We start from the raw sequence: 53882 nt of genomic DNA, 5'->3' as shown, positions 1-53882 counted from the left end.
AGTGGTAAAATAATATTTTTTGCATGAGATGTTGCAAGTTCGATATCTGAATAAAGATCTCTTGTAGATACTAACAAAGTTGGATAGTTTAACCCGAGTATGTATCATCTGAGATATCTCAATTTTTGCGTAACCGATGTATCTGGTGCCTCTTTGGGGTAGCGCAAGAGGCCAATATTATTTGTACTTGAAATTCGTGCAAAACGTATTTGAATAGTTGAAATTTTTCATAAAAAACACTCAGTTTGCGAATTCACTCAATCCTCACCTTTACTCAAAAAATTAATAAAACAAAGGCTCCTCCCAACAACTTTAATATTCGTACTAATAAGTGTGCACAAATTTTAACACGGATCAAACGACATCCATCGAATCGCCCCTTCCCCGGTTTCGAGCCTTCAACGCACCACAATGTGTTCTGAATTCTGATATATGTGTCAATTATATGGATCCAAAAATTGTGTACACTGTACAGTTGAAAGCTCAGCATCAGAGTAATTGCATGGCAAGTGCCGCAGAAAGTGTCTTGATTCGTAATTGATTGTGTCGGCTGCGTTGTGGCGTACCTTTCTTTTTTGTGAAATTGGGCACCTAACTGCATGATATGTTATGGAATCTTGTGATGATATAGCCATATAGACATAGTCACATAGTGCTATTGGAGGCGCCATTGCTGTATTGACCTTTTTTGGTGTCTTTTTCTCAGCAATAAATTAAAACTGGTCCATGCCAAGTGCCAACCACCGTTTCTCAAGTGCTGATGTGGACTAGTGGGGGTGTGAGTACAAATGCAAATTAGTGCATTTTGCACAATTCAAAAAACAATATCTAAATTTTTTTTTTTTTAATGAGTTGCATGAGTAGTGGTCCTTGTAGTACACATCATACATATCCAGTTCTGGCACCTACCGTTTGAAAGCATTCTTTCTAGTCTGGTAATTTCATTATTTATTACTTGTGCTCCGTGTTACTTCATTCCGTGATTAATATAAAAATGAACAATAATAATATGAAATTATTCTATTTACATTACCTTCTCAGATCGAATAACTCCGACTGGTGATCGGACAATCCCGATTCCTCACCAAATAGCAAAAAAAAATGCTACTTAGTTTAGACCTGGTGGCATTTATTCATTTTCTGTTAGAGATGGAAGAAAATAAAACAATATTCCTTTGAAGCTTGAGAGAGAACTCACAAGGAACGCCTAATTTAATCTTTAAGCATTTACAATTATTTAATTGGTGGTGGAGAGTTTGGATACTCCACTGCCATTGTACCATCTTGTGTTTTTAGTTTGAATTATTATCATAATCAACCAAAATAAACTAATTATATGTGACTAAAAGCATAAAGGGCCAAAAGGAAGACAGGTAAGCTGATAGAGAGAATCATGTGCCAAAGGCTACATTAATTTGGTTCGTGCGGTGAGAGCATGGCCTCAAGCCCTCAAAAGATTAGTAAAGTTGCCTTTTTAGCCAAACTTTATTTTCGAAAGTAGAGGGGAGATTTTATAAAACACTGCTCATTTTATGCCTTGGGCCCTTATATTTGATATAAAAGGCACCAATTATACGAATGCTGGATTTGTTTTTTCTTTTATCAATGTTTTACTTTGACATCCTCGTAATTCAATATTATTGCAGAAATAAGCATTTTTCTTTGCTATGGAAAATATAGAAAATGGTTAATTCTCCGCATTCAGTGGTGAAAATAATACATATTTATATTGATTTTATATAGTTTAAGGTCAAGACCTGTCGTACGTATTTTCTGCTAAAGCTAATTAATTTTACAATAAGAAAAAAAATCTTAATCATATAAATATTCAAATTAAAGGTTCTTTTTGTCAATACAATTTTGATTTATATATACTGATATACTATGATGTCATTATATATAAAATCATGAGTTTAATATATGGTATAGATATTTGTAATTCTATTATTATTCAAGTAAAATTTGAAAATAAATGAAAACTACAGTTTTCTAGATATAGCAATTATTTGTTCATATCAATCGCAAGTTTTGAATGCACTTAAATTAAAAAAGAAAAAAAAAATCAAGCAACACTGCAGAACAAGGAAAATCCCCCCCCCCCCCCCCCCCCCCCCATCCCCCCCCCCCCCCCCCCCCCCCCCCCGCTGAACCAAAAAAATATGTCCAAAAATATATATTTTTTCTTTTGCGAGAAAGGATTGTACTAATATTTACATTGTAACATAAATATATTATAAGAGAATAAAAAAAATCTCATACAAAATTATATATTTTCATAAAAAATTTAGACTAAATGATAAATAACATTTACACATTAATAATATTTTTTAAATGAAATATTATATAACATATTAAATGACACATCTTTTTTTTATACTTATTGATATATTTTTATTAAAAAAAACTCAAACAAAATGACATATTAAATGACGGAAAAATTTCTAGTGTACCCATGCAAACTTTCAAAATAGCCAATTTCCCCATAAAAACACCATAATGTCCAATATCCCCGTACAAACTTATAATTCTTTCTTTTATCCTCTTTCATTTATTCAAACTATTATTTAATTATTTTGAAATTGAAATTGACAAATATACCCTTGACCCCCTCCTTCTCCTTCACTGGTTCACTGTAGCAGCACGTTTAGTAAAAAAAAAACGATTTTAAACAGATTTGATCCCAAACATTTATTTATTACTTTGTTTTTCTCTGATCTCCCAACTTGATACCTTTGTTTTCTTACATAGTATTGGCAATTGGGAAGAATTATTGAATTAGTCCAATCAACTTTCTTTTCTTCTCTACCCCGGACTCGTATGCACAGAAATACTCAACACCTTAAAAGGCTCAAGCTTCGAATAGGATTACAAACTGAAGCTATTCAATTTCAAGTTCCGTTGGCCAAAGTTGCATGTAATCGGATCATACCTGTGAATTACGTTTGATTTTGGAACTTTGGACAATAGTTTTTATCGGATATTAATTAAAGTACAAAATCATATGATATTTTGGGAGTCCGTCATCTGGAAAAACTTCAACGAAATTTCAAATGAATAATTTATATAGGAGATTTAAAAATTTAGTGACCTTAACAGAAACCAGCTAACTTTGGAGTCCGCTACCAACTGTTTTTCATGTTTGGAAAGACATGATCTTATTATTTAAATTTCATATCCGTTCGTTTTAAACATAAATAGACCAAATCAACATTTTTAGAGTTTAAATTTCATGTCTGCAGGGGAAGGTTAATAAAATACTTGGATGCTCTTAAAGTGTTTGATGAAATGTTTAAATCAAATTTAAACTCAAACGCATTATTTAATACTTTTATCCTTCACTCAAATCGAATTAGAAAAGTATTGGCATAACCGGTGATTTGAGAGATTAGAAGAAATTAACTGAGTAAATCATTTCATAAATGATTGGGATCAAATCCATCTAATTTGTTTTTTATTATACGAATTGTTACAGTGAACTGTGATGGGGAAGGAGGAGAGTGCAGGGTATATTTGTCCATTTCAGTTTTATAACAATTAAATAATAGTTTGAATAAATAAAAGGGGATAGAAGAAAGAATTATAAGTTTGTATGGGGATATTGGATATTATGGTATTTTTATGGAGAAATTGGTTATTTTGAAAATTTGTACGGGGACACTAGAAATTTTTCCTTAAATGACAAATAACATTCCATACATAATATAAAGAAAAAAGAAAGACATGACGACATGACCAATCAATTATCAATAAATAAATAAAAAATTAAGAGTAAGGCTTAGTATGGATAGCATAAGGCCTTCCGTTTTCAAATTTTGATCTAGGTAGCTCAATAAATTGGTTATATAATGAACTTATAGAATACCATTTTTTTTACTATCTTTTATGATTTATAAAAAAAAATGACAAAAATAGCTTAAAAATAAAAGAAAATGATCAATATTTTAGTTTATTTTTTTACCTTTTTCATAAATCAGAAAAAATAGTAAAAATTGATATTCTACAAGTTTATTATATAACAAATTTACTGAGCTACTAATTAGATCAAAGTTTGAAGTTTATACGATAGATTTTTGAAACCGTAGCACGAAATGCCTTATGTTTTCCATAGCATCTAAGCTTTACTAAAATTTTAAATGACATTTAAAAAAAATAGTAATAAATCATGACCAATTATAAATTTGCATGTACATAGTGTATTTAGCAAATACCTGTCTAAATAAATTTTAGACTTCTATGCATAAAAAGACATAAAAAATATGCATAGAATCAAAATATTTAATTGAAATGTTGATATTTTATATAAAAAAAAAGACAATGGACCTTACAAATAACTTAGAGGATACGCGCTCATACTAGTGTTGTAAATAACGGTATGCGGTTATCGAACAGACAGGGTACCATCAAGCAGTTAATCGGGAATAATCATGAATCATTGAAAAAAAATGACTGATTAATCGGAAAAATCCATAACAGTTTAGTTATCACCAACGACTAATCAACATAAACTGACGTTTTTTACGACACTGCTTCCAAGCCTCCCCATATTACACATAAAACACATCTATTTAAACATATATAGAGCGTGTGTGCCCTGTGGAGGGTGTGTGTGTGTGATCGCAGCAGCTAGTGTGAAGTAGGGGTGGCAAGAAAGTTCGTAACTCGTGGTTCGATCACAACTCGTATTTGACTCGCTTGTTTATGGACTAAGCTGTTAACGAGCCAGTTCGTCACTAGTTTGGTCCAAAATTAAAGAGTTTAAGCCGTGACCTAGCTTACTCGGCAGCTTGGCTAGACATCAATTTGTGAATTTGTGTACATTTTATACTGTCCATTTCGGTCAAAAAAATTTGTAAAATTTAATTTCTTCTTAAAACAGGATCTAGTTAAACCTAGCGAGCCAGCTCGTCAGCTTGCGAGTTCACTCGATTCAGCTCTTGACGATTTCAAACTCGAACCTCTAAAGTCAGCTCGTTCGTGAGTCTGACAAACAAGATCATAATGAGTTCAAATTAGACTCAGTTCGTGACGGCTCGTTGCCAGCCACCCCTAGTGTGAAGTGAACCCCAGTAGCTGTGACATCGATGTCACAGTAAAGTCCAAGCGGTACCAGAGCTCGTGCAATATTCACAAATACATACGTACGTGATGCATGCACACAAAAAAACAGGATTAAGAAAATATAAAATATTATTTATTTGCGGACATGAAAGTTAAAAAGAAAAGCCACTAATCTCCACAGAAAAAAAAAACCGGTTCTCTCAAAAGAGAAATACAGAAAATATAGTCGATGTGAGCCATTTAACATAATTTTCAAATAATCGATATGAAAATATAGGGTAAATTGCACTGGAGGTCACTAAACTTTGTCATTAGTCACGAATTTGTCACTCAAGTTTGATTTATTTCTTTCTAATCACTCAACTTTGTTATTTGTCTCAATCAAATCACTTTATATTTTTTCATTCAAAATCTTAACGGAATATTCTCATTCCGTCCAAAATATTAACGGAATATACTCATTCCGTTCAAAATACTAACGGGATGAGCATATTTCGTTACAAATACTAACGGAGTGAGTATATTCCGTTAAAAATTTGGATGAAAAATATAGAATGACTTGATTGAAATAAATGACAAAGTTGAGTAACTAAAAATGGACATATCAAACTTGAGTAATTAATTCGTGACAAATGACAAAGTTTAGTGATCTCGAGTGAAATTTACCCGAAAATATATCAGAATAGTCAAGTTTCGAATAATCTATATGAAAATATATCATAATAAATTTTATATTTTTTTTTAGAATCTCTTTACAATTATTTTAGATAGGTATATAAAATCACTACATGTAAATGATCTAGTATTTTTTGATCAAATGATTTTTTACATATCTAAATGAATAATAAAATAAATTAAAAGATAAAATTTGATTTACAGAAATATTTTCATATGAAGATCAAGCTGAATGGTTTAGATTGATTGTTTGGAGTTTAAAAATTGAGATATTGATTCATAATTGAGACCAATATGCGTTATGTATAATACGGTAGCCTCACTCGTTATAGTTTGAACATCAAGACAGTTTGGATTATTGGATAGCGATATTAGTTAGATTTTAAACACCAACAAGTTGTAAGACATGCAGCACATATTCATCTAATTTTTAATTGAAATTGCGATGGTTGATGTTACTCGGGTTACATATATATATATGGAAAATTGTGAGATTGCCACTACAAAACCTTGAAATTGTGATATTACCACTACAAACTTCAAAATTGTGAGAATGCCACTATAAAACGTTCATAATTGTGAAAATGTCATTAACAGTGTATTCTTATAATATTTTTATCAAAAATTAATTTGAAGATGCGATATCAACTGGAGTGTTACTGTTTTTGTATAAAGGGTATAATCGGAAATACAGAATTATGTATATCAAAACAGTATTTTTCAGTTATTTTTTGATAAAAATATTATAAAAATACACAGTTAATGGCATTTTCACAATTATGAATGTTTTATAGTGGGATTATCACAATTTTGAAGTTTGTAGTGGCAATCTCACAATTTCAAGATTTTGTAGTGGCATTCTCACAATTTCCCCATATATATATTGCGCTTGCGATACTCCGCCTGTTTGCCAAGTACAAAACAACCTTTATAACACTACGAGCACAAACAGAGAAGAGATAAGCAACATATAAAAATTGATTACATCATTTTATTCCATTTGGGTACTGGCGAGCAGGCGAAGTTGTACTGTACCTCCAATATTTTTTTTAGAAATCTAAAAAAATATTTGTAGGAAACAAGATGAATTATTTGTTTTCTTGACAAGTAGATAGAATCAAACTAATGATTTAGTCACACCGATTTTCACAATTTATCACGCCAACAACTGCATTTTAAATTAGTTTGCTTCCGGCGCTGATTTTCACAATTTACACACTAACAGCTGCAGTTAGCTGCACAGTATAGAAAACTAACGAGATTGAACTATTAATTTAGTCTCACAAGTCTCTCCGGCTCTCCTCAATAGGGACTCGGGTAGAAGAGAGAATTTTAAGGAGAGGAGCGGGCTCATGAATTTCACAATCTCTGCTAGAACCGAGTCAACAGTTTAATTCTAGTAAATTTTAGATTTTCATTGACAAAGACACACTGCAACTTACGAAAACTATTGGGCCGATTTTTTTATTTATATCTAAAAAAATATATAAATTTAAAAAACTAACCAAACCGCTTGTTTTTTTCGAAAACTATCCAAACCGGAAATTGGATCCTAAATCCGAAATAATTTTTTCCGGATTTAGAATTTCTTTTTTTTCTTTTTTTTCCTAAATCCGGAATAATTTTTTCCGGATTTAGGATTTTTTTTTTCATTTTTCAGTTTTTATTTATAATTTATTTATTTTTTGTATTGAAGTATTACAAATATTTAATATATTTTTTAAAAAATAGATGGAATACTATATAATTTGATTTATTCGAAAGACTGCTACAAATAATCCGGATCAACATTTTTTATGCCGGATTTTTTACGGCCGTAAAAAAAATAATATAATATATGTATATGTATATATAATATAATATATGTATATATATGTATATATAATATAATATATATGTTAAATATTTTATTCGACCCGAACCGTTCAAAAAACAATGATTTTCTACCCATCTTAAAAAATAGTAAAAAATTTTCAAAAATTATAAAATTTCATCCCTAACCATATTTTAATATGGATATCATGTTGAACGGTTCGGATCAACAATTTAGACTTTGAATATGAAGAAAATGAAGATATAAAATATGAGGTATGATGAGGTATAAAAAAAATGAGGCATTGGAACCCTCGTTTAGTGCCTCAAAAAATTAGTTTAAGTTTTCGTTCAACGGTAGGCATTCAACGATCGGTATTTTCAAAGTTTTCAAAGTCCAAACAGTCGATCCAAACCGTTCAACATGATGGATATTTTAAAATGTGCTTGCAGATCAAATTTTACATTTTTCTAAATTTTTTTACTATTTATTAAGATGGGTACAAAAATTCAATGGTCTGAATATAGCGATTTTGTTAAATACTTAATAAATAGTAAAAAAATTCAAAAAAATATAAAATTTGAAAAATTTAATAAATAGTAAAATTTTAAAATTTAACATATATATTATATTATATATACATATATATACATATATTATATTATATATACATATACATATATTATATTATATATACCTATACATATACAGATACATATATTATATTATATTAATTTTTCTTACGGCCATAAAAAATCCGGCATGAAAAATGTTGATTCAGATTATTTGTAGCAGTCTTTCGAATAAATCAAATTATATAGTATCCCATCTATTTTTTAAAAAATATATTAAATATTTGTAATACTTCAATACAAAAAATAAATAAATTATAAATAAAAACTGAAAAATGAAAAAAAAAATTCCTAAAAAAAAATTCGGAAAAAAAAATTTCCTAAAAAAAAAAATTCCTAAATCCGGAAAAAATTATTCCGGATTTAGGATCCAATTTCCGGAAAAAAAATTTCTGAAAATTGGTATTGAAACCGGAAAATTTTTTCCGGTTTGGATAGTTTTTGAAAAAAACAAGCGGTTTGATTACTTTTTTAAATTTATATATTTTTTTGGATATAAATAAAAAAATCGGCTATTGGGACCGATCAATTTATTCCGTCCCCACTCCTAAGTTCCAACAAATACATAGATAGCCAAATCATTAGTTCAATTTTTTTTATGGAATAAAAAAAATATATAAATATTATTTTCCGAAACTTGATTTTTTTATTTATTCATAGATGAGATCGAAAATAATAATAATTAGTATTCTTTCCGATAACTTAGAATATCTCTTTTTGGCAAACATAACTTAGAATTTTTTTATTTCTAAAAATAAAAAATAAACATTTTGCCCATCTCAGCAAAAACGGCCATTCGGTGTACGATTTAGAACTTGATATATATCCGATATTTTGATTGATAACCCAAAAGAAAATAAAATTTATAACATATCTTCATTTGATCACAATTCCTAGCTCGACAGTCGAAACTGTCTGCATGGTTTCAACTTTCAAGCACTAAATAATAAACCGCTGCAACGGGAATCAAACTCAAGACCTTTCGATTAGACGTCAAACACACTTCCACTGCTATATACATTTATATACATATTTAACATTTAATTTGATTCACACCGTTTGAAATTTAAAAGGTCAGGCTATGAATATATTCCATGCATGATTATATCGCGGCCATTTTTATTAATATTCCAAAAAAAAAAAAGTTAATTTTAAAAATACCCTCGTGTTTGATTTTTTTTTTAAAATGCCATGACCGCCAGGCCCACAGGCGGCCCAAAAAACCCAGCAGACCGCTCCCTGCAGAGGCGGGTCAAACCCCTACCAGACCGCCCCCTGCAGGGACGGGCCATACCTCTAGCAAACCGCCCCTGGTCCGGGCGGTCCTCTTTTTTTTTTTTTTTTAGAGAGATTTTAATATTTGATTTAAATAATTTGTGAAGAAAAAGTTTTCTTGTTTAGAGTGTACGCCAAAAAAATAAGACATTTGATATATTTATGAAGTGATGTCGTAATTCTTTATAACTTTGATTTGATTTGTCAGTTGGATATCACAAACCTAAATATAACACTAATTAAGGACTTGACTATGATTCAAAAGATACATATACATATATATACATATATTATATTATATATACATATACATATATTATACATATATACATAGCCCATGCGGCTGCAAATGCGGCACATGCGGCCGCATTTTAAAACACTGAATATATGTATATGTATATCAAATTTGACCTCTTATGGTAAATCAGCAAGTCTGGACTGATACAGGGACCAAATTGTAAAAGTGATTATACCAGCATGTAGAGCATTCAAAAATACACAGATTTGACATAAATTTCAATTTATTTGGATTTTTCTACAGTTAGTTATGAATTTTCAAAGTTTAGCTTTCGAAAAAACTTTAAACAGCCATAAATTTGGCTAAGAAAGTCGGATTTGCCCGTATGACGGCTTTTCGAAAAGGGGGGAACGAGACGGATCTAAATATCACCTAGGGGATCATCTCCAAATATTTGAAGCATCAGAATTTCAAAAAAACGTCGTTTAGGGCCTCAAAAATCCAGTTTAAGTTTTCGTTCGACGGTAGATGTATAACGATCGGTATTTTGTTTAGTCAAAAGCCTAAGATTATTCAGGAATTATTCATATTATTATTTTAAAATGCATTTACTATTTATTGTGTTTGTTTGCCTATCTCCGAGCAAATGGTATATGTTGATAATAATCAAATAATTCAATTATTCTCTAAAAAAAAAGAAGTTGACATCATTGAGGCAATCTAACCATATTTTCTTGTGTATATTTGAATAAAATAAATTATTAAGAATCAATGTCAAGTCATTGATTAGTGTTATCTTTAAACTTGTGATATTCAACTAATAAATTAAATCAAAGTTATAAAGAATTACGACATCACTGTTAGTTTGTAATAATCTAGAAGTCAATAATACGATAATTTATCATAAAACTTTGTTCATGAATTGGGTGATTAATATCATTTTGTTGCCTTGAGTATTATTGAATTTATGGATCATTTCGAGTTCATGACTGAAATTGTGAAACTCCATAATATAGATGATATATACTCTTAAAAGGTCACTGGCCAAGGTAATTAGCAGGAACACTAATTACCGCTATAAGGTTAGTATGTGGATTAAAAGATGGTTAAGTTTTACAAACCACCTGACACGAGATGTCATTTTAATCACATAGATACATGTTCTAGGAACATGGTATTTGACAGACCCCGAATGAAACATTAAATAGAATTGTGTTCGTGTCATTAATGTTTTTCATTCAGTGTCACGTTCTAAAGTATGAGGTATTTATCGTTCCCACTAAGAAATATGTATGTGTGATTGCTATCTACCGCTGTCCGTAAAAAGCAGTCATAACGGTAGTTTTTCCATATGTATAGCTTAGCTGGGGAAGTGATAGTTTACCAAGAATACTATTTGTCCCTCGTATCTCTATACGAGCTATAGCATCACTGGGCCCCTTGATAGAGTAAGATTATCTGCTAGCGGTATAATTACAAGAGTAATTATATTTGATAATCTGCTCAAGATCAAGAAAAGATTAAGTTAGCAAGGATGACACACATCTACCTTGAAACTAATCTGATAGCTATGAGACAGAAGAACAGACACAAGTAAATTGTTTAATGGATCGTGATATTGTACAGTACAGCATCATCTGTGTAATTGGATGGTCATGATGTGTTGCCAGACGCCACCCATGATTATAGAAGTTAAAACAGTTTTAACTCTATTTACCAACACAACACAGATCCTATTGGGTCACACCGTATAGGAGTTAATCGGAGAATCTTATTTTGATTGATTATAAATTGGTTATGATCAATGATAAGATGGTTATAATTAATTATACATGTTATAATTAAATTATAAATGTTATGTAAAAATAACAAGCAAAAACATTGGTTAATTTATAAACGTGTATGACACGTTGTATAAAAGTTAACCGGTTAATTTATAAATGTGCAGGACACATTGTATAAATTACCGAAACAACAACCGCAAGAAAAATATATATAATTATTCAGAATAATTATACGAATATTATTTGTGTTCGGGCCGAGGGCATTCGGATCTTTTCAGATTCGTCCTTATCCGCATGACATGTCATCGATCCTATCCAGATGACACGTCATCGACACCGAAACAAATAACCGAAAGAAAAATATATATATAATTATTCAGAATAATTATACGAATATTATTTGTGTTCGGGCCGAGGGCATTCAGGTCTTTTCAGATTCGACCTTATCCGCATGACACGTCATTGATCCTATCCAGATGACATGTCATCAATCCTATCCACAAGGGCAAAATGGTCATTTCACACCTATGTCACCTTGCATGTGTAGAAGCATGGAGAAGAATGTGGAAGGGTGTGGAAGGGGTATTTTGGTCATTTCACATATAAAAGGATGAGGTGTCAATGGCATATCTTGTAAATAGGCCGAACTTGGAGGGCATTTTGGTCTTTTGCAACCGAATCTAAACACTATAAATAGGGGTGGAGGGGTAGAGAGAAAAAGACATATATATGCACATTCACATGTATCTTTTCGTGCAGAAACGAATCAGTATTTTCTCTTTTTCTCGGTTTCTCTCCCAAATAGTGTTTCGGTTGAGAAAAGAAAGTTATACGTACTTGACGTATAATCTTGCGGGTTGTTATGGAGTATATTTACGGGATCGATGAATAGTGTTTTACCGAATTTAGAGGTATGTCAGTTTTGCATATTGATGAAACTGAGCAACCGAAAATTCGTGTTTACGGGTTTTCATCTTTTTCCTCGTGAATAGTGTTTTTGCAGAATTCCGCGGTTTACGGTATTTCTGGCAGAAGAAACAAACCGCTCTCTGGTTAGTCCTGGTGGATAACCGATAGAGGTATCACACGTGTGATACTCCGAGTCGATTCCTTCCCTGGTGAGGCTCTACTCGCTCGGTCTGCATTCCAACTGTGATTTGGAAACAAGGTATAAATATGTTATATTAATCTATTTAATTGGTAAGTAGATTAAAGTTTTAGAAATCAATCATGGAGTAGATCTGTAAAATAATTAAATTGGGTTTTGATGCCAAAGGAATACTGAAGGTGGACCGCCTTGGAAAGTTTCCTGACATACCCCGTTTAATCCTGAGCTTAAGTTGGCCGTAGAAATTTTTGTTCTACGGTCATTCCGCACCTTAAGCCTAAAAGGGGTTTTGGATTAGCACCCCGTAAACCCCAACAATCACTTCATAAATATATCAAATGTCTTATTTTAAAACTCTTTTCTTCACAAAATTATTTAAATCAAATATTAACATCTCTCTAAAAAAAGAAAAAAAGAGGACCGCCCGGACCAGGGGCGGTCTGGTCCCTAGTGGACTTTCCCTGGCCTGGGCAGTTTGCTAGAGGTGTGGCCCGCCTCTGCAGGGGGCGGTCTGGTAGGGGTTTGACCGGTTTGCTGGGTTTTTTGGGCCGCCTGTGGACCTGGCGGTCAGGGCATTTTTAAAAAAAAAACTAAACACGAATGCATTTTTAAAATTAACTTTTTTTGGGGTATTAATAAAATTGGCCGATTATATCGACGTAAGAATTCATAAATGGCGTGGGACCGTGGGAGGGGAGCAAAATCGCATTTTAATTGTTTTGGTGGCAAACATAAAAAAAAAAGTATATTCATAATAAATGAAGGGTGCTGATAGGGATCTATCACATAAATGCCACTGACGGTGCCATCATAAAATGAAATAGATACAAATAATAGTTTATATCAGACACAGTACACTGGACCCAAAAATTATATAATATTTAATTAATGCTATATTTCTACGGGGAAGGTTGTATTATTTCAATTTGGCAAAGTAAAAGATCATATTTAACATGCACTAGTCTAAGGTGTTTTATATTAACAGGGAAATTATTTTTAAATAAAGAAGTAATTATATTTAGAAGATTCGGTCCATAAGAAAAGAAATTGGTTTTGTTTTTGTTTTTCTTAATACCTAATATTTATCTTTATTATACATATTTGGAAAGGATATATTGAGAATGATTATTTTTTAATCACAACTACAACATTCGTCATAAACTTATAATACATTCAAATTGAGAGATCTATAATTTGACATTTAGAAGTACCATGTACAATTAAAACACATCTTCTAAAAGCTCTTTAAATGCGATGCGAAACTTTTCTTTTAAAAAAAAAAGAAAAAGAAAAAGAAAAAAAAGGATGTTCAAATAAATAAAACGAGCATCAGTTATCAAGTTCGTTATAGAGTATAGACCTTCTGGAAGGTCCAAAGCTCTCTCCAATCTACTTTAGGTAGGGGTGTCAACGGGTACAATACGAATTGAGCGGAGATATTTTTGTACCTGTATTCATTATAGTAACGAAAAAAAAAATTTATCCTTATCCGTATTTTCGAATACGGTACGGGTCAGATAAACAGATAAAAAAATGTAATTAACATTTCGATTTGTATTTTCGATCAAATATTTTTTAAAATAAGAAAAAAATAATAATGAATACAACTAATCTGTATTATGAAATTTAATAAAATACTTGTATCATCTTCATACAAATATATATCTATATATATAATTTTATTTTTTTTAAATTAGCTTATAAGAAAACGGGTAAGATAGCGAAAAAAAATAATTACCCTTACCCGTATCCAATTAGCTAACGAAAAAAAAATCTTATCCTTACCCGTATTTTCGAATACGATACGGGTCGGGTAAAAGGGTGTCATTGACACCCCTACCTTTAGGCAGAGGATAGAAAAAAAATCGAAAAAAAATCTGCTGTTATTCCTCGGAAATAACACGATTTTATTTCGATTTCAACTGTTTAAATTTTTTCATTGTACGTATTTAAGTGGAGTAAATCTTTTAAACATAAATTTTAACGAAGACTAACTAATTAATAGAGCTACAGAGACTTAGGCATTTGATGATAGTTAGTTATACATTGATGGTAGTCTTCATAGGTTTTATTACTCTCTTTTTTTGCATGATAAAGATTGATTGTCATTCTATGTAACTATGATGTTTGACTGATAGTCTGTTATGACTGAGATTAGTTAACAGTATGTTACTCTGTTATGATTAGTTAGGTTGTTGGAGATACGGTTAGCATTGACGTATTAGAGAGATTAGCTAGTCTATATAAATAACACATATGTAAGTCAAATTCAATCAATGGAAATACAATTTCAGATTCTATATGAATTGTTCTAGTAACAGTATTCATCTTATTACTAACAGTTGGGATTAAAATAACAAGTATCTGTTATTCTTAAGGAATAACAACATTTTTTTTTTCCATTTGAATTACTAACAGCCGAGTTAAGTTGATGTCTATTTGAATTATAAGAATTTTATATTAAAATTCGTGTTAGGCTAAAGTCTTATTTTATAAAATAGAATATCGCACAGAAGGATCAAGAGAAATTCGGTGCCAAATAGATATAGGGGATCCATTTTGAGATTCGTGCTAAGTTAAAACTAACGACCAAGGTCTCATTGTACTCAGTCACGTATTTGCACAGGATATGAGTCCCTCATTTACGTGCACCTTTTGTGTTGATATTTTTTCTTCCTTCGACAATTGGGTTTTGAATATTTCATTCTAAGAAGTAAGAACCCATTAATCGTCTAGTGATGAATATCGTATATTAAGTGCTATATTTATTCGGCTAACGTCAAATATAATAATTTAAGATTTTTAACATGGTGTTATTGTTTATATGTATGGATAAACAAAATTTGGTGGTGTTCATAGAACTTCGCTACTTTTTTTGTGTCTATCACAAGATAATGACACTCGATGCAAAAGATGAAATAATTTGGCGATTCGTACTCTTTGCACGACTCACAACACCAAGTCATCGATAATTGTGTATCAATGCACAGTAATAACGAGCTGACTTTACTTGTTTTAATAAGAGTCAAGTTTAAAATCTGTCTAACTCGATTCGGTTTGTTTGCCCATCCTTTCGGCGATTAAAAAAAAAAAAAATGAACTTTCGTCGAATATTTTTATTTTAACCCAACTAAAAAATCGTGTCAATTTCATTTAACATCAGCTTCATTCTCATGTCTAATCAAATGAATTTACGAAATCCCAAATTCATTTCTCATTAACAAATAAGAGGTTATTTATCCAGCACTCACTCGTGTAGTAATCATCAAGGTTATTGAAAGGTCAAAATGATTAATATTCAATTCAATAAATAAAATAGTACCGACCATTTTAATGCTGTAATCAGTTCCCTCAAATAACGGAAATCAGGTAGAAATTTCAAAGAACAATAATCAAAACGTCACAAAAAATAAAAAATTATGACCAACCAATTTATAATTTTTTTTTATGACAAACATTCTCTTACATTTACCGCATGCTAAGCTTGACCGCATCAGTTGACTTTTTGGGTCCCAGTCATGTAGTACACTCTCTCTGTCAAAGTTGCCCTTGGCAGAAATCAAAGAACATATTAATTGCGCTTTGCTTTAATGAATCATTAATTTTGCTACTAAATACACCAACAGCGACAAACCACAAAAGCCACTGCCATTCATTCCGTACGCTTCTATCCTATATTCCTACCTATGTGTTATTTTACCCTTCTCCAGTCTAGTGCGTTTTTTTTTTTTTTTTTTAGATTGAGACACTACCATTTCTTTTCTTTTCTTTTAATATGATTATATTTACTGAAATTTTAATATGAATTTAACTATATGTAGAATATGATTGTAGACTCATTCTGTAATATGCATATTACACAGTGGTTTCCGCTATGAATTTGTATTTTTATTTTTAAATTCCGAATAATTGAGAACTATTTTTTTTGTCTAGTGACAAGACAATGCTCTTTATATAATAGAATGTTGCATGTTCGAACCTCGGATGCGAAACTCCATTATGGATATTAAATAGTTCAGTGGTTTGACTTCCACTTTTTTTTCAAAAGAAAAAAAATCTGACGGCTAATATAAATTGCTCAACATGATCTTCATAAGAAAATTTACTTGAAAACCAAATCTTACATTTTTTTTATAATTTCTGTTTTTATTACTTGTTTAGGCTGATAGAAAATTACTTGATTTGACCTTTCTGAATCATCTTAAAACTATAATTTCTACCTTTCTAAACAAATAGTAAAATATTTCTAAAAAAATATAAAATTTGTACTCAAAGTATATATTTATGGAGATCATATTTAGAAGCTCAGATTAATTGTTTGAACTTTAGAAATAGAGATATGAATCTATTGCAAGAATATGTGGAATGCATATTACTGTAGCCTCACTATTTATTGTAAGGCAACTATCCAGAAAAACATTGTGATTTTTGATTAAACAAGTTATTTGCAAAAAAGATTGTAACAGTCTGGTAATTTTTCAGTTATAACTATTGCATGTTATTTGTCCGAATTAAATGATCACTAATTTTGTTCTCTTGCATAGTTGCATGTCTCTATCTGGTTTCTCCATTTGAAAACAAATAGAGAAGAAGTAGAGGGGAGGGCAACGGACAAAATATTTCGAATCCAAGGAGAGTCGCACGAGTTCAGAACACGAGGTGCCAGAGGGTGATGTTTCGCTAGACCTGGCATTTATGAACCGGAACTCAATTCAATATATGCATTGAACATTTTTCAAAATGATCCCTGAAATGTCATTTATTTGGTATCCATCCTATTAAAGTCCCAAAGATTAAAATTTCATTTTCGTATTCAATTTCAATTTGAACTGGATATAAGTATATAACACATATGTCACTGGTGTTATACATAGATGAGATATATGAAAATAAATTAATTCTCAGTGATAGTGATGTCGATTTAGCATTATCGTAACCAGTGTAATACAATGCAGTCTATGTGGTCGCATATGCGTATTCGGTTGTAATCCGTATAAAAATTTGTATGCGGTCAATATATGCAGTTCCGCATATGCGGTCTCATATTCAGCAGTATATTACCACATATTACTATATACTTTTTTATATGTATGTAAATTCTCATTTTAAAATCCGTATATATAAGTCCACATAAATTTCTACATATACGGCTGCATGCATATGCAGTGTCGGGTGACCTTTCACATACTGCATATATATTTCTACATATACGGCTGCATGCATATGCAGTGTCTGGTGACCTTTCACATACTGCATATATGGAAACCATATTTAATAACGTTAATCATAACCGGTACTTTGACACAGTGGATAGTGTTGCACTATTCGTGGTCTCCATGTCATCTGTATAGCTCGTATATAATATATCGACCTAATTTGCAACGCTAAAGTGGGTTGAGACGAACAATTTTTTCTATTGAATATTGATGATGGATGAGAATCTATTAATAATGGGTTTTTTTTTTATTTTGACATGGAAGATAATTTTTTATTTTGAAATCTAACATTTAGAATGCGATTCATACTGTATAATGTGTACAGCACAGTAATAATGGTAAAATTTGATCAATTTTTAAATTTCAACATGTGATTTTAAATTTGTAAAGATCAATATTTAATGGCGATGAAATAAATTTGACAGAAAATGAAACTATAAGGTTACCAACATGTCTATATATATTTTTTTAAAACCTTCGCAGAGGCTGTAAGGTCATGAGGAAAATCGAACTCTTAATCTTTGAATAACTAACAGTCTTATGATTTTTTTTCTAGCCAGTTGTGTTACTTCTTCTTTCTCATATAATTTTTATATTATTGTAGTGTTTTTGGTTAGATTGAGAAATACTGTCAAGACCATAAACCTAATACATTAACAGTGAATCTTCTATGGAAGAATAGGATTCAAATGCCTCCTATTTTTCATGTCTCATCTATATCATGTGTCTTTGTCTTTATTTACAAAATTGAAACAACCGGTTCGAAAACTCAACCTTATCTCCATGTTAAAATGTGCTTGAAAATCAAATATTATATATACTTTTAGACACTGCTTGTGAAAATAAAACAAAATCTGGAAGCGAGACTTCCACATTTTTTCATCAAAAAAATATTATATAGATTTTTAAATTTTTTGCTATTTTTTTTTAATATGTACAACATCAATGTTTTTTAGAAATTTTGGACCATCCAACAATAGTAAAATGTACCTTAGAAATTAGAATGTATAACGGACGCATAATTATCTATTGTAAAATACACATCTCAATGGAAAGTGAAATTACCGCATTCCTGGTTAATGGAAAGTGAAACAAAAATGAAATGCATCAAAGGTGTATATAAATTTAATTTCGGTATATTCCAATTAGACAGTAAAGCTCTGATATCTTATAAATCAGTAATATTACTACTATGGGAACCCGATAATAACAAAATTTCGAAATTTTATTCTTTGATTTCAAACGTGACTATATCCATTTGCATAAGAAAAAAAAATCAAATGTACTAAATGAACCACTCAACCAAAATAAATAAATCAAACACAGTTAAATCGGATTAGTATGAAATTTATTTTTCATACAACCATACAGATATTAATTGCTAATTTGTATATTCGTACGGCTATTACAATACTACCATGATATAATAGATGTTTTAATTTAATTTGTCCCTTTTTTTTGTTAAAGTAAAACCTACAAAATAAAAATACAACTATCTAAATTTATGCACCGAAACCGAATCGATTTTTCAAAGAATTAATTTGACTTTGGCTAAAACTAAAATAACCAAGCCGTTAAACACCCATTGCCATGGCCAGCCACACTTATTGAAATTCAAGTAGAATTTAAATGCCAGCACTTCTTGAACGCAATTTATGGGCTTTATATTACAACAATCTTTTTATATAGTCTTTGACCGGAATGTATTATCCTATTGTAATTTTGACCAGAAAAAGTTACATGATGGAGCAAAAAAGTGGAAGCAAACGGAAGTTTGATTGTAGTCGGTTTAAACTTTAAACGCAACTTTGGAAGAAGTAACCATTTACTATCCAGCTGCTCCTTACTTCTTTTTTTTTAATGGAAATAAGTAAACCGTTTTTTTTTTTCAAATTTAATTTCTATGTCTACATTGATATGGTATTAGTTATAATATATCGTGAAAACTAATATCAAATAATTCAGAAACTTTCATATCAAACAAATTATCGTGCATTAATAAACTAATAACTAAGCTGAACAAGATCAATAACTGAACTTAAATTAAAGTACACAACCTACTTTCCTAGTACTTGTCCAGTACGAAATACTGTCAAGAGTATACATGTGTTGATATTTTGAAAAAGATCAAACATTATTCAAATTAGAAAACTAAATTTGTAGATGTATTTTCATTTTTTAAACATCACATGTATCGTATTATAATAAATTTGAATGATATTTACCATTCCATCCAACAATTTAATTTTTTAACAGTGTAATTTAAACGACTTTGTAATAAGTTACTAATTGAATTTATAATTGACTCAAGTCTGAAAATGATTTTAGCTGTTTAATTTAAACATTTTCATTTTTCCAAAATATCAAATCCATGTACGCCACAAATATTATGACCAATTCGAATGATGTTTACTATTCCATCTTAGCTTATTTTACACTGGAGACGCTGATTTGACTCGACCCAAATGATAGAATTCCAGTCAATAAATCGAGCCTAATTTTGGGGAGAACCCATTCACTGGCTTATCAGAACAGTAATTGAATTAAATTTGTTTAATTTTACATTGAAGTCCGCTTAACAATTCAATTCAATTTGCTGGAATTTTAAATTATTTTGTTTTTTTAGACGCATGTGAAAAAGAACAAAATACAAATCGTACGGACAGCATTAACTTGAGGAGAAAAAAAGTAAAATTTATTAGTTACTATTTTCCCGGTCTACAACACCGACCCAATTATCATGCGCCTACTCGGTTCACACGGAACGGGCGTACGTAGAGGCGATTGATGTCCGTAAGGGCATTTTGGTCAGAAAAAATAATACTCGAAAATGGTAAAAGTTTGGCAGGGGAAGCGCAGAGGTGCCAGTTTACCTTAAGGCACCCACCCACTATCTTTTATATTTTCATTACTACTTATCCTACGTTTCTCTATGTGTAACAATCGATGTTTTCTTCTCGTTAATATTACAAATTATTCACTACATTATTACTTCACTATTTTAGTAACAAAAGATCTTTAATAGCACAGTCCGACACGGTGACTCGGTTTATATGATACTCTACTCCTTGTAACTTTTTGTGTGTTTATTTGATTGAGAGACTTCCTTTTTTACTCATGTGACATGACTCGCTATATATTAGAATACAGAAAAACTGAAGTTCGTCGCGCACCACCACCTTTCTCTGCTTCCTGTGGACAAAACGACACAACCTCCCCAATATACTAATAATATATACAGCTCCAAAATTCAATACTTCGAGATTTGAGAGAGCGTGAAGTGGGAGAGAGAAAGAGTGTGTGAAAGAGAGAAGATAGAGAAAGGGGGAGGAGCGCACTTGGTGCTGTCAGGCCGCAGCGTCGCCACCTAACGGCTACATTTAGAGAAGACAGACAAAGAGAGAGGGTGCTCTAGAGAGAAGAAGAGGAGGAGGAGGAAGAAGAAGAAGAGAGATTTGTTCTAATGATGAGATTTTGAGAGGGCTTGAACTGGGAAAAGGATTCAAGTCCATGGCGGGGCGCATTAACAGGTGCCATATATTTGCTCAGTTGGTTTTGGTACTAATTTGCTTATCGTGCGCTGAGGGAAGAGAGATTGGTGCCAGGCGGCGTCTAGCTGATGTGCATAAGCATCTCAGTCGGCTTAATAAGCCAGCTGTCAAGAGCATTAAGGTTTCATATTTTATTTAGTTTAAATTTTTTTTAAAAAGTTTCCAACTTTTGTGTTAAGCAGGTGAATTTTTTGGTAACCTTTGATTTTCTTTTTTTGAAAATTAAGTTGATGAGTTGACATATTAACCTTTGACTTAATTTTTTAAGTTTAAATTTTTTATTAGTCAGAAATTTACATTTGTTCAATGTATCTTTTTAACAGAGCCCAGATGGAGATATAATCGATTGTGTGCATGTCTCACACCAGCCAGCTTTCGATCATCCCTTCCTTAAGAATCACACAATTCAGGTCAAAATTTTTCTTTTTACCTTTCTCTTCTTTTTGAGACTCTTTTTCTTGCATTATGGCCCCTCAACTTGGACTCGGTTTCTGTGTAAGTCCCCAAAGATTCCAAAAATATATGGCAAGCTCAATAAAAAGTAAACTCCTGTAAGAAGAAGTTTTGGTAAAAAATGTTTCTTTTGTTTGTTCTACAAAACAATCCTTTCAATAATTGACCTTTCCAGAAAGAGAATTTTGGTCCCTATCACCCTTCTAATTTTTTTTGTCATTTTTCATCATTTTTAATCCACATTAGCAGGTCCTAGACAGTACAATTAATATAACTATAGTGACTGTTATGTGGTTTAGTGCATCATAATATGTGCACAAAAATGTTGCAAAAAAGAATAATCTTAATTTTTTTTAAAATATTACCAGACGAGACCGGCATTCCACCCAGAAGGACTAGCCTTTGCACAAAATGAGGTTTCCTCCACCGGAGAGAAGCCGATGACCCAATTATGGCACCAAAACGGCCGATGTCCCGAAGATACAATACCGATTCGAAGAACAAAGAAGAGCGATGTGTTAAGAGCGAGTTCTCTCAAGAGATATGGCAAGAAAAGGCACAGAAGCACCCCAAATCCCCTCTCTGTTGACCCCGATATGCTCAATGAGAGTGGCCATCAGGTATTGTTGCTTACAAATTAGTTTTATTTTGGTCTATAACATCATTTTATCAAGATTGTGTTGTTTTAGTTCTTAGACATGCATGCATTATAGAAACTGGATTAAATTTGTGGGGTTTTAATTAAATTATTTTTATTACAATAGTGCACCTCCTCTCAAAGAGAGCAGTCACCTGGTATATCATTGTGTCAGAATATATTTTTTTCTTTGGTTTCTTCGGCATAATTTTTGTTATGGCAGTTGTTACTAGGCTGATAGGTAGGAATTTGTCAAAGTATCTGAATAATATCGGTAAATGTGGGGTGATACTAGTATATTTTAAACTTTAGGGACCATATTGTGAAATATCTATTTTTTAATTATGTATCCAGTGTTATATTAAACTTAAAAGGCCTGTCCATATTGTTTTGGAGCTGATGCACTCGATCAAGGCTGCCACTAGTTATCTGATTGTTTTGGAGCATTTCCATGGTGGGTGAAATATCTATTTTTTAATTATGTATCCAGTGTTATATTAAACTTAAAAGGCCTGTCCATATTGTTTTGGAGCTGATGCACTCGATCAAGGCTGCCACTAGTTATCTGATTGTTTCGGAGCATTTCCATGGTGGTCCTTAAATTTTTAATATTTTTTGTTTTGGAGCATTTCCATTTTTTTAATTCTCCCAACTAAATATTAAAATTTGAGTACTAATATAATTTCTTGTATAGGAAGATGACAAGACACTTAAAAGTACAAGACCAAAATGAAAATTTCTTGTATAACCATATTTTTTCTCTCACTAATGTATACAACTCCTTTATACTCACGCTCCCATACCTAACACTTTAACACTTTCATTTCTTATTATTTAAGTGACACCTTTTCTGAGTGCAGGGTGGTATAAGGAATTAAGAATAGAACTGGATTCTGTTAGCTGAAAAGATCATTTATGTAATTTACTTAAATTCCTTTATCGTAAAGTGGGCATCTTTTAAACTTTATCCCATGCTCATGCCCTCTCACTTTCATCTCTTTATTTTTGAACAATATCTCTTTATGCAACATGGACCAGTATTATCCATTTTAAACTTAATAAAGACAAAATGCGAACAACACTCTCTTGATTCCTTTTTTTTCGTTTAAAAGAAAGCATCTTTCTCCCTGTGTCCGGTTTCTCTCTCTTAGTTTTGATCTTATTTTAAATGATATACTTTCTGAGAAATATCATGTATATAAGTTTACTCAAAAGTAATTCAATTTTTTAAGAACATAGATCTAATTTGATGTTTTGTTGATGTAGCATGCAATTGCGTATGTGGAAGGCGACAAGTATTACGGTGCCAAAGCGACTATAAATGTTTGGGAACCCAAAATTGAACAAGGGAACGAGTTCAGCCTCTCTCAACTTTGGATTTTAGGTGGCTCGTTTGGTCAAGACCTTAATAGCATTGAAGCGGGCTGGCAGGTATTTCATATTTTTATCAATAAAAAACAGTTCATTTTTTTTATAGCACGTTTTGATTTATGTTCGTTTGAATATTAGGGCCAGTATTCTATTATGTTAGGCAAAAAGCCATATATAACCAAGAGTTATTTGTAATTTTTGTCTAACTATTGTGATATTGGTAAAAAAATACACTTTATAAAGTTTTATTTAATGAAAATGAAGTTGGGTAATTGGATGACCTAAATTAAGGCTTCTCTATTCATAATTTTTCCTTTTTTAACTGCAACCCTTTTTCTCATCACATCAATTTGACGGGCTTGTTTGAGCAAATATAATAAAAATCAACTGAAATATGTCACCATGAAACGCTTGTTCTTCAGATCCAGCAATTTGAAGTGTAAATTTTATAGCTATAATATTAAGGAGCATTTCAATGATGAAGACACCTTAATTTTCATGCACGGACTGTTTTGCTTGACTTTCCTTATCTCTTGATTTTTTCAGGTCAGTCCAGATCTCTATGGCGATAACAATACAAGGCTCTTCACCTACTGGACTGTGAGTTTTCTTTTAATTCATTTATTCTTTAAATATTTTTTATTACACCATAACTCGTTACACTGGCCTGTGGTAGAGATGCAATTACTAAAAAGGGGGTGTAATTGGAATTCATATCACCCGAGTTTACTCAAATTTGAGTTCAGATCCGGAGCATTCAATCTGTTCACTCCACCTCGGGTTGGATTAGTCTGAATTCTGGTCGTACGGTCTTGATCTATACTTAAAATTTGAGTTAAATTCGGGCTACTTCATGATCCAGTATAATTGCTCTTATTCATACTTGTGTAAACAGCTTATGTTATAAGACAAAATCTGATCTGTGCAGAGTGATGCATATCAAGCAACAGGATGCTACAACCTGCTGTGTTCTGGATTTATTCAAATAAACAGTGAGATAGCCATGGGTGCCAGTATTTACCCCACCTCAAACTACCACGGGTCCCAGTATGACATCAGCATTCTCGTCTGGAAGGTAAATTTAAACAACCCATTAAACTTGGCAGTCTGCACAGTGCAATATGTGATTGGTGATCCTGATAGAACACACCGTAGTATGAAATTTTGTGGGGTATTTAATAGTTTAAAATCCTAATGAAATAATTATGTGGGGAACCCATCTAGCTAATAGTTTACTGTGCATTCACATGCGAACATATCCAAAAATATCAATCAAATCAAATGAGAAGAGAATCTCTGCCACCTGTTTGTTGATTTGATAACTCCTTGCGCCGCAGGTAGTGCACTGAAGAAATTTATTTGAACACGTTTGAATGAGATGTACAAAATCAATTACCAACAGTAATTTATACTTACATTCTACTAAGGAAAACACACATTTCAGCATTTTTGTTGAAGCTTAGTTTTGCATGTGCTTGGTATTTCATGTAAGAAAAAACTCAATATATCATTTTATTTTGCTTAGATGATAGTTTGGCCCAAATGATATAAATTTTTATAATATTTGTTACAAGTAGGATCCAAAAGAAGGTAATTGGTGGATGCAGTTTGGAAACGACTACGTGTTGGGTTATTGGCCGGCATTTCTCTTCTCATACTTAGCCGATAGTGCATCGATGATAGAATGGGGCGGTGAAGTCGTGAACTCCGAGCCCGACGGGTCCCACACCTCAACCCAAATGGGTAGCGGCCATTTCCCTGAAGAAGGGTTCGGCAAATCAAGTTACTTCAGAAATATTCAAGTAGTCGATTCGTCGAACAACCTGCGTGCGCCTAAAGGTGTCAACACCTTTACGGAGCAGTCGAATTGCTATGACGTGCAAAGCGGTAACAACGGCGATTGGGGAAGTTATTTTTACTACGGTGGTCCCGGGAAAAACCCTAATTGTCAATAGGAGTAGGTGGTGGCTTGTGTGGACAACTTCCCTTGTAATATTTATCATAACTAAGTAAAAAAGGGTAAATTATGCCATGTGAATGTGTTTCTCTCTCTCTCTCTCTAGCTCAGGGATTTTTGGGTGGGTGTAGTTTTCCTTTGTTTTTTGTTATAATTTTTTATGTGGGTTTTGTAATGTCATTGTTTCTGAAGAGAAACAGGCATGTGATAGCGTAGTCCTATTTTTAATGGATGGGTTGGGTATTATTGTCTTTTTGCTTTGTCTAGGGTTCTGTAATTATTGGGTTTTCTCATTGGTTCTTTTGACCGTGTACTTGGTAAACTGGTAATCACTAAGGTTTTTTATTTACTATTTTACTATTTCACTGCTGACAAAAGGAGTGGACCCAGTAAATCCAAGCTTTACTTAAACAATTTTACTGACAAAAGCCTCAAACTTTACAAAAGTTTGTTACGATTTTTTTTTTTTGTGATGAAAGGCCCTTGGGCAGTTTGTTACAAGTTATATTTATATCCTTGATAAACAAATCAGAAAATTGTAAGTGGACCGAAGTGTGATCTCGTTCAACTACAAGTCAAGTTGCTTTAGAAATAAAATAATAAATAAATAAATACATGATAATTTGCAAACTTCAAAGTCCCAACAATATTTCGCTATAAAAATGAGTTCTAAGAGTCTAATAATCCAAGAAATTTATATCTAGTTAGGTAACAAAGATTTTATTTGGTGAACAGTAACTTGAAGGTGAGAATGTGCATCCAAAATGGAGGTGAGATGCACTGCATGTGCGATTGTTCTGCCATGTTTCCATTATTGCTTCCTCCTTTTTTGATTCTTGAGTGGGGCTAACTTCAGTTATCACCTAAATTATCTCGGAATTTAGTAAATACGAGTTTGAACTTTGAAGGCATTGACTTGCCACCAACCGCCGTCCGCCTATCTCCCTCCAAAGAAACGAACAAACAATCAAACAAACAAATGCATAGTAGCCACCGAGATAAGTAGAGAACTATTTTGAGTCCTTCTGTCATCTTTAGTTGAAATTTAAATTTAAAAAGTATTTGAGTTATTTACTTTATCTTATTTTTCGTAATTTACACTTCATTTTGTTGGAAAGCTATATATTATATATTATATTTGTTTTTTTAAAGAAGTGAAGTAAGTTGGTCTGAATTAATTCATCCCTTACTCAATTTTATTTTTTATGTTTTACTTTTTTTTGTTGACAATTTAATAGTAGAATAAAAAAGTTTATTCTACCTCTTAGTTTACAATCGAACGTGACTTTCGTCATTTCATGCTTTACATTTATTTCCTTTTATAGACTCTAGTGGGTCTCTACTTATATCTTGTGATCTATGCTGGAAATTTGGTGAAGTGTGATTTATTTAAAGAACTTTATCCATCCTTTTTTTCTCGTTTTCAAATTATACATCACAAAAGTTGAGTTCACATTAGTGCTGAAAAGAGAATCTTTCACAATTAGTGGATCTGGACCATTCTTTTTAACTTGGCACGAATCTCAAAGTCCAATAATATTGCCCCTTGCGCTATTCCAAATCCCAAAGCGACTGAGTGTAATCTCAAACCGTAAAGTGAAGAGAATCTTTTACGGTACCTGAGAGGATACTTGTCCCACAAAATTCAGATACTTGAATTTCTTGACTAAGGTTTCAAACCACAGTTAAAATATTTTTTTATTGGTCGATCTAACTTTGAAATTAACAATATAGTCAGGATTATATTCAAGTTAGTTAAGTTAGTATTCATGATTGTGCTTCATAATTATCTCATTAAAAAAGAAAATCAAAGAAGAGAAGAGAAGACATCAAGTTCAATTATAAATTTATAATGTTGTTGAAATTGCGCTTAATTTTTATACAAAACTCACATCCTCTTCTTTTGGAGATCACACTGCGACTGTTTTTGTGTAATTATCTAATTTCAGTAAAATAAAATGGGCTCATGCCTCTTTTTTTTTAAAAAAAAAACATCCTCTCCTTTTCTCTTTCCTCTACTCTCCTCTGAAGATTTACTATCGTGGTCGAGATAGAACTAAAATATTTAGATTGAAGGAACTAAAACATAAAATATATAATGTGTGATAACTGAATTTAAACTCAAATTTTTATAACCACAAAGTACAATTCTAACCACTAAGTTAGAAACACACATTTAATATTTTATGAATGAGATGTTACTTTATAAAAACTTTTAAACAATAAATTCAATTAAAATTCAATATACATTATTACAAAATTTAAAACTATAGGGTGGCTATGCACCCCTTAGCATGTATTAAGATCGGCCTCTTGATGAGTAAGTAGCCAATTAGACCTTCGTTTGTCTGTCCTCTTTTTTTCGTTACGTAATTTCTTCTGAAGCTAAGTCTAGGAGGATGAAGTCGACCATGAGAATTCTCTCCGGCAGATGCTACAAGTGACAATGTGTAAAATAATAGAGATGCAAACCTCAACTCCTAAAAAAGAAGAGAACTATAAATTCCTTCTTGAATGTGCCGAGGATCAACTATTTTATTTAAAAATAAATAAATAAATTATGGCGCATTTCTTAGTTCAAATGACATTTCTGAAAAATTGGTTGCATGCGATGTAGTAAAAATTGTGAAAACAATCCGGCAAAATTTGAAATTTTCAGACTACCGAATACAGCCCATGTTAAAGGTGAAATTTGACATATACCCTTCAAAAATTTAAGAGCTGATGAAAGCCCATTTAACCAAACAGATCTGGGGAGGCCCAAGAGGCAGCAAATCCGCAAGGACAAGTTTGTGTTCATCTTTTCTCAATAATTGGATCTCCCTCGTGATTCGTGTCACATGAATTAAAAGATGCTTTTTATGGTATGGTGGGCCCACCGAGGTCGGATAGATAGATGATCCCTAGAGACTGTAGCTACAGTGGTGCCTAAAAGCTTCTTCTCTCAACCATTAATTTGTTGAAAAAATCATAAAAAATAAATAATGGTATTTTTTTTGGACAATTTTTTAAGATGAGATTTTTAACACACTTTCAAACTCCTATGTATATTACAGAGAATTTTTTTTTTGTAGATTTCAAACTTATAACTTCCCACATGAGAGTAGTGTATTTTTGCCACTAGATCAAAACCAGATTCTTTTTTCACTTGCTTTCTATTCCTCTGAATAAAATCATATTCTATTACTGGGGTTCCCAAACAACCTTTTTTTTATCATATCAAAACATAATATTACCAATGAAAATTCATAGTTAAATTGCATGATCATTTATTGATTTTCCTCTTTATTTCAAGTTATAATTCATTTCATAAATAGTTAATTGCATTATTATTTATTGATTTCCCTAGTTAATTGCACGGAAATTTACAATTCATAGTTAATTGCATGATCATTTATTGATTTTTCCTTTTTTATCTATTGATCTTTTTATCATATCAACCTTGTTCTCACCTCTCCTGCAATACTGCTCAAAGTATCCTTTCAAAAGAAAACAAAAAAGGATGCCTGCTTTAGAACAAAAGGCAAATCTACACATAAAGGCTAGCCTTCGAATTAAATGTATCGGTATTCGGTACCAGATCTCAGAACTATACTCGGCTTACCGAGTAGCGCACATGCAACTACCAAAGGACCAAAAATATGATTAAAGCCTTAATTAAGGTTATTTTTTTGTCTATAGAAAATATTAAAAAAAATAAGAGAGAGAAATAGTGTAATTCTTCGTGAGTAGAAAGACCGGTAGGGATAGAAACCGATCCAATAAATCCAATATTAGAAGACACCGATTCTAATCCAGTTTTGTTTTTAATTTTCTCTAGTAAAATATACAAAGTTTTTAAGAAAATTGATCAAATATCTTAGAATTTTGAGATAATAGAAAAACTCTATCTATTTTCTTTAAAAAGTTTCATATCTTATTAAACAAAAAACAGAAAACACAACTATGTTAGGATCAGTCTCTTCCACTGATTCTAACATTGGGTTTTTTTTGGATCGATTCCTTCCTATCGGTCTTTCTACAATTCTACTCATGAAAAATCACATATAATCTTTCTATTTCTCTTTCTATTGACAGAAAGTTCTCTTAAGCCATATTAATTTTTACAACCAAACAATGTTTGCATTTTATTTTTGAAACTAGGAATCTGACATAAAGCCTGCTCACACTTTTAAAAAGAATGCACAGGAATGACCGACAACCTTTATTAGTCACATGATAAATATTAAATGTTAACAGTTGCAATATTTCAACCAAAAAAAAAAAAAAACTGTTGCAATATTATGCGACTATCATTGTAAGGGAAATATAATTTGTAACAGGATCTATGAGATATTTGGCAGGCCTAGGGATTCTCTTAAAAGCCTTGTGCAGCATGAGCAATTCTTTAAATGAGAAAACTTTACTCTGTTATCTTGTGAAGGCACATATAACCTCCAGGGAAAATTAATCTGGCACTAAGAAAATAAGGTATATATACACATTTTTTTTTTCTTTCTGAAAATGATTTCTGAGCAACTTTAGAAAATTAAAATTTAACACTAATGGTTCTTTTCATATTATCCCTGTCAATTGAAAATTGAAACAAAAATTGCTCTTTTTTTGCACTCTTTTGTTCCATTAACAATCACTCTGAATCACTCTCCATGCACATAGCCTTCAATCCTCTAATTCTCTGCAAAAAAAGTAAATGAAAAGAAAAATAACAATTATTAGAGGGGCAATAAAATGCCAATATGAAACTTGGCTAAGCAGCATAAAAAAATAATTTTTTGCTGAGACACCCTTGAACATTTATATTAACCTTCATGTCAACTTTCGAAAAAATCATGCTTAGGTAAGAGGAGAAACCAATCTATACATATAGTTTGTAATATACATTCAATAAAAATAACTATTTAGAGGTTTGATTAATTTTTTTAAATTCTTTTGTGAAGGCTTTGATGGCACTACGCCCGATTTTTTTTCCTCAATTTCTATTACAAAATGCCCATGCTCCAAAAACTATTCTCTAAAATGCCCTTGTTAAAACTTTGTGGTGGGCCCACCTGCCTGACTTCCTAATATGGAGAATAACCTCATATTTGTTCAAATGTACGTAAGTAAATTCCAATGAGAATCAAACTTGTGCAAGCATTGCAGAAAACCATATTTTATAGTCAGAATCAAAGTTTTTAAGCATAAACTTTGTATTTTGCTCGACAAAAGAGTTCCCTGGCAAAACTGTGTTTTACCTTTGTTATAATATTAAAAATTGTAGCTTGAGTATAATTATATGTTTGTCATTACTAGTGAATGTAAAAGAATCAAAATGTGGGTTTCATATTTACAAATTAACATTCTCAAGAAGGTCAAGTAACAAAAAAGGGGAAACAAATATCACTTTGGGGAGGGTATAACACCAAAGCTGACAGGCAATATATAAGGATATATCTAAACTAAGAGAATTTACAAAAACTGCTGCTTGATACTAGTAAAGAGAAGAAATGTGGGTAAAGATTTTAACAGAGCAGTTTGGGCTACATGCAGCGCACGGACGAATCAAAGAATTGCATATGGTTCGTGCACTGCATGAAGTAAAAACTGCTCTGTGCCTCTGTTAAAATATTTACCCAGAAATGCCCTGGCATTTGACAAATATTTGATCCTGCTCTCTTAAGGAAATTAAGGTGGTATAAACTTTACTTATTATCCAAAACAATTCCCAAAAATTTTATATATAGAAAGAGCCTTTCTATATCTTTTCTTTTTGTTGTAATTTTTTTTATATATTTTTGGAAATTGGTTATTAAAAGTTCAAACAAATGAATTTATGTGTAACAATACCTTTCTAGAGGCCTTCTTCTCCCTGACCTCATACCGCTCTTGAGAGAGATCTGATAACCATGCTCCAGGACTAACAGTCTAAACCAAAATCAAACAAGATAAAATAAAAACACATCAGTGCCATTAGAATAATTAATTTACAAGGAGACAAACCACCTCCGAATATTACAATTATACTTCTAGAACTTTACTTTTGGTTTGGTTGCACAAGTAACGCCTATAGCTGACAATTTTTAACCTGATCTGACCCACATAAGACTGACCCTATGAAATAGGGGTCGGGACCCCCTAAAGTAACCCAAATTTTGAGTTTGCATCTGAACCGTCCAATCAGAATTCGGGCCAATCCAGCCGAGGTGGAATGCACGGGCCCCTTTAATAATCGTGCCAGAGCAGATCGGACGGTTCAGATCTAAACTCAAAATTTAAGTTACTTTAGGGGATCAGAATTCATGAAATAGAGGGTTGCTACAGAGTCTAAAATTTCTTGGAGCCGTATTTAGACTTGGGGAAGGTTTAGGTGGCGGGTCATGGCATGACCTGACCCATTTCTTGGTTTTTGTCATGCCACATATATATAAAAACGCCCGCATGTTCACATGTCAATATTTTTGACGAAACATTGCACCCCCTTCTAGTATAGGTCAGGCATTGGGTTGACCTCTTATCTGACAGGTCGGTTGAGATAAGGCAATCTCAATCTGATAGTGAACTGCCAACTTGATCCGACCCATTGCCACCTCTAGGTGTTGCTTATTGAGAAGTCAATCAAGTCTCACAAAAAAAGTATTCACAATGCAACGGGACCCCTTTAGGGGTGTCAATGGTACCCTTTTATCCGTTCATCCGACCTGTATTTGATAAGACAAATCCGGGTAAAGTTTTTTTTGTTAGCTTATCGGGTACGGAAGGGTAGTGTTTTTTCCATTAACATAATGGGTAAGGGTACGGATAAAGACTATTTCATACTCGTCACACTATACGGTAATTATTAATTTTTTTTAGAAAAGTGTATATATATATAGATAGATAGATAGATACTACGTTGCATAGATACGGGTACAGGTATCATTTCAGATACGATACGGATATTGGCGATACGGCAATTTTCAAAAATAGAGGATACGATACGGCTATTTTATATATTATTTTTTATTATTTTAATTATATTATTAATTCAACACTTGTATTACAATTAATACCAATATTCAATTTTGCCATAGATTATTTTTCCATTTAGACTAAAGCAATTAAATAAAGGCACAATCTAATTTAGACCTTGATGCTTGTATTATACCTCAAATAAGCATACATTTACCTCAAATAACATTGACGACGACGATCTGAAACTACTGTGAAACAACTCAGACACTATGTAGAAAAGGTAGTGTGATATGGTACTAACAACTCATTTGCAATTTATAAGGAATACAGCGTGTAAAAATTATGGACACTAATCCTTTTTTTTCTTGAGATGAAGCCTGTAGGCTATATAATCATTAAAAACATAAAATTTAGTTTACATAGCAAATCATAACCGTAGAAAACAGAAAAAGGGAAGAAATAGAATAAAAATAACACTTTCCCTAAACTACCCCTGAAACTACATACTGTTTAAGAAATACTAGTACATCCCTGAATTCCATTTAAAGTTTTAAACTCAGATTCTAATTACCTATTGTGTCCTCCGAAATATCACTGTGCTGAGTTCCCTTTCAATCCCCAATTCTATTCCTTTTATCTCAGCAATGGAGTTTATATTGGGGCACCAGATCTGAGAGCCACCGCTCGAATATATGGTCACTTGTTAATTTGTCAAATAATTTCACACATAAATTGACATCTTAACAGCCATAAACTAACCAGTAACCACTTAAATTGACATCTTAACGCACACTACAAATTTAAATCTAATCCTAGAGAAGACAGACAGCAGAGAGTTTATATTGACATCAGATTCTAATTACCAATTGTGTCCTCCGAAATATCACTGTGCTGAGTTCCCTTTCAATCCCCAATTCTAGGATCTTCCTTTTATCTCAGCAATGGAGTTTATATTGGGGCACCAGATCTGAGAGCCACCGCTCGAATATATGGTCACTTGTTAATTTGTCAAATAATTTCACACATAAATTGACATCTTAACAGCCATAAACTAACCAGTAACCACTTAAATTGACATCTTAACACACACTGGAAATTTAAATCTAATCCTAGAGAAGACAGACAGCAGAGAGTCAATTGAAAGAACTTATCCGGAGAGAGGAGACAGAGAGCGGAGGAGAGATGGTGGAGAGAAGCCGAGCGCCGGGCTAAGACAAAAATCGGAGAGCGTCGAGCGGAGATAGACGAGCGCCGCATCGCGTCGAGAGAGACCGAGCGGAGGTTTTTTTGTTTTGTTTTGGCGGTGCGAGAGAAAACCTAAAAGTTTAAAACATATCCCTTCCGTATCCCTGCATTACAAGCCGTATTGGAGGGGAAAGGATACGCTAGCTGGCGTATCCGACACACACTCGATACGGGTATGGGACCCTAGGTGGAGTATCGGGGTAATATAGTTTTATTCATGGTCCATACATATCTATTCAATAACACCCTTTTATATGTTTACCCAACCGTACCGTATTCGACAAGACGGGTATGGGCAAGGTTTTTTTATTCCCGTTAACTAATTGGGTACTGGTAAGGGTAAATTTTTTTTTGTTAACTTAATGGGTACGGGTATGAAAATGCTTCCACCCAACCCGTTTTGTACCCATCGACCCCCTTAGACCCCCTTCATTTTTCAGCAACGACACATCGGTGCATGCCAGCTAATTTATCAAATTTTCAGTAACACCTACAAACTCATCGATCCATTTTATAAATTCTTGCCAATACATTGACCAGGCTGTTAAAACTGCAACCTAAAAATGAAGATCATAATAAAGGAATAAAAAAATAAAGAAGTACATACAAGCAAGCACTTCTGGATGGATTTCGACCGCTTTTTTGGCCTTTGAGGCAGCTTGCAACCCTTCATTGCCATGAAATCCTCTTCTTTCTCTTTATTAGAGAGAGCGATGAAGAACCGAGGAAGCACAAATGGGCCCTTGTCATCTAGACCTAGCATGCCATGAGTGGGGCCAGTCTCTTCAAACACTACTGTTGAGCCTCTAGTTGGGTAATACCGATCTTTATTTGAAAGATTCTCAGCAATCACCAAGTCAGACTTTCTGTTTAACAATACAAATTTTAGGCAATTTATTAATAAAATAAAATTACACCGGTACCATTGAGACAACAAAAACCATGTATTGCCCACACCTAAAAAAGTTAGAAAATAGACATATGCATATGTTACATGTTTACATTAACAATCAATAGAGCAGTAGATAGGTAATAAGGTAAGTATGAAATAATGCAGTGAAGATTGGATCATTAAAAATTAGCTAGTTTTATTCAGCTCTGCATACTTTGTTTTTTTATTAAGTGTTTCTAATGAGAAATGTAAAGTTAAATTTCACAGAACACATCACAAATTTCGTAATGAATTATGGAAAATTAAAATTTTATTTATTTCTTGGATTAGTCTTTGACCTTTTAAACAAAAGAAGTAAAGCATATATTATAGACGTGACTCTACTCTTTTAGTAGACAGGACTTAAGGATCTGAGGTGGCCCTTGTAGCAGGTGCGAGTGTGCAAGTGCTACTATAACTAAATTTGCCATGGCGCAATTGACCCCAATTTTTTTTATAATTTTTTTGTATTTATGTATGATTTTCTATATAATTTAGATTAAAATGTTATGGGTACTCTAAAATTGACCCCACATTCTTAGTATGAATTTTTTTATATGTTTGACCCCCATAGTTCGAAAGCCTGGTTCCGTCCCTGATTTCTCATGTAATAATTTTCTGACTGAACAAAAATACTATTAGAACTATAGTAATCAAAACTCATTCAAAATTAATACTAATCATATAGATATGTGATGTTTGCTGTGTTACAGAAAAGATACATCTACTTCTTGGTTTTCACGGGTATACGAGGTAGAATTGAACTTCAAAAATAGTCTCATTATGTTATTAACTGTTCAAACAAAGGAGAATGTCAATATTTTGCTTATTGAATCAACGGAAAATGATAAAAACCTTTTTTGCTCTTTACACAATACTTATTTAGAACGCAAGATGACTTTATCGTTCCACAAAATCTCAAACCCACGAAAAAAGACCGCCAGGAATAGAAAATCATAGAATGATTAATTACCATATTTTGTTCCTAAAGTAATAAAAGCTATTAAATTACCAAGAATGTGTTGTAACATGTTACATGTACAATTAACTTTGAGGTGCTGTGTGTGACATATGTTTTATTCCAAAGGTGCCTGTGCTCACCTCGTTTTGGGAAAAAAAAAAAATGAAATATACTACAATGAGTAAAATAAACATTGGGCCATGGGTCATCTAAGAAAAAAAAAAAAGCATTCTCAACACTGCAAATACCAACTTATAGTGCCTTTCTAAAATATCGGAACAAAGTATAAATGTATAACTTTGTAAAGCCAGTAAGTTTTAAAAAAAGTTAAAATAAGACGAAATAACTAAAACAGGCCTGTGAGCAAGAAAAAGCAAAACTCAAATATCACAAAGAGTACTCAAGCTGTCAAGCAACTAAAAAAATCACAATCATTGAAGCATTTTATTCAGAATATAGCATTCTCGCCGCTGCTCTGAACCTTTCCTCCTCTTCTTTCTATATATTTTAGTAGATTCCTTGTTTTTTCCATTCTTTTTTTTTTTACAGAAGCCCATGGCCAATTTTACTAGATTGGCAGCAGGTCCAAATTATTCAAAAGGAAAATTACAATATGAAATCAGTACCAGAGCGAAAGGGAGGCGAGATGAAAAATAAACAAAGCATATGCTAGGTATAGAGGTGCTTCTAATTTGACAACTCAATACAGGTATTTAAGAAAGAATGAAGCTGTAGTGATTTAAAAAACCTAGGTAACCAGTGATTTGCAGGTTACAGAGTTGCAAAGCAAGCATGGTAATAACATCTTATCCCTTCTCGATTACAGGTAATCCTCTAAATGAAGCATTGACCAAATTCTCATATAGTTTTAAGAACAATAGTTCTCCTATACAAATATTGGAAAAAAGTATGGTCTACAAATTTGTTTTGCTATAAGACTTTAGTTAGATCAGTAATATAGACAACCCATAAAGCTAAGTCAGATTACATATTAAGTTTTTGCTGTTGTTTTTACCTGACATGAAAGGGAGAAGGTTGACTTGGTCTTGGAGGCGGCAAAGGGGAGGCCTCATTTTCTACTAAGATCTGACGGCCCACAAAAGTTGCAGTTTGTTTTAAGCCGTTGGATTTGATTGGACTGATTTCATCTCGCGTCTTCCCGCGGTGAGTTTTTCTACGGCTACCCCACCGCAAAACAAAATCAGGCTCCTGAGCCATCTGGTAAAAGACACATTAATTCCTTTAGAAAATCTCTAAATTTAGAAATATGTGCCTAGAAATCAGATGAAAATAATTTAAAGCCTTGAAGAAATTGAAGGTACTGGTATATTGTTCATAAAAAATAATATTAACAGATCTATAAAATAAAGGTTAGACCGATAACATACAACAAATCCAAGTTGGCATCACAGCTTATTATTGATTGAATCAACAAAAAGCATAGAACAAGAACGAATCAATGATAAAAGTGAAACCTATGAATTTTGTTGAGAAATTAAGAATACTTATGGAAACTAGGGGGAAAAACAACAGAGGTTACTGAGGGTTCTGCTACTTAATCAACGATCGAAGCATGCAATCCACAAAAAATTGAATAAAATACTGAACTCCTACTGAGAAAGTAGGGTAAACAGCTACTCCTTTTCCTAATAATTTGAAGGAAACCCAACAAAACCACTTTAAATCTCGCCCAAAAACCCAAAAGAAGCACTTCTCTCAACACATAAATTGAAAAACAAAACCATAAACTACTAAAGCAAGCAAGAGCAAAAGGAACAAGCTATTCAGGAAAGAAAGGTATTCTATTAAGATTGAAAACAAAAAAAAGAGGTATAGAAGTCTCACAGATTGCGATCTCTTCGATTTCTCTTGAAGAACAGCAAAGCGATTTTGATTTTGTTTCAGAGGATGGAAATAAAACCATATCTAATCTATTTCTATTTCCCCACCAAAACAAAAGAAAACTGATTCGTCGCCTGGGATGAGACAAACCGTCGGATCAAGCAATGGACGGTCAGATGAAGGGCCTTCATCCACACATCGCTCCCTTTCTAGTACTGCTTTGGCGCCGTAGGTGAACTTTACGGGACGGCTCACTATATCGGCGCTGGACACCTCCAGTGGAATTTTTTTTCTTTATTTTATTTTTTTTCTCAATTAGGTATATATATTAGGCCGAATTTGGGTCGGTATAGGCTTGTCAAATAAATTTATAAACTCTTGCATAGCGGCCCATTATTAAAGGGAAGCGGATTGTGGGTTTGTGGCCTTGTGGGTACGAACTGCGTTCAATGCTCAAATTGGCATTTTTCTTTATAATTTTTTTTTTATTCTAACAAAGCCGGTGGCAGTCATTCCCCACAATTCAAGATTCAGTTATCCTCGGAAACATAACTTTTTGAGAATTCAATGAATTTAGTAGAGATGATTTCATTAGAGGTAAGCTTGAGTTGTTTATTGATTGAAATTATTGATTTTTAGAGAAATTTAGTGTCAGTATTTTTGTAGCAAATGTGTTAGTAATTTTAGTTATTACTTAATTTATGGGAATAATTTCTAGTGTGCCCATTCAAACTTTTAAAATAGCCAATTTTCAGTCAAAACATTGAAATTTCTTATTTGTCCATTCTAAATTGAAATTCTTTCTTATTTGCCCATGTGGTGATTAAATCTGAAAATTTAAGTTCAATTTATAATTTTATGTTATTTTGAAATTTAAATGCCTATTTTACTCCTCTTTCAAAACTAAGATATTCTTCTTCATTTCATTGCTACTAATGGTATTTAGAGAAACTCTTTCTAATCCCAACGGAGCATTTTTTGAATACTCCTTTTCTACATAGTGTTAAATCAATGCCACACATGTGAGGAATTTGGTGCTCGCTAGAAGCTGAAGTTTCAATTCCAGCAATCTTGCTTAATATCAAGCAAAGTATGGGCTGAAAAGATTTAATGGCCCATTTCGTATTATTTTTGGAGCCTAATTTGATTGAGCAGATCTGAGTTCAAGTGCTACTCAGAAAATAAAAGTACGAAGAATTCAAATGTTATTCTCGAAATTTTTCAAGAAATTAAATGTTTTAAATTTTTGACTGTACTATAAATTAATTCAGAATAGATCTGATGAAGCATGACATATGGCAAGTGCATGCTTCACAAAGGATGGAAGAAGAAGTTGGTCTTGACGGTGTTTTTCTTAGTTGAGATCAGTTAAGATTTTATTGGGACTGGAAAGGTGTTTTCGAGAAATGCTCCGTTGGGACTAGAAGTGATTCTTTGGTGGTGATACCATTGACAAAAAATGGAATGAAGAAGAAATTAGACCTCAATTTTAGAAGAGGGGCAAAATAGACATTTAAACTTTAAAATAAAATAAAATTATAAATTTAGTCTAAATTTTCAGATTTAATCAACAAATGGGTAAATAAGAAAGGATTTCAACTTAGAATGGAGAAATAAGATATTTCAATGTTTTGATGAGAAAATTGGCTATTTTGAAAATTTGAATGGATACACTGAAAATTTTCCTTTAATTTATCATACATGTCGTTCACAATCCTTAATTAGGATTTGACTATATGAATAATTAAAAAGAAAAAAAATATCAGCAAAATAGAGAAAAAAATGGGTCCAAAATAAGTTGTGACTGTAAAAAGGTAATTGGAACCAATATTTTTAAATGTGGCTTTCATGCGGATTTATATATGTGAATTTTAAACTAATAATTCATATATATATAAATAAATATGCAGTAATATGTGGTATGTTGTATCATACAAATAAGTATGCGGTAATAATATGTGGAACCGAATATATTGGCCGTATACATATTTATATGCGAATTACAATCGAATACGTATATGCGACCGTATACCGCATTTTAATACACTGATTGGAACTATGGATTCTTTGTACGCGGTCGCATAGGCGGCATTTTTATGTCCTGATTGAAACTATGGAATTCTTTGTACTGTAATTGAGGGGAATAGGTTCAAATAAGCTTTTATATAAAGTTTTCGCTTGACAATGATCAATCTCCATTTCTCCATACTAGTTAAATAATTAAACACGAGAAATGAGATGCTTGAATTAAGAATAAGAGGAAGGAGGGGAAGCATAGAAAGAAAGACAAAATAAAACACAAGCAAGTCTGATGGCTTTTATATGGTAGGTTTTTTTATTAAAAAAAATTATTGTATGATTTGGCATGTACTTATATTGGACAATTTTTTTTATCAATGGTGTTATCTATGTGCCTTTGTTGGAAGAATTTAGTGCAAATGAAATAAAAAGGAAAATTTTCATTCCAATTCATTTGAGTCATATCATATGATGTCTGAATGCTGTATATCAACTATAGGATTAAAAGCGAAAATCAATCTTTCATCTAATACTTTAGATAATATCTTTTGTAGAAAATCGTTGGTCTAATTCAATTATTTATAAATATTTAAAATTAAATAGTGATTCGGATGATGATTTTGTATGAAAATCGTTTATAAATATATCAAATATAATTGAATGATTTAATTGCGATCTTCATTAAACATAAATTTGAAGTAAAAGCAGAGATCTCTTTACAAAACTTTTTTTTTTTTCAAGTTTGGTGAACCTAACTGGAACTAAACATGAGATGTATAGCCGAGGGAATGCAAACTGGAGAAAGTGAAAAACCCAATCTATACATGCAAATTAATTTTCCAGTGAAATTAAATTACATAGCTAATTAAATTCACACAAAGCAACCATTAATTTCACATTTCACTATAACCCCCACAAAAATAACAATTCAGTATTCCTCACACATCAAACACATTCTTCCCAGTGAACTTAACCTCGATCGGGCTGACATTCTTGCCGATGCTCCTGAAGTTCAGGCCCACTCCCTGACGGCCCGGGTTCACCTTCTCTGGGTAAACACCGTCCTTCGGGTGCAAGTACTGGACCTCTCCATTTGGGAAAACCCTGTAAAACTGGTAGTTGATCTTGTACTTTGACCGGAGCCTTGTTCCGAGTGCAAGGCATTGTTCCTTCCTCGCAAGCTTCAAGAGGTTAGGTCCTTCTCTCATGATAGCAGCGCCTCCGGTCGGCATTTCAAAGACCTGCTCCTTTGGAGAAGTCCATGTTATGACGTAGAATTCTTCGACCTGAGCCTTGCGCAGGAGGCCTCCAGTGCTTCCAGCGAAGATTGGGGACGGGGTGTTGGGGTCAAGCTGAGGCGGGGTGAAGCCGGCTGGAGCCTCAGTTTTAGGAGCGGCAGGCTCGGCAGCTGCGGCTCTGATTGGGAGGGTGCGGAAACGGACAGCGGAGATTTGTTTGGATGCGACATGGGGCCGGGAGGGGGCAGGCCGGGAGAAGAGAGAGGCTTGGGTTGTGGTCATGGATGCCATGTTTTGGTTGTATGATGATGGTGTAAATTAAGGAAGAGTTAGAGATGGTGCAATGTGGTGAGGTGTAAGAGATCAAAGAGAGCGTTAAGAGAGTGAATGGATTTGGGTGGATTTGGAGAGAGGTGAGGAGTGGATAAGGGGATATGGATTGGCCAATGAGGAGGGGTGATTTTGATACGCTCAGGAGCTGCCTCCACATTTTTAAGCTAAGGAGAGTTATTTATTTCTTTTTTATTTGTGAAAATTCTAAGTAAAAGAAAAACTTATATATATCCCCGTCATAAATTCAAAATATTAGACATGTACCCATCATAACTCTAAAATTTGATATATGCCCATCCGAATTTAAGTGCTTTATATTCCCACTTTTATTCAAGAAAAATACTGTATGTATTAAAGCCCAAAGCTAAAGCAGTAAATGAATTTTTTTAGTTACTTATATAATTTGCAATAGAGATGAATTCTGATGCCATAATATTTTTTAAAATAATAAATAAATTTTATATACATAAGTAATGTGTAATTAATAAAGAGTTTGGCTAGTATAACATCAGTGTCATACTGTCATTTCAACCTATATAACACCAACTCTAAAACATATCAAATCGACTTCAAATGGTGAATCCAAACCGTTCAAACCAATCTACTTCATTAGTTGTGCGTTTACATGCAAAATTTATAACTTTTCGAATTTATTTAGTATTAAGTCAAGCGGTCAAATGTGTGAGTGTTTTTAAGTTAATTTTCATACATTAATTTTTCAATATTTTTACCGCTAGATTCGATACTAAAATAACTCGAAAATATAAAAAAAATCGTATGTAAACGCATCACTCATAATGTAAATCAGTTTGAACGGTTTGAATTAGTCGTTCGAAGTCGATTTGATAAGTTTTAGAGTTGGTGTTAATATAGACTAAAACGACACTAATGTTAATAAAAATTGTATACATAAGTCAATTTTGATTTGCTTTTTGAAGGTCCGGTGCAAGTATGGCAAATAGAAATAATTTAATTGATGTTTCTTAAAGATAAGTATTTTTAATGCGCAAGTTAATTGGCAAGCGAAAGCACCCGAACTGTTATTAGATTTAGAATTAGGTGTGATAAACGGCGCATGAGGAAATCTCCAATCTACCAATTGCGTCAAGCCAGAAAACAGAAACGAAGAATGATGCCATTTGAACAAGAAAAAGATACAACTAAATTTGTACTTGGCAACTATGATCTAAAATTCAACTTAAACCATCATTTAAACAATTTGAATGCCAAAACAAAGAAGAACCTTTTGAGTCGGAATATATTCAAAACTATATTGAACACAAAAGGTTTCAGTACATTTATTCTGACAAAGATAATAGGAAAGCAGTACAAACAAGACCAAGCACGCCTGCCCTGTTGTCATTCAACTTTAATCATCTCCAAAATTGTATGTTAGGCAATGAACGTAGAAGACTGAAGTTCAATGACAGAGACTCAAAAAGACATATAAACCCAAGCAACACCTCTTTTGAGTTTTGATAGAAAGACCCGGAACTTGACCTAGAACGTAGACCTTTGTAACTAGAGATTTGACAAAAGACGATGAGTCTGAAGAGACTCACTAACCTAAACAACTAAGGTTTGTGTTGTAATGAAAAGAACAACCTAGCTATATATTTTTTGATAAAAGACCTAATATAAAAGAGTCTAACAAGGTTTATGCTCTAGCAATAGAACATGACCTCCTTCACATTGTCCTTGACCTTAGGAAGGGGCTTGATCTCCAGTGGCCTATCCCGGGTCTTTGCTCCTGGAATCCCGCCTGGTCCATCCAGTCCATTTCCACCAGATGCTGGAGTTGACTCTCCTTCATACGGGTCACCTTCCACATAATACCTTGCTCGAAATGCCGCAAGGTGAGCATAATATGCAGGTGGTACTGCAAAGGAAAGATAAATAAGACACTCAATTACTGGGATTTTTTTAAACCCATGGTTAAGATAAATAAAGCACTAATTACTGGAACAATTCAAAACCCATGTTAAAGTAATATAATAATGGTATATTATTTAAAATTTTAGTTATGGTCTAATTATAAGAGCAGTCAAGTCATCTAGCTAAGCAATTCATATGTTAACCAGAGCTAGCCCCCCTACCCTAACATTTATCACAGAACAAATATTTTCTATAGCGCATTCAATTGCATATATACATCCCATAACACAAATGAAAACAAATGTTTTCTAAAGAGAGTGTAAACGGAAAGATGTGAAAGGATTAGATTAAAAGGAAACGTACCAACTGAGACAGAGCGGGTGCACCTTGCGTAGCTGTTTTTAAACATGAAATAGGTGAAAATTATAATTATTGGAGGAAAAATTGTGAGGGGGGGTGGAGGAAATAGTGCCATTAAAGGTTTTACTTACGTGTAGCACAAGTTGTTGGTCATGACCTGGATTGCATCTGCTGAGTACCCATTTTCATCAAAAAGGACATGATAATGAGTGGGTCTACTGGTACCCTGAAATCAGAGACCAAATTATTTAAATAAAACCATCACCACACAAAAGCACATTTAGGGCTTTAGTATTTTAAGATCATGCATGAAGGTATACCTGAATGCCTGCATGGCTGCAGAGATAGAAGTCGAATTCTGAGGGGTGGCAGATCATTTTATCTACAACAGTCCCTGACAATGGTTACAAAAATAAAATGAACATGTATCCTGAATGTTAATTGGAAAATGTGGATCTAAATGATCTATAGGTAGAAGATATTACTAGGAGAAACAATACTGGTGTCACAGATTTAAGAAGTACCAAAGCTATCATTTCATTGTCAAATTTAATTAATTAAATTGCATATTGACCTGATTATCAAACGAGACAACAGAGTTGTAGGAGTTCATTATATCAAACACTACAAAACATACCTGGAAGGATGTTTCCACTCTTGTCTGTCATGTCCCGCCTTCCATGCACTTCTGGAAAGAGACGAGTGTGATGCCTCTTCTGCACAACCACAAATGTCACCTTCGGCAAATAACCCTCCTCTAAAGACTGGCATGCCTACAATCAGGTCGAACAAAACATTAGCTGACATGTACTGAAAATTTGAAAAAGAATAATACTTGATCTAAGAAAGAGGGAAAAAACAAAACAAGAACGGATTCAGGATTAATACCTTTCTGATAGCATCCATTTCATAGAGCAAGACATGGTTGAACTGTCCTTCACTTACACCATCTCTACATAAGAAAGAGGCCAAAAGTTTTTAGAAACTGAAAAACAAGCAAGAAATTTGCATAGAACTTTCAAGTTTAATTAGTAGACATGGAATGACCTGTAAAAGATAATTCTGGCCGGCTTCAGACGTGTGGCTCCAAGAAATGCAATCAGCAATTCCCTACAAATTAAAAGAAAAGGGAGATGATAAGTTAAGAAATAAGCAGGACAATAAAAATACAAGATTTAAAAGCTGATTACTCACCTAATCATGCCTCCATACACGGTGCCCTTTTGGGGATCCTTCGTCTCAGTAAACAGATCACTGATAATCTCTTGCCGGTGCTGTTGTGCACAAACTAGGCCCTTGTACTTGGTAGCACGCGGCCAATCCATGGATGCCACAACCTGCAAACAATATTGACAAATAATTATTAAAAAAAAATCCATAAACAGAATTCCTCACATTTATACACTGTAGTAAAATACACTTGTTTAATCATAAATACAGATCAATTGAAGTAAAGGAGATCAATATTTTACTGCAGCAATTGAAGGTGAAGAGTCCTCGCCAGGTGGTGGATGTGTTACATCGGCACCAAAGATGATTGTCGGCTTGTCAGTCAAGAAAGGGTTTCTGTCGGGGCCATTTCTCATGAGTGTGCTTTCAAGCAATGTGTTGGTCCCACCCACCTGTTTTTATTTTTTAAAAACAAAAATACGAAAGTAGTAACTCATCAACTTAACAGTATAAATAAAGGGAAAAAAATAATTTTTTTTTTTTGTAATTTTAGAAGTACCTTGACATTGATTTTCAAAGCAACATTCTCAAGGTATTGTTTGTTTCCTTTCATGACATTCTTAGGCAAGCAGCATTGAGACACAATTCCAAGTTCAGTCTCACAAACCCTCTTAATTTTTCCTACACATTGAAAATCAAAATTTACACAAACCGCGCAAGTACAAATGACAAAGAGGCAAATAAAAAGACTTTTGGAGATAAAAAATTGTACCATAAGAGCCACTTAATTCAGGCAAGATCACAATTAACATGTTAAGAGTTTGACAGTCCCTATGAATATTTCTCAGAGCCAATTCAACTCTATCAGAGCGCTCCAGGCGAATATCAATAGCAGGCTGTCGGTTGATTGCCTTGAAAAAAATATATATATATATTTGACATGCAACTCAGCTAATCAGCAAAAGAAAAGAAATGGACTTTACTTGATAGTGCATATTGTGAAAGAAATTTTAGTACCATGCCAATGTTGTTGCACATCATTATAAGGTCATCACAGAACCTCCTGACCTCGTCCTGACGCAAGCGGGAGAAGCTCACACATGTCCAATATGGAACTTTTCCTCCATTGAACATTTTCTGAATACAAGTTATTGAGAGTAGTAATCAATTTAACTACTTTTTGGATGATGGGGTGTGTAAGTGCAGATTTTGTAATTTCCTTTGTTGACTGTATAATTTGTTTTGTTTGACTGTACATATTTGTTTTATTTCAAAATTAAAGTTAGGTATAGAATTACCTTTCCTATCATGTTCCACTGCCCAACACCTGGAATGCATGTTTTCTCTCTGCCAGTATCACCATACTTCAGCTGAATTATTTAGCATCAAGTCATCATATATTTTATTAGCTCAGCCAGAGTTTACTGGGAAGAGAAAGAAACCAATAGCGATGTAAAAGATAACTGATACCGTAGGTGCCGGAAGAACACGGGCATCTACAGTGACAAGCTCGTCAGTGACTTTGATTCCGAACTCATTGGCATACTGGTCATTATTATAGTCATTGCGACGAACCATCTGGAATTAACAAAGGAAAAGAAGAAAAAAATGATTCAGTTGGTTTCCTTGAATGTAATGGATTTGAGCAAGTATCTATGATCAATAATTCTTACATTAGCAATGCTGCTCTCCCTATCACTGGGTCTCTGACATGTGGCCCTTAGCAGCCCTGTCACCTGCTTGTCATTCAGCTTTTTGGAGAATTTCTGCCCTTCGACAATATTGCATACCTACACACAACTCAACCAAAGTAGAGAAGCATCAGATAATTAATGAGATATTATTATGCACGAGGACAAAAAATAACGAACTGATGTTAGTGCCTAACAAACCTCCATTGGCAAGTAGGTGGGCCTGTTGTCGTTGCCAGACTGTAAACAAGGCAAGGCTGTGTACCTCAGGTTGCAGTTGTATCGCTGCATGAAATAATCCACAACTGAGATCCTTGTGCCCTGGTCATCAACTGGGAACCTGAACAAAGGAAATAAAATATAGTTACATTTATAAAAAAATTAAATGATGTATATATTTGGGGAGGAAGTAATGGAGAATACATTAGGTTGCTCATTGGAACTGCTGTGATTCCAGTGATTTTGTATCGCTGAACCATATCTTTCCTGTGTGTAGCCTCCACACGAAGTCCCCTGAGTGCTTTCTTCAACTACATATTTCAAAGAAAAGCACTAATTAGATTCAAGATATTGAGGCAATTAATTTAAGTATGCCTTATGCAGTTAAACAACTGAACTACAAATAGATATGGTTTCATATTTGCTATGACAATGAATGTGCTTTACCTTTATTCGGTCCTTATCACTGATAGGTCTGGATGCGTCACGGATGTTGAGAGATTTCAGGACAAATTCAATCACAGGCATTGGCTGATAAAAAGCTGTTGCTGAGATATCTATAATGCAAGAGAAAAACTAAATGCATGAAAAAAGATCATTACATTGGATTAGCTTGTTGTCAGTAAAGAATTGACTTAGGAATAAATTACCAATGTTTAGTGAGAGCCCCATTTGGGTGGGACGAAGGCTCTGATAATAGCCTTTCCAGCATTCCAAGCCATCACCAATTTCGCCTCTGGGGCCCAACAGGGGAGAGAAAAATGACCTTGATACAATGGTATAGCTGCACAAAAGCCAATTTAACCCACAATTTCAAGTTCATATAATTTAATTATCTTTATATGATTCTCAGCTTCAAACTTTTCAAAATGGAGAATGTCATGAATCAGTCAAACAATGAGCCCCAAAAAATATGCAATTGATCATTTTCTAGGCCAGATTCAGTAAGAAAATCACACAAGGGCAAAAAATAAACCATATAAACCAGACAACATCATCCCAAATCCCAGCAGGCCTCAAAAAGCAAGAGAATAAACCACTTCTCCTATAAAATTAAACCTTCACATAAACAAAAAAAAGTCTGACAGTACTCACTTGAGGGAAGGAGACTCTCTAAGAACTACATCAAGGGCTTGAATCGCCTCTTGGGGCAAGTCCCTCATCTTACCAAGAAGGAATTTCTGGAGGAGGGCCAGATCAGCACGACCGGCATATCTGATGATTACCTTGTATTCCCTGTCATCCCTTGATATTTCATAATAAAGTATAAACCAAAGTTTAGACAACAGGATAACTTAAATTATGATCCATGCATACAATACAAGTCCGTACACATCCCAGCTAACTAGCTAAAGCGAATATTAAGCTGAACATCCTTCGGTTTCCATACATGATGAAGTACAGTTTCTTTGATATCCTTCAGTTTTCCATGGCTAGATGACGTATGCGCTTTCATAAAACTTGATTGAGAATAATTCCAGTAATTGTAAATTTATATGTGCCAGTAACCTAGTTTAAAGAATATATACCTTTTTTTCCCTTTCTTCTCTTTGTCCTTTCCTTTATCTTTATCTTTGTCACTTAGCTTGATAACAAATTCCTTAGACTCAAATGGCAGGGATCCGGCAGTATATATGCTTTTTCTGCCATCATATGCCGGCAATTTCCCGCCAAAGAAGGACTCCCTGTGAGCTGCAATGACCTCTGCCATTACAGCTCTGTTTGTGCCCCTTGATTTGGCTTCAGGAGAGATAGTCACCTTAAAGAACAGAGATAAACATTAAGCTACAGTTGTTAGAATATAAGAAAAAATTGTGTGCACAAGATGAATCCTCAAGATCAGATTTGTTACTTATTTTTGAATCAACCTCATGATTTCAACTAATTAGTAATTAAAACAGAAAATGTATCACTAATCGCTAACCTTCTTCACAAAGGAAGCAATAAAACAGTTTAAGCATATCCGATCTAACGAGATGAGATAACTAAACTACATGAAGTTCAAAATACATCCATCTAGACTAGGAAAGTGAAGCAAATACTGAAAAGCACAGCGGAGTCCAAGTCCTACACATATGACAATGCGCTAATTACCTGAGCCTAATCTCAGACAAGATCCAAACTCCAGTAGACATGTAGAACTTCTAATAGATCTAACTTTATCAAAAGCTTTGATACATATAGAACAAAATTGAAATGCAGTATTCATTAATCAGATGAGATGCTAACGTTGTTAAAGAGATCGATGATAATATAAAAACTTAAAAATAGATGAGCATAAAAAATACATAAAACAGAAGGAATCCTCGAATCTTCTTGTATTGTTAAGTTGCTATGAACATAACAAAGTTAAAATGTCTAAGCAGAAAAAGGTTTAGAACAAGAGATTTCTACAAAGATTTAAAAATATTGACTGAAGTTATTGAATAAACAAACTAACAGTTCTCTTTTTTCAGCAAAAACCTGAAATAGTCTGAAAATGGCAAATCAGAGAGATTTTCAATAAATGATCTGTTTTATCAACAAGAAACAAAAAGATCTTTAATAACACAAGCCAATATTAAAGAGCCTTGCCAGGCGAGAGAAATACAGAACTCAACGAAAGGTCACATCAGTCGGATTGATCTCACTTCATGAACAAGACTCAAAATACTACAAAAAATCGTCCAGTTTGCAAATTGACTCTGCTTAAATAAAGAAGATACCACTACAACGCACTCTATCTCTCTCTCTCTCACACACACACACACAGAGTGGTTTAAAAGAGCTATATATTTCAACAAAAAGTAACAAACGTAACGATCTAAACAGAAAGAGCAAAATCAGATAAAGTAGACAAAGCAAAGCTTACATCATAGTGATAGAGATTGTTCTCAGCGACTTGAACAAGGAAGTGGTTTGCTCTGATACGGCACTTATTTCCAACGGTGCCGGCACCCGGTCGGGGTGCATGTATTAGTGCTTTGCTTGAGGCAGGCGGAAGAGATGTTTTAGGCACAGTCTCAGCCAGCGAATCAAGCGACTGATCAGAGACCGCTACGTCAGAACCATATCCAGATTCGATCTCTGGCTGTTCAGTAAGAAACAGTCCTCTCTGAATCTCTCTAGCCAGAGAGGACGCGTCAGAGGGGGCATAGCCTGAAGTCGCGGAGGATCCTGTACCAGCAGAGTAAGGACCGCCACCGCGGGGTCCCCTTCCACGTGGCGCATATCCACCTTCTCCACCGCCGCGACGACTACCTCCGCCACGGCCACTATAATCACCGCCACGTCCGCCGCCACGGTCACCCTCTCTTCCACCACCGCGACGACCTCCGCGATACATTTTCACAGAAATGGAGAAGAAGAAGAAGAAGACGAGGGTAAAAAGAGGAGAAAGTGAACAGATTAGAGTTGGGAAGGAACTAGGAAGAAGTGAAGTGAGAGAGACGAAGAGACAAAATGGACAAGCAGAAGGCCTTTCTTTTCTGTTCTTACGACAGAAATGGCAGTGCCTTGCGAATTGAGAGAGACTACCTATATATATAGGCGCTGAGGTCAGGTGACCACAGCGCTACGGAGGTCGTTTTTCGTGATTCCTGCCTTCCTGGACCGTTACAGAAACTGCTATACCACTCCGCATGTGCACCCAGTTTGGTGGTCTTGTCTTATCTTTGTTTCATTTGATTCGCATTACCCGTTGTACAATTTATTTCTTATGTTGCTCTTATCTCCCTAATGCGCATGGGTGTATATGCCAGTATTGTAAGAAAAGGGTCTTAACGCCGATTAAATGATTGTTTAATCGAAAACAGCGGTCAAACCATTATAAATACAGGACTTTTTGCGAATTTTCTAATTAATCGGCCGTTTTACTTTAATTAACCATTTTTTTTTCATTTATTTCAAAAAAAAAATTCACATTGATTTTTTTTTATGTGATAATGTGTGATAATAAGTTTTATAAATCATGTATTGCAGTTTTGTTTGTGTTTGAACATACATTCAATATTTTTTATATATGTTTTTTTCTTCTTACTTACTTTAAAATTGATTAATTCTTCTTCTATTTATTTATCATATATTTTTCTTACTAATTACTTATGTAATTTGTTCAATTAGTACAACATATTCATTTATAAAACTAAGTTGTTATTATAAACTAAATTTAGTGATTTTATATTGGAATGTTTCATTTCTTTCACATAATATATTATTAGTATTTGAAAAAAAGTTTAACTCTTGAATTTTTTTTATTAAATAAATGTGTTACTGACACATGTAAAGTGCTTATGCGTTAAAAAAAATAAGTGTAGTGTCGTGTTATAATAATGAAATTAAGTTAAATTAAGTTTATTTGATAAGTTTAATGAGCTAAATAAATTATTTTTAATAAATTATGATATATATACATAAATTTAATAAAAACGTTAAATTGTCCGTATAATTCCGATTAATCGGCCGCATACCGATTACTCGCTTGACAGTACCCATCTGTCCGACGACCGCATACCGTTATTTACAACACTGGTATATCCTATGACCTATGGTAACTAAATTTCTTGTTTATCTTTAAGATCGAACTAATTTCTTTTACGGAGCAGTATTAATAAGAAATGAATTGCATTAAGATTTGTGCTTTAAAAATCTGAGTGATTCAAAATTTTCACATACATCAACACAATTTGTGAGATAATCACATATATATGTGCGGTTAATGTGCACCGAAGTTGTGATATGGTTTTACCTCATCTCTGATGGTCATGTATTGTTTAAATATTTGCTCGCTTTTAATATATAGTTAATGTTAATTTTAGTATCAGATACGAAAGAAGTTCGGAAGATCTTTTGTTGAATCAGAAGCAGAGGCACTTATTCTATTATAAATAGGGTCAACTGATACTCATATATTTTCAAAAAAAAATATTTATTGGTAAAATTTTATATAATTTAGTAAAAAATGCTATGGAGTTGTCAAAATGATCTCCTATTTGTAACATAAATTTTTTTTATGCTTGACCTCTATTCACGTTTGATTTCCATAGTCTGAAAATCTGGCTCCGCCTCTGTTGAATATAAAGATATGTTTGATACATGTTTATTTATTAAATTTGTTGATATTGTATCAATTTATTTTTCTCTTTTGATCAAGGAAATTTTCAACCATAAAGATTGCAAAAATGTAAACTACAAGGAATTTTTTTATTGCAGGTTCTAATTGATGTTAATAATATATTATGATTCAGAGTATGTGATGTTTTTAAGATCTTCAATACCATTGATAGGATTAACTCCAAAAAAATTATTATATGGCTTCAATTAACAAATTCAAACAGTTAAAATCAATTAATTCATGAGTCATATGTAAAATTTATAAGTTTTGGAATTAACTTAGGATAAAGTCAAGCATTTAAATAAAAAGTATTTATAAGTTAACTTTAGTGCATTATTTTTTATCTTTATTTGATTGCTTGACTTTACATAACATTAATTGAAAATTTCATAAAATTCGCATGTCAATGCATCATTCATGAATTAGATCAATTTCAATTGTTTGAATTTGTTACTTGAAATCAATCCAAATTTTAAAATTTAAGCTCACCAAATGAGTTGGCAAGCTTAATAATGCCCTAATTCTATACGGTGAACATTAGCTTATATGATGTTAAATCTAAAAGATTTTTTCTTAATTGGTTGAAAAGTACAATATAATGTATATTTCCATCATTAAAGATTATTTCAGGGGTATAATTGTCATGGAAAATGTAATGAACAAAGTTCTCGTTGGATGTGTACAAATTAGGATAGCATAAATATTTCCATTTTGATAAAAATTTACTTCACATATGCCATATATAAGTTGTCTTGGTTTGAATTAATTTGATTGATGTAATCTTTTATAAAGCCAGAGTTAATTGAACTACATAATATAATGTATATATTTATGTACATATTATTATGATTAAACTATACCAGTATTGCATTGAAGTAATTCATGATATAACATTATATCAAAGTTTGATTAGCTCTAACTCCCCACACAATTTTTTGGCAATTATTAGAAATCATGAATCTAACGATTATCCTTTGTAAATGATGTCCTTTCAAATAGTAACATGCTATTTGTCTGAAATAAAATAAAGTTAATTTTAAATTGTGTACTCGTTGTATTAGCAAAAAAAAAAAAAAAAGATAAATTTTTTGAAACAAATTTAAAGGTAAAATGGTATATATCTTTTATTTATTTCCTTTTTTCCTACGTCAATCGTTTATTCCCATGTTACGTATTACCAATTAATGACAAAAAAAATTGTACTTGCATACAACAGCAAAGTCAGCAACGATATCATCATAATACAATAAAATTGGAGTAAGTCTATGATATTAATAGCACGATTTGATCCGTAATACAAAAAAATATTTTTGTTTTCAAAATTTTAACGGCCGATTCAAACTATTCAACATAATTTTCATCAACATAGTAAACAAATTCTAAAAATATAAAATTCGGTCTCCAATTACATATTCATATTTGAATATGAAGATCATGTTGAACGGTTCGAATTGATCATTAAAATTTTGAAAACAAAAATATTAATCCATCTTACAGACCAACCCATAGACTCACTCATAGAATTGTTAATAAATACCGTCAAGAGCCTTGAGTCATCTGTGCTTCTAAATGGGACCAACCTTCAATGTTTCATTTTGTGGGAGAATATAAGGATGACACCAAACATTTCTCTTATCCTTCAGGGTCATTTTCGTAAATGTGTCATATAATCCGACAAACGATAATAACTTTTTGGTGCACAAGACGAACGATAATTCTACAGCTGGACAGTAGGGTCGAGCTGAGGCTCTTTCTGCACTCGGTGTAGAAATGGCTAAGAAATAATCAACTGGTATACAGAAAGTGGCTCCCATTTTCCAGAAATGGTTCTTGTGTGGTGGTTTTAGTCTCTGTGCCGAAACGCCTCAAATTTGAACAGATTCGAACATTCTAACGAGTCTGTTTCAAGAAGTTAGAACTGAAAACAGTGGTCCCTGCCTCGCGGTAGGAGTGCGTATCCTCTGAGATATCTCAACTTTTGCGTGACCGACGTGTCAGGTGTCTATTCGGGGGTAGCGCGGGGGCCAGTATTATTTGAGATTCGAGATTCGTGCAGAACGTATTTGAACGGTTTAGATTTTCCAAAAAGTCACTTAAAATATGAGATATCTCAGAGGATGCGAATTCTCGCTGTAGCCAATGGTCATGTTTGGTTGTGGACTAAACAGTGGAATAAGGCCTTTGGTCATGTTTGGTTGTGGACTAAAC

The 53882-nt window shown here is 33.0% G+C and overlaps 4 protein-coding genes across 7 annotated transcripts; 1 reads left to right on the top strand and 3 right to left on the bottom strand.

The window, feature by feature from the left end:
- The first annotated feature begins 21029 nt into the window (after nucleotides 1-21029).
- On the top strand, nucleotides 21030-26118 carry LOC144575229 (protein neprosin-like). Of its 2 annotated transcripts, none has more exons than XM_078325337.1 (7): nucleotides 21030-21471; nucleotides 21674-21760; nucleotides 22172-22423; nucleotides 23707-23871; nucleotides 24358-24411; nucleotides 24740-24886; nucleotides 25389-26118. In XM_078325337.1, the coding sequence occupies exons 1-7, from the start codon at nucleotides 21310-21312 to the stop codon at nucleotides 25764-25766; spliced, it is 1245 nt and encodes a 414-aa protein (XP_078181463.1). In that variant the 5' UTR covers nucleotides 21030-21309; the 3' UTR covers nucleotides 25767-26118. The 2 variants fall into 2 exon arrangements, with proteins under 2 accessions (XP_078181463.1, XP_078181464.1); XM_078325338.1 differs by having other exon boundaries at nucleotides 21031-21471; nucleotides 25386-26118.
- Nucleotides 26119-29868: 3750 nt separating this feature from the next.
- LOC144575228 (uncharacterized) lies at nucleotides 29869-37984 on the bottom strand. 2 transcript variants are annotated; one of them, XM_078325335.1, is made up of 5 exons: nucleotides 37681-37984; nucleotides 36851-37053; nucleotides 34551-34809; nucleotides 31595-31672; nucleotides 29869-30443 (listed from the first exon to the last, which is right to left on the bottom strand). In XM_078325335.1, the coding sequence occupies exons 2-5, from the start codon at nucleotides 37051-37053 to the stop codon at nucleotides 30396-30398; spliced, it is 588 nt and encodes a 195-aa protein (XP_078181461.1). In that variant the 5' UTR covers nucleotides 37681-37984; the 3' UTR covers nucleotides 29869-30395. The 2 variants fall into 2 exon arrangements, with proteins under 2 accessions (XP_078181461.1, XP_078181462.1); XM_078325336.1 differs by having other exon boundaries at nucleotides 36851-37108; nucleotides 37681-37733.
- Nucleotides 37985-40492: 2508 nt separating this feature from the next.
- On the bottom strand, nucleotides 40493-41374 carry LOC144575227 (photosystem I reaction center subunit II, chloroplastic-like). Its single transcript, XM_078325334.1, has one exon. The coding sequence runs from the start codon at nucleotides 41223-41225 to the stop codon at nucleotides 40635-40637; it is 591 nt and encodes a 196-aa protein (XP_078181460.1). The 5' UTR covers nucleotides 41226-41374; the 3' UTR covers nucleotides 40493-40634.
- A 1124-nt stretch (nucleotides 41375-42498) lies between these two features.
- LOC144575124 (protein argonaute MEL1-like) lies at nucleotides 42499-50071 on the bottom strand. 2 transcript variants are annotated; one of them, XM_078325243.1, is made up of 22 exons: nucleotides 49434-50071; nucleotides 48112-48341; nucleotides 47678-47827; nucleotides 47233-47366; nucleotides 47030-47139; nucleotides 46787-46893; nucleotides 46565-46703; nucleotides 46346-46462; nucleotides 46143-46250; nucleotides 45971-46042; nucleotides 45690-45809; nucleotides 45445-45583; nucleotides 45232-45353; nucleotides 44975-45124; nucleotides 44697-44839; nucleotides 44550-44612; nucleotides 44391-44454; nucleotides 44140-44275; nucleotides 43823-43896; nucleotides 43634-43728; nucleotides 43506-43537; nucleotides 42499-43146 (listed from the first exon to the last, which is right to left on the bottom strand). In XM_078325243.1, exons 1-22 carry the CDS (start codon nucleotides 49905-49907, stop codon nucleotides 42932-42934), a joined length of 2994 nt encoding a protein of 997 aa, XP_078181369.1. In that variant the 5' UTR covers nucleotides 49908-50071; the 3' UTR covers nucleotides 42499-42931. The 2 variants fall into 2 exon arrangements, with proteins under 2 accessions (XP_078181369.1, XP_078181370.1); XM_078325244.1 differs by lacking the exon at nucleotides 43506-43537 and having other exon boundaries at nucleotides 42948-43146.
- Between the last annotated feature and the right edge of the window lie 3811 nt (nucleotides 50072-53882).

This window comes from Carex rostrata, chromosome 23, assembly GCF_964058835.1.
Source record: "Carex rostrata chromosome 23, lpCarRost1.2, whole genome shotgun sequence".
In the NCBI taxonomy this organism is placed as follows: domain Eukaryota; kingdom Viridiplantae; phylum Streptophyta; class Magnoliopsida; order Poales; family Cyperaceae; genus Carex; species Carex rostrata.
The sequence above is the reverse complement of the archived record's forward strand: the minus strand, read 5'-3'. Positions and strand labels throughout refer to the sequence as shown.

Coding starts and splice junctions, on each gene's coding strand:
- LOC144575227 (XM_078325334.1), bottom strand. CDS start 41,225: ATGGCATCCATGACCACAACCCAAGCCTCTCTCTTCTCCCGGCCTGCC.
- LOC144575228 (XM_078325335.1), bottom strand. CDS start 37,053: ATGGCTCAGGAGCCTGATTTTGTTTTGCGGTGGGGTAGCCGTAGAAAA. Junction 31,673..34,550: donor CCATCCAGAAGTGCTTGCTT/GTATGTACTTCT, acceptor ATTTTGGTTTAG/ACTGTTAGTCCTGGAGCATG. Junction 30,444..31,594: donor AGAAGAAGGCCTCTAGAAAG/GTATTGTTACAC, acceptor CTTTTTTTGCAG/AGAATTAGAGGATTGAAGGC.
- LOC144575229 (XM_078325337.1), top strand. CDS start 21,310: ATGGCGGGGCGCATTAACAGGTGCCATATATTTGCTCAGTTGGTTTTG. Junction 21,472..21,673: donor CAGCTGTCAAGAGCATTAAG/GTTTCATATTTT, acceptor TCTTTTTAACAG/AGCCCAGATGGAGATATAAT. Junction 21,761..22,171: donor TTAAGAATCACACAATTCAG/GTCAAAATTTTT, acceptor AAATATTACCAG/ACGAGACCGGCATTCCACCC.
- LOC144575124 (XM_078325243.1), bottom strand. CDS start 49,907: ATGTATCGCGGAGGTCGTCGCGGTGGTGGAAGAGAGGGTGACCGTGGC. Junction 47,828..48,111: donor GAGAAGAAAGGGAAAAAAAG/GTATATATTCTT, acceptor TGAAATATCAAG/GGATGACAGGGAATACAAGG. Junction 43,729..43,822: donor GCAGCCATGCAGGCATTCAG/GTATACCTTCAT, acceptor CTCTGATTTCAG/GGTACCAGTAGACCCACTCA.